Consider the following 72089-nt stretch of genomic DNA (forward strand, 5'->3'; position numbering starts at 1 on the left):
AGAGTAGATTATAGGGCTTGCAGAGTAGATGGTACGGTAGACCTCACTAATGGCGTATGCGAATTCCAGGGGCAGGGCCGTATTTAGGGTAGGGCAACGGGGGCAACTGCCCTGGGGCCTCCACATGAGAGGGGGCCACAGTTTTCAGCAAGTTAACAAATACTGAGATATAGTCTTATTATAATTAGGTTACTATTTGATATTTTAAAAGTTACCGATACAAATACGAAACAAATCATAGCTTACTGATTGAAATAAAAAAAACGAATTAATTCATAATAATATAATTCTTACGGTGTTCACGCTTATGTTTATCTAAGGCCCTCACTGCTTTGCAGCACCGGGGCCTCCAGACCTTCAAATCCGACTCTGTCCAGGGGGTTTCGGTGCGTACAGGATAACTCACTGGTGATGTTTGTTGTCAGGCTTGGCCGGCAGTACCTCATTTAGATCAGATTTTATCTGTCCCGGAATGCCTATTAATACAACCATAGTACTTTCTTTTCTCCTTTCCTCCCTGCGGCGGGCGCTCAACGTATCTTAGGTCTCTTCCGGGGAAAAATAAATGAGTTACACCTTTCTCCGGAAGAGATTGCTGTATTATCAAATTATTAAAATATCAATTAACTACAATCACGTTATAAGCGATATGCCGCAATTACAATATTTATTTACAGGACATAAATACTCTAGAAAGAAATAGACGATTTATGAAAAATTATAGTATCATTAAAGAAAATAAATGTGACTTTGTAAAGCTGTAATCACTTGCACGTACTACGTCTATAAGAAGAAAAAAAAATACAAAACAAAAACGTATCAGTTTAGTGAGAAGTATAATTAAATATTGCGTTGTAGTCTGTACTCTGGACACGTAATCATGCACAAATTGAGTCTGGAACGTATTGCAAGGTTTGTTTTGCTTTGACTTTTAGTATCGGGAAGGCTAACAGAAATATTGGTTACAAGATTATCATACACAACAACAGCCAGTAAATTTCCCACTACTGGGTGAAGGCCTCCTCTCCCTTTGAGGAGGCTTGGAACATATTCCACTACGCTGTTGCAATTGGTGAAATACACATGTAGCAGAATTCCTATGAAAATTAGACACATGCAGGTTTCCTCACGATTGTTTCCTTTCAATGAATATTCAGTAGTACTTGCTGGGTTTGAAATAAAGATAACAGTTATTCACGTAGACCTCACATCGTTTTTCTCTATCAAACTACACTCGACGCGAATTCCGTTACCCAAAGAAAATGTAAGGCTTAAAATAATAACAGCATATTGATATATTTTTTTAAACTCATTATAATTTTCAGTAAAAAAATATGCAAATCAAGGATCTTGCGTACTTATCATGAAAAGAAAAATGTATAAAGATATGTTACCAGTATAACCTTGATTTAATATTAATAATTCTGTTTTTTTTTTTAAATCTTGTATACAGATAATAAAATTGGCTAAAATTGGCGTATTGTTTGTAATTTTAAAAAAAACTGCTTTTTATTAAATGCATATGTATGCACCAAAATAACATTTTATACAATCTTTGTCGTCTGTCTGTTCCCAGTGGCGGAATTACCAATCTGCCGCTAGTAGGCTATTTAATTTTTACCACCCCTACTTTTTTTTTTGCCACATTTATGATCTGTGTTCTATCGTCCTCATTATATCGGTTTTTCCCGTTATTAGTATGATTATAAACTAGGTGATATTTCTGTCAGTTATTACATTATTTTTCCAACCCGCTATGTAGTGACGAGTATAGGGATTGTGGACGTCATATTTATATTTTTGTTTTTTTTTTATTTTTTATTTCTATAAGACCGTTAGGCCGGCTAATTGCCGCCCCTCTAAATCTGCCGCCCTAGGCTCCAGCCTACGAAGCCTATTGGTAAATCCGCCACTGTTTGTTCCAGATACTCTCTGGAACGACTGGACCGATTTTGACGGGACTTTTTCTGACTGATAGCTGATGAAATGGGAGTAGCTTAGGTTACTTTTATTATTATTACTAAATAGATCAAGGGGTCTCGAGACGCGCTTTGCTTAGGGCTTAACCAAGCGCCATAACACAAATCTTAGTTTGATTATCCTTACTTTTCTATGAAAAACAGTATAGGACAGGTATGAAAATAAAAAATCAAAACATTTATTATAAATATTTACAATTTATTTTCATTTTACAGATTGCTTCACACAATCTTAGGAAATATTGCAAAATTTGACATTACGTTAATTACAATATTGTTCTTTATTAAAAAAAAAAAATAGTCAACCTTTGCAATAGATCCTCTTTTGTAAAAAAAAAAAACATTATTTTATCAGTCATTGTAAACTTATACCAACCAAAGATGAAACTCTTATCTTTAATATACTATCTGCACACTTATATTATACCGGCTAGATGTGACTATCATTTTGATATTATTTTAATTTAATTTATAAAGAAGTAACTGTGGACCTCGGCTTGGCATGCCCTTTAGGGGATAACCAACCATCAAGTGTTAAGTATTAAAACAACTCTTAGGGTTCAATCTTGCTTCATATCTTCAAATTCACTGGTTTGACTTTGAAATAGCATCAGACAGACAGTGTCCCTATCCTATATATAGTTATGTTGAATTTCTTAAGGGAGTTGTAATATATATAGGATACTTGTGATATCTATTTCATAGTGATTGTAAGAGATCCGTATTGTAGAATTTTACATAGCTAAGAACCCATGCAATACTTTTGGAAATATCATTTTGAGCAATAACATTACAACCCCTAAAACTTTTAAGAAATGAGACAATTATGAAATCATACAATTCAATACACCTCAATCTAGGTTTGTATGTATTTCTTTGTTAATAATTTAGTTAAGATTAATTAAAAAATAGCTCAATATTCTTTATGCTAAAAACATAAGAACCTAGATTGTCATAATAGATACAACATTCGCAAAATATATAAAAAAAAATATACTATGTTTGTAGGGGGATACCTTATCGCATATAGTTTCACTATTATCTTAAACAACACAAATTTGTGTTCTATGGCTAGGACATACATCACTCTTGTCCAGATCAGCTATATATTTGTAATTTATGTCTGTCTGTCTGAAGTGGCTTTAATCTAACGACCAGTTAAACTGTGCTGTCTTCCAGCAAATATAAAATCAATTATTACAGAGATGAATCATTATTTAACTTAACACCTACTAAACAACTTATTTTATAAATATTTTCAGTAACAATTTGTTAAAAAAAATCTTGATCAATGTAAAGGAAAATTTTGAGTATAATTTTGATTAGTATACTTTCTTTATAAATTGAATTAATAACATACTGTATAAGAATTTATATGTTAGCGTGTTGAACATATAATATTGAAGCAATCAGTTGTTCTATATTAAGTAGAAAGAGCATTATTATGACCATAATACTTTCACCCAAAATACTCGGAGACTTAACTTATGCTAAATTTTTTTTTATATCTTGGACAGATTCAGAAATTGACCAGATGGGTGATTCCTACCCAATGTCTAAGATTCCTACAGCAAGAGAATACACTGGGCATGGCATTCAAAGTTTCTTAGTTTACTTTGCTCTACAATTGTATTCGTATTCAAATAGTCATTGATTTCCTTATTTTATAGAATTCAGGCAACCAACCATAGTACGATCACAAAGGACTAGACAAATTTACTATTGTTCATCTTTATTTCAGATAAAATATATAATCACTTGCAAATACCCTACTCGGCACCATATTACGATGAGTTATTAGGAAAAGATTGATTGATTAGTAACATTTAACAAAATAATGTTTATCAAATAATTTTAAAACTGTGTGCAGCTTGTAAATTTGTCTTGAAATTGCTAGCGATGTAATAGTTCAACAAGCTAATATATAAATTAATATATTCCATATATAACCTCTTCCTAGCGTAACCCTCAGACGTCCAATAGAAAATATTTATATATAAAATCTATATTACAAACATCTTTTTGGCATATCTATACATTATTTACATTGTTAACGTATAAAATCATGCATACATTTATTGAACGGTTTTTGAAAATTAATAAACTACTATTTATCAAAAAATTAGTAATAATCGTTATTCATCGTAATACTAACAATCAACGTAGATATATAATTGAGTTAAGCCGAGTTAGTTCATGATATAGTATAGTATTCATAGTAGGTCCTGTTTGTTATGGGTGATATAGAGCCTTGAAATACAGTTTAACTTATTTTAGAACTTTTGATCACTTAATTAAACCATCATGTTGTAATATTGATCCATGTTAACAATTTTTATTCGTAATTCGTTCAATTCTGATCTGAGATTTAAAGTTGCATCTATATAAGAACAAAGACATTTCTTATATACAATTTTTACTAATGAGTATGTTAGTATTTTAGATATATCGGCAGTTCCCACTGCTGTTTCATTCATTGGTCTAAGTATTAAAAATTTAAGTAATAACCTTAAAGCTCTGTAATTAACTATATTGATGGCCCAGTTGTTGACAAGTGATGTTTGATTTGGATGAGTAAACTTGTAACTAATATTATTATGAAAACCACTGTTGCTTCGACTTGTATCAAAACTTTACAATTAATTTAAGATACAAATTAAAAATACTCAATTGTAAATATTTGGGCATGTATATTAACTATGAAAAAAGTTACCTATCATACACAGTACGGTTTATCTCATTGGTGTAAATTTCTCGTTAGCTATCCATCAAATCCAAATAATCTATACCATTCATAACTAAAATAGAACTTAAATTTTGATAGTCAACTATTTGTCTTGTAGTTATTCACCAGTCTGTGTCTGCTCTGTGACATTGACACATATTCACCCATAAACCCACATTGTAGCAGTATGGTGGAATATGCTCCTTACCTTCTCCTCAAAGGGAGAGGAGGTTTTAGCCCAGCTGTGGGAAATTTACAGGCTGTTACTATTTATGTGACATTGTTCGTATCTAAATAATATCTAAAATGTCAGTATTATCTTATTAAAATTAGATTTCCATGTATGCATGATCTTACAAATTATTTATAACAGCTACAAAATTACACTAAACAATATTACAGTGTTACCATATAAAAGCGTAATTTGTAGGAAGTTATTATGCACGGTGTTAGATATTTCACATGGCAACACCTACCAAGTTAAAAAAAAATGATAATTTACTGTTTTTGTTTACCACTAGACAATTGTTTTTTTTTTAATCGGCTAACTTCAGTGTGATATCTTAGAATCAAATCACTGGATATAAATCCTACGACATAAAAAAAACATATTTGAGAATGCATCAATGTTAAACGTTATTATATTATGAACTTCTTTGCATTAAATGAATGAAAACCGTTAATGTCTACTGAAATGCATATATATACCATATTCCAATGAGAGCAATTTAACTAACCTAGTTTAGCCTTGAATTGACATGCCTTGTATTGGTCAGGGACTTAATAAAGCTTATTACTTGCGAAAAAATTACATTTTACATACATATACTTTCTCAGTTAAATTGAATAATCATTACATAGTATAAAACAAAGTTGCTTACCGATGTCTGTTCTATGTATGCTTAGATCTTTAAAATTAAGCAACGGATTTTGATACGGTTTAGGTTTTGTATATAACACATGGAATGGTAGAAACACTGATAATTTTAGACGTTTCTAATGTGACGTCATAAAAATTCACAATGCATAGCGTTTGTATTGTCTTATGACTGAAAAACTGTGAAACATTGTAAAACATTTTGTAGTATGTTTAGTATCAATATTTTTCTCGTGAGAAGCCGGGGCGTTACACTAGTGTTGCATAAAGGCATATAAATCACAAACCATTTGCCGATACATACATGAACATAACAATTAGCAAATCGGATGGACTATACAAACCTGTCATTGGAATATACTATATTTTACACTCCCGATGAATTCCTCTTGATATAACATAGAGCTAGCTAACTTAAGATATAACTGTACATATATAACTTCATCACATTGTCTTGTAATCACTTTACACTTATTCACTCTATATATCACTATCACATAACATCACATGTCTCATCACTCGTGGGTGTAGAAAATTAGTTGTGGATTAGAGTCGTCCGGGGACACCTCAAGCTGAACAAATTGTGGTGTTGTTCTCGCTGATTCGTACGCACCGCCACCGTTGCGGGAGAGAGAGTTTCTTGATCTGAAATAGATACAAAATCAGATTTGTTAAGAGCATATGATTGATTGCTCTTTATTTATTTTATTAATTTATTCTTTATAAGTACACTAACAATATACATATTAATTGATGGCTTACACAACATCCAAAAAAAAAACAACTTCTGATATGTACATCGATTACAAGTGTACATAACATTCAGTGTATCGTGTCAACATGTTTATTTTAAAGTTGAAATTAAAATATATTATACAATTTAAAAAATAAAGATTATTGACCTTACAATAATACCTTACAATATTTGCTCTTATAATAAGACCGGCCAATCAGAAAGAGCTTTCGACAGTTTACAATTTGACGATTGTAATCTGACAGTTTTACTTCGATAGATTACAATATAGCAAAAAATAATACGTTAAATTGTATATTTCACAGTTCAGAATATTTCTAGATTACTATTTGTCTCGTCAGATTGTAATCTAACGAATTTTGTAATCTTACGGTGACAAAATTATAAATTAATAAGATAGAAATATTATAGAATTGTTGAGTTGCTTTAGCTTAATCTGCTAAAGATATTTTTCTTTTCGAAATTGATGTAAAAATAAAATTTTCGTCTTTATAAATATTATTGAAACCCATGAAAATCGGTGTACACATAACTCTACCGCCATGGTCGAGTTGAGTGTACACCGGTTTTCATGGGCACGCCACTCCTTGGTCCTGGGTTCGATTCCCGGCCGATTCGATATAGATTACCGTTAGTTTTCTTGGGTCTGAGTGTTTGTGGTGCCGTGGTTACTTCTGATTTTCCACAACACAAGTGCTTCAGCTACTTACATAGGGATCAGAGTAATGTATGTGATGTTGTCTTATATTTATTAATTTATGATACTCACTTAGCTTTGGCGTGTGTTAGTATGTGCGACTTGAGGTTGGTGCTCTGTGCGAATTTCTTGTTGCAGCTGTCGAACGGACACACGTACGGCCTGTCGCCCGTGTGGATTCGGACGTGTGTTCTGCGAACATGGTACATAACATCATCTATTACGAAATGTAACTCAATTTTCATTTAATATGTTAATACGTAGCCCACATAGCGATGTTTTTATTCTTTTTTTTGTTGTTTTCTTATAGACATTGGTTAAGGTTTAATTTCCTATTGTTTTTATTTTTTTATCATTTTTATATTCGGTTTATTTCTTATTCACAATTTTCGTGCATCTCAAGGGTCAGAAAGTCGATGCCTATTCCCTGTGCGAGGACCTGGGACCTTGTTAAGACTATGAGTCCTGTGCGAATACATTCGGTCATATGATATTACAAGTTATTACGTTTGCGTAAAGATCATATTCACATGAGAAATATATATTGATAATTTGGGATGGCGTACTTAATTTGGATGTGATCGGCTTTACGAATTTTGCCGATGATACATCTGAGTTGTGTCGTACTATAGTTGAAAGCTTAGTTAGAAAAGCTTCAAACAAAGATGGTCTTGCACAAAGCTGTACCAAGTGTTTATTTTTAATATTAAAATAGCCCTTTTTTACTCAATGCATATGTGTATATATACACGGTACATATAAATTTGTTATATTCAAACGCGTACAAGTTCAAACTCAAACTCAAATACCTTTATTCAATATAGAAGCATCACACTTACTTATTGATTGTCAAATAAACACTACCACCGGTTTGGAAAAAGGAACCCTGACCTAAGAAGAACCGGCGAAAGAAACTCAGCGGGTCTTTTTTTTTGTTATTTTTTTTTTGTCAAATTAATAAGATACATAGTAGTATATGATTAGAAATAGCCAGGAGGCGATCGTTTCATTCCCAAGGTGTGCTATCAGACATAAACTCGCTAATTGTATAGTAACCTTTTGCACAAAAGCATTCCTTAAAAAAAAAATTAATTTTTTTTAAGGTCTCGGGCACAGTCAGCCTTCCCATAACATATCTACATTCCCATAATATATATCAGCTCACATGCCTCCATGTATACATTTTCAGGCATAGTCATAGTCAATATACGAGTAAGTGTAACACAATACTTACCTTAGATTAAAGTCGAGCGAAAACCTCTTCCCGCAACCCTCGAACGTGCACTGGAAAGGTTTCTCTCCCGTGTGGACGAGCTGATGACGTTTTAACTTCGAACTCTCCACGAACGCTTTACCTGCAATAACAGAATACACGTTACTTGTTATATATTAAACTAGCGGTCGCCCGCGGCTTCGCCCGCGTAGGTAACAGTTCATAATCAGTCTTCTAATATCCCTACTGCTGAGGCACGGTCACATTTGAAGAATTACTGCAACCGGCGCTTGGATCTATTGTGATAAACCTCAAATTCGTGATCACAACACCTCAGCCAGACCAACATCAGCCACGAATCTGATGAGGTTCTTAGGGTCGGAGGCCATTATGCCCTCTAAGGATCGGAGTTAGAACATTTTATAGTTCTATCTTTTATAGTTTAGGCATCATACGCAACAAATCAATCATTTTTCGGTAGATTTTTTCCTTTTTTGTCCGAAAAACCCAAAATATCTTACGGAACCCTATTTTTTTTTTAAAATAAAATTTAGCCTATGTTATGCGGGATTAATTTAGCTTTCAAATGGTGAAAGAATTTTTAAAATCGGTCCAGTAGTTTTTGAGCCTATTCATTACAACCAAACAAACAAAGTTTTCCTCTTTATAATATTAGTGTAGATAACAACAACAGCGGCCTGTAAATGTCCCACAGCCTGGGCTAAGGCTCTCCTATCCATTTCATCCTATATCTCCTCTCCTCTTCCTCTCCATTTGGTCTCCCCAAATGGAGGGGAAGCCTTAGCCCAGGCTTAGCCCACTTGAGAACACATTCGACCACACTTTTCCAATGCGGTTCGGTGGTAATAGGCTATTTGACTGTTTTTTTAAAATCCATTTTATATTATTTAATAGAGGTTAAGGAACCCAGTAAAAGTTGTTTTTTTTTTATTTCTAGTACATATTTGCCGAAAATATTATATTATAAATTTCATATTCGCGTTATTTAAACGCGCGAAAACGCTACTTGGACAATATGGCGCTGCAATGGGGTCGGTGACGTCACCTTGATGTATTTTAATCTGTGGTACATATAGTAGAAAAGCGAAGTTTACAAGAAAGTGACTTTATCATAAGCCCGGCCAATCAGGAGCGTTTTGTGTCACGTGACAAACGTTTGAAAAAATGCATTTTTATTTATGGATTTTTGAATAAATTATTTTTAAAGTCATAATATACACTGATTACAATAATTCACAATATATTTTTCGCATTGTCAAATAGCCTATATTACATAAAGAAAATTAAAATTGATTACAATTTAAAAAAAAAAACATTAATTATTTATTAAGCTTAAAACTTACGATAGTAGTGGGCATGACAATAAACCAAATATAAATATCTTTCAACTATATTTTAGTACAATATAGACTATATTTTCAGACACAGTAAAGGCATCTACATAATCCAGTGCCCAGACTTGTTTACGAATGTCTGTCTGTCTGATTGGAGGATGGTAGTACAAAGGGTACAGTAGAGTTACATGCATGGTGTTCACGACCCTTAGTAATGAGGAAACGACTAGAAATATTTTTAGTCTACGTTTATATAAAATGCATAAATATACTTGGTTGTAGGGCTTTGTGCAAGCCCGTCTGGGTAGGCACCACCCACTCATCAGTTATTCTACCGCCAAATAACAGTACTCAGTACTGTTGTGTTCCGGTTTGAAGTGTGAGTGAGCCAGTGTAACTACAGGCACAAGGGACATGACGTCTTAGTTCACAAGGTTGGTGGCGCATTGACGATGTAAGGAATAGTTAATATTTCTTACAGCGTCATTGTCTATGGGTGATGGTGACCACTTACCATCATGTGGCCCATATGCTCGTCCGCCAACATATAACCATACATACCGCACTCTGCGCACACGTGCACACGAGGCCCGTGCGTGTGCAGATGCTTCCTCATGGCAGAGTTGTCTCGGAACATCTTGGAACAGCCCTTGTGAGGACACGCTGAAACACACACAGGAATATTTGAACTGGATAATACTTTCAAAACATATCTTTCTAAATTTCCTTATTTCTAAAACAGTTTAAAGATTATTACGGCTATTAATTACCATGTTTTTTTATTTTTATTCGTTGGTTATCCATATTTCGACATTTATAATTATAATAATATGAGACAACATCACATACATTCTGATCCCAATGTAAGTAGCTGAAGCACTTGTGTTATGGAAATCAGAAGTAGAGACGGTACCACAAACACCCAGACCCAAGATAATATAGAAAACTCATGGTAATCAACATCGACTCGGCCGGGAATCGAACTCGGTACTTCCGAGTAGCCTACCCATGAAACCCGATGTACACACTACTCGACCACGGAGGTCGTCATAAGTTACTAAACAATATAAGTCTTCCTAATAAAAAAAAGTGTCGAATTTTACTTATGGTAATGTCAGCAAAACATTTGATTGTATTTATTTTGCTACTGAATAAATTAAATAACATAAATATAATTGTACAATTAGATTACATTGTAACCTACATAAACAACACAAAAACAATTACAAATTAATTAATAAAATACAAAGTCATGTTCATTGAAATTAATTCATTAATTTATTTCATTATGCATAATAGCAAATATTTATACAAAGTAATGTTAGTGTTTAAATGTTTTTTGCTTAATATATATTGTGTATGTTTGTATTATTAAAATAACCAATATAAATATTTTTTTTCAATTTAAGTCTGTTTGTCTATCCGTCTGTTTGTTCCGGCTAATCTCTGGAAAAGCTTGACTGATTCTACATATTACTATTACTACCCAAAAACAATACTTGTTTTTCTGTCCGTACCCGATTCAACCGTTAAACATGACAATCATCAAATTAGTACGGCTAGTATATAAAGTAACAACTTGTAGATGATTTACATTAACATCAGCAAATTTTGCACTGACGTATTTTGTTACTACTACACAATAACAACAGCCTGTATATTTCCCACTGCTGGGCTAAATGCCTCCTCTCCCTTTGAGGAGAAGGTTTGGAACATATTCAACCACGCTGTTCTAATGCAGGTTGGTGGAATACACATGTGGCAGAATTTCAATGAAATTAGACACATGCCAAGATCAACATCCTCAGAATGTTTTCCTTCACAGCCGAGCACGAGATGAATTATAAACACAAATATACAACGCATGAAATAAAGATAACAATTATTCGTGCAAATCTAGACTTTAACTTATCTCCAACACTTGTCACCAACAACTTAAATGTATGTTTACAACAATTACACACCTATCGTTCTATCTGAGGATTCCGGAGACGGTTTCTTTAGTCTTATCTTGTGACCTGGTCGTGCAAACTCCGCCAGCTGCTTCGGATCTGATAAATCTAAACCTGGAAAGCAAGCAGAATCATCTGTTAAGAGATGAGATATTACATTATTTTTAACTCAAAGATCATTGAGGAATTTACTTGATTTTTTTAACGGGAGTCCCTGATTTGCCATTCAATAAATATTTAAAATAAATATGAGACAACATCACATACATTACTCTGATCCCAATGTAAGTAGCTGAAGCACTTGTGTTATGGAAGATCAGAAGTAACGATACCACAAACACACAGACCCAAGACAACATAGAAAACTAATTATAATCTACATTAACTCGGCCGGGAATCGAAATGTTTTATATATGTAACGTTAATTAAAATCATATTTTATAAATTGTGATCAATTTTGATTTCTCTTTAATTCTCTGCCTATGGCTGAGTTCTTCAAAATGAGACCATAACCGATTCCGTAATTACTGGTACAAGAATAATTAGCAAACACTAATAATATATAAGATTATATAAATGTAGTACGACACAAATAAGATGTAGCATCGGAAAATGCAATTAAATGAAAATAAAACAGATTACTGCCGATTTACACGACCAATAGAAATAGCTTCGTATCGCGCCATTCGACGCTATTCGTCGCTATAAATTTTCGCGTCAGTTCAACCCGAGAAAGCGAGTGCATGTAAATCGACGCGTCAAATTGACAAATATATTAGGTCATATGATATTACAAGTTATTACGTTTGTGCAAAGGTCATATTCGCATAAGAAATAAATATTGATAATTTGGGATGGCGTGCTCAATTCGGATGTGATCGGTTTTACGATTTTTGCCGATGCTACATCTGAGTTGTGTCGTACTATGCTTATATACATACCAGGCATCGTTTCGTTTCCTAATACATTTTTCTTCCCGGTCATGTATTCCGTATAGTCAGGGTCCGGTTCAGGATTGGATCCGTCATCTAAAAAAACACAAAAAATAAATTGTATGTATGTAAATGCTATTGTACTGCTCTTGCTAGATTTATAGAGTATTATTGGTAGTGTAATATCAATCATAAAATTTGATAAAAATTAAAATAATAATTTTTGTCTGAACTAAAATAGGAGCCGCCATAGTGTGACGTCAGATAGGCAATAACTGCATTTTAATATCATCTAGCACTTTGGAAAACAAATATCTCGGAGTTTCAATTCTAATATTTGTACATTACACACCAACAATAGCGACTGTAACTCATTGTTTCCCAAAAAAATAGAAATTAAACATCATAATTTTCAATCTTCGTATTTTGCTTGAATAACAACATAGTCAATATATAAGTTTTATAACAGTAATGTCATGTTTTTTGCCTTGTTATTGCTGGATGGTGCCACATAATAAGCTGAGTGGTACCATCAAGTAAAATAAAAGATAAGCACTTAAATCAATTCAATAATAATTAACAACAACAACAACAACAGCCTGTAAATTTCCACTGCTGGGCTAAAGGCCTCCTCTCCTTTTGAGGAGAAGGTTTTGGAACATATTCCACCACGCTGTCGCAATGCGGGTTGCACATGTGGCAGAATTTCTATGAAATTTGTCACATGCAGGTTTCCTCAAGATGTTTTCCTTCACCGCTGAGCACGAGATGAATTATAAAGACAAATTTAGCACATGAAACAGCGGTGCTTGCCTGGGTTTGAACCCGCAATCATCGGTTAAGATGCACGCGTTCTAACCACTGGGCCATCTTTACTCGTTATAATAATTAAATATGGTATTAATTGTAATCTCACCATCATCCTCGCCCGTAGCCCACATTGTTACAGAAAACTCCCCCTCCATTGTCTTTATTTGCACTTGTTTTTGCTCCCATCGCCTCGCTGCTCGCCCTGTGTTACCCTCCATCAGACCCATGGGTACTTCACCTGGAAAATTCATAGCAATCTCATCAGATTTCATTTGGGAAAACAACTAAGTTAAGTAATGTATGATAAAGAATTCTTGATTTGTTAACACTTGAAATAATAATAGTAACATCGTTCTGGTCTATTTCTTTAGCACAAATACAGTATGAGTATCGGTTGCACTACCCCAGAGAATAATACTATAAGACTTACTGTAAAAGTAACTGAAATATACTAGCCGTATCAACATCGGTAAATAATCTATATTTTTGACTGCAAATGTCGCAGAACTCAATCTATTCGCTAATCCGTTAATATGGGGGACCCATTGCAACTTGGCATCAACAGTATGGTCAAGAAATTAAGCTGATTCAACTTGTGATTAAGCCCAGTATGTGAAAGCCTAGTTATTGCCTTTTATATATGCAGATACTAAACCAAAGAAGTCTATATATTTTTACTTTCAACAGGACAATCAACAATAGATACAATATCACATCAAGATAAAAACAAATACATTTCAAAATTATCTCAGTAAATATTCTACTATTTACAGGTCTTACCATGCTTAATCACATTGCACAATATATATTCAAAACATACAACAACAGTCTGTTAACTTCCCACTGTTGGGTTAAGGCCTCCTCTCCCTGTGAGGAGATAGTTTGAAACATATTCCACCACGCTATTCCAATGGGGGTTAGTAGAATACACATTTGGAAGAAAATCGATGAAATAAATTAGAAATAAATAAATAAATTAGATACATGGAGGATTCCTCACGTTTTCTTTCACAACTGAGCATTAGATGAATTATAAACACAAATTAAGCACATATATATAGTGGTGCTTGGTTGGTTTGGACCCGCAATCATTGGTTAAGACGTACTAACCACTAAGCCATCTCGGCTCCATTATACATAAATAATAAAATAATCTCACCCATAGGCATCAAATGGTGTATGTTGTTTGTGTTGTTCGCGTTAACACGGGGCCTGCCGCGACCTCTTCTGGAAGAAATCGTCTCCTGTTATTTTTGTATATGATATATGTATTGTAGGAATGTATTGCAGGAAGATAGTAGTAGTGAGAGGAAGTGTATTAGTAGACATCTTTCTTTCTGCTATCGTGTGTTCGGTCGATTGGTGTCATACTGTGTTATTTTTAGGGTTGCGTACGTCTGAATACAAAAACGGAACCCTTAGAGAATCACTCGTGTGTCTGTCCGTCCGTCGCTTACAGTCAATTATCTCCGAATCTATTAGACCGATTAAGTTGAAATTTGGTACACATATCAATTCCTGTAACCCAAATACAGAGGTGTGACGTGAGCAAATGAAATCTGTATATAGGGGGTCATTTTTGGGGGGGAAGGGGAAAATTAAAAAAAAAAATTCTGAAAACTGCATCGTGTGGCATATCAAATGAAAGGTCTTATTGAGAAGATCTCAAATGTATTTTTTGTAATTTTAAAATAAATAGTTTCCAAGTTATTCAAGAAAATAGACGAAAATTGACCATTACCCCAATATAATTTAGTTTTCTCCTTATAGATTATAGGAAAACCTATAAGCAGTCCATGATATTAAAATAACATGGTAAATCACTCAATATTGTGCGTACCAACTTACATTTGCAGGTGGAATGTGTGGGAGAACATATTTTAGTTACCACAAACAAATTTGGGTCAGATTTAATAAAACATGATAGGTAACATCGTACGGAACCCTCTTAACGCGAGTTCAACTCGCACTTGTTCTTTTTTTTGTAATCCATTCCGATTAAGTTTGTTAGTGTCGTGTTGCTAGGGTTAGTTTCGAATTAAATTAGGAGAATTGTCGTTACATAAATTCATTAGTAAAAATTGTCGAATAGTTTGTGATTTTGTAAAATTGATTAAACTTATTATCTAGTTTTCTGTAATTTTTTTTTTTTTTATAAAAATCCCTTCTGATCTTGTTTCTAAGAGTCAAAGCCAAACAAACAACATATGACCTTGAATTGACGCGATATTATTGGTCGAGAGCTCGAATGATCTATGATATTTGTTTGACATTATGGTTTTGGGGAAAAGAAGAGATTTGGAAGGTCAGAAGATCGCGTATATTAATTATTTTTGGCATCCCTTAAATCAATGAAATAAAATCATGATCCCGTCAAGGTCAGAAGATGTTACGGGGACTTTGGAAGTAAAATTAAAGAGAGTCTTAAGTGTTTAAGTAAAATTGTGTTGTATTTCATCTTTTTTCATATTTCACAGTTGCGTTTGGAAGGTGCGAACTGTATCGCTCTCTTTAATAAAAAAACAAAAGAATATATATGTCGTCGATCTGAGTAATCGACGACATATATATATATATAGATGATAGATGATTTCGTTGTATCTGTGGGATGTCAACGCCGTGACATAACGAGTCACGTGATCGGAATCGTTTGAAGTGACAGCTGTCACATTCTTTTGTTTTTTTATTAAAGAGAGCGATACAGTTCGCACCTTCCAAACGCAACTGTGAAATATGAAAAAAGATGAAATACAACAACATATGACAACACAACAAATATATATATATATATTGTTAATATTATAAATGTGAAAATAGCTCTGTCTGTCTGTCGCTCATCGACGACCAGATCGCTGAACCGAATTCGATGAAATTTGGTATGAAACAAACTTGAACTAGAAGAAAGGACATAGGCTACTTTTTTGCCTGACACATCACAACCAACACACTAAAACGCGAGAGAAGCCGCGTTCAACTACTAGTAAATTATATAAAGTAACATATCTAACACTACCCCCTTACGAGTAGTCAAACGAATTCGTAGTCTCTACTTAAAAGAAGAAAAGGCTATTTGACAATGCGAAAAATAAATTGTGGATTATTGTAATCAGTGTATATTATGAATTGTCACGTGACACAAAACGCTCCTGATTGGCCGGGCTTATGATGATGTCACTTTCATGTAAACCTTGCTTTTCTGACATATGTACCACAGATTAAAATACAGCAAAGTGACGTCACCGACCCCATTGCAGCGCCGTATTGTCCAAGTAGCGTTATCGCGCGTTATTTAAATATGGAATTTTTAATGTGATATTTATCGGCAAATATGTACTAGAAATAAAAAAACACAACTTTTACTGGGTTCCTTAACCTCTACTAAATAATATAAAATCGATTTTAAGAACCAGTCAAATAGCCTATTGTAATTTTCATCATCATAGTGATAATACCTGCTCGTGGAAGCCGGCGCCGGGTACCCAGCGTCGTAGGCGTTCTCTGTGTGGTGCTGTAGTATTTCCTCCCCTGGCATACCGGGAAGGATAACCTCCTCGCTGCCCACTGAAATTTTATAGTCTGTCAGCGGTGCCGACGACGGTTTATGAGATGATGATGATGATAAACATATGGCATAAAAGGAAATGATTAAAATGATGAAATATATATAATACGACATAATATATGAATATTATTAGAATTTCTGCAACACAAACACGGTATGGAGTTTGGATATCGGCTATGTTACCCCACAGCATAATACCGTGAGACATTACTGTGAAAATAACTGAAATATACTAGGCAAGCCGTATCAATATCATTAAATAAACTAATTTTTTTGTCCACAAATGCCACAGATCTCAGCATACTTAGACTTGGCATCAACAGTAAATTGGAGACATATCATATAATAATAATCAGCATTATCTGCTCATTATTATTATGTCTATCCTGATTGACGATAATATGGAATAATAAAACAACAAACCTTCCTCTAAATGTTGCATTCCGATGACTTGCTCTTCCACCTCTTCATACTGATCATCTGTTATGTACTCCTCGTATTGACCAGTTTCTATTTCCTCGTACTGTAATCGAAAAACAATAAAATTGAGTAACTTCTAAAAATTTAAAAGATAATGTTGTCTTAAATTTTCGCGATTATAACACATTGAAATAAAACTAGTTATTAGGGATTTGAATCGCGTATATTAATTATTTTTAACATCCCGACGTTTCGAACAATGTGACCCGTGAAAGTAGTAGTAAGTAGCTAAAGCACTTGTGTTATGGAAAATCAGAAGTAACGCAGACCCAAGATATCATAGAAAACTCATTATAATGTACATTGATTGGACCGGGAATTAACTCGGGACCTCGGCGTACCCATGAAAACCGGTGTACACACCAATCGACCACGGAGGTCGTCCATAACACTTCATTGCTTTTAGTATAATTGTTTTCTTGTTCGAAGTAAAGGGGATTTTTAAAGATTTTCAGAGTTAAATATAGCAAATATATAGTATAAATATATCAAAGATCTTAAGTTTTTGTTGATATGTGTCCGTTTTAGTGTGTAACCAAGTTGTTACTTTAAAATTGATCTTAAACGTCATCAGTGTCAATTCGCTGGAATCCATGCAATTAACCCATTTCTTACGTATGATAGATTGGTGTTGCTAACTCAATTTTCTGGCATTTTCTTATAATTTTAATAATAAAATAAATAACATTAGGTTCGACGAATACGGTATGGGCATGGCACGGAGGAATGAGAAACATACTGTGAGGCAGGTCTTGAGCATGATGTGGATGGATATAGAGGAAGGGAACGATCGAAGAAACGATGGATGGGTTGTGTGAAAAATGATATGGCTGGAAAGAATGGGAATCCAAATTTGATGAAATTTGAAATGCAGCAAACCTTAACTCCCAAGTAACTATACCCTATTCCGATGGGAGTAGGAAAAAGATAAACAATCTTATATTACCGTATTTCATGTGATTCACTAATATCTCCGCTATATTGTACATTACTAAGAGTTTATGATTAATATATCTTTATTTATAATACAACACTATTACACTTATATGTACTTTTCAATATTTTACTTCCAAATTCCAATAAGTTTCGTCAACATTAAAAACGCTTTTTTTGCTAATTCATAGTGAATATCATAGATTAATCAAGCTCTTGACCAATGACATAGCTTCGTTTTGCTATGAAATTTTGTTAATTCGACGTTTTTACAGATATATTTGGAATAAAGTAATTGTATATCCATAGATTATATTATATGCCTAATATCTAAAGCCGCTTGTGTACTAATAAGGGTATATTTTTGGTCAGAAGGGGCAAAAAATATTATTAGGATTATTTAATTAGATAAAAGTAATTTTTATTAGCCTTTAGATATCTTATGCAACGCACACATATTGTGCAGCCTTTGCAACATTTCTCCACAGAATGGTCAAAATGATAATGAACACTCATTTTACTTTTGTTACACCAAGCTGTCGCTCCCAGCTTCGTTTGTGATTTAGGGATTAAATTGAATATAGGGGATGATCTACAGTACAATCCACATTGCATAGTACTTAATTGAATAATGCTGATGACCATGAGTATATATTTCAAGCACAACAAGACAAATTAACAACATCTGATATCAAATTGCTATATCATTGATAAAGAGCTTGAATAACGCATGATATTTACTAAAGATTAGTGAAAAGTAACTCTAATAATCGACAAAGCTAAAGTATATATATGTATTTGTAGCTCGATATTTCAACATTGTCGAATGTCTTGTTCACTTAGATAATATCGAAATATCGAGCTCCACCGAACAAAAATACAAAACATGGTAAATGTGCCGAAATTAATAACTTTAATAATAAAAATAACCATGTCAATTTAAAATCTTATTAAGAACTAAAATCAAAGTAAATGAAAGTAATTAAATGATATGTGATTATTAATAAAGATATATTAATCTAGAGCTGTTTGTAGAGCACAATAAAGAAGAGCTATTAGTAAATAGATACAAATAATATATAAATCCAAGGTCTCATTATCTCCTTAATAGATTTGAAAATGTTATAGGAATAACTTATAACTGTTTGTTTTTATGAATTTAAATTTGAAAAATGAAGCTTAAACAAAAGTTTATAAAGGCAAGTAGCACATTTACTAAATGACTCCTTAGGCCATTTTCATTCCCACAAGCATGTTGTATATTTGTTTATACATAAGATAGGACAAATAAGCCACCTGATACCTAATGATAATTAAAGGAATAAGAAATATTAACCATTCTTTACAGTAAGAGTGAAGATGTAATGTCTCTAGTGCCTTGGGTTACAATGGTTTGTTCAGCATTCAAATTGAGACAACAATACTATGTCTACTATCTACTATCAGACAGTAAAAATTTGCTATATAATGGTAGTACATCTAAGGAGTGGGGAAAACCTACCCAGATGAGCTTGAACGACAAACATTTAAACTTTACACTGCTTTTCAGAGTATATATGATTATAAGTAAATATTTCAATCACTAAATGTTTGTTTGGCTAAATTTGTGATAGCCTATCAGAAGTGTTGGCCAATGATAGCTACAGCTTTGGCATTGTCAAGCCAGGGTTGAAAAAGACAGGCACTCTAGTTTTAGTATTGAAAAAAGCACAACACTAATCAACAAAAAAAATTTTAATTGACTGCCTATTTAATCAATTAATACAAAATCTGTAAACAAAATCTTATAGAGCAAGTTAGTTACCATAATCTGTGTTATAATGATCAAAAAAAACTTGCATCCATAATGATTATTACTTGAAATAACAAGAACTTTGTTGATAAATTGAGTTAAATTGCAAAAACATTTAAGTATCTATAAATAAATAGTATATAAATTAACAAATAACAGATATTATTAATAAATATAGTTACTAGCATAATTATATTTTATAAATGGCATTAAACTATAGAACTGTCCATCATATTACCTTGACACCAACTTGTTCATCCCCATCTATCTCCACCATACCACCATGGGTACCTATTTCCACTTCACACATTATCTCTTGATTCATCATTTTGAGGCCAGCCTGACTGTAATAAAAAAAAAGTAAAATGTCAAAAATTATAACATATAATTTGTACGAATTGATTGAAAATGAGAAAGTGTATACAAAATTTATAAAAAATATTTTATTTTCTTAAATAATTGAAAATCAGACATATATTATTTCATAAAATAGTATTCATTTAATTAGATGGCATTATAATGTATGGTCTGTGACATTAGTCTGTTTAAAAAAAAATACCTACTGTCATTTTTTGTTTACAGTCGTATTATGGGAATGTCGCAGAAATTAACGATAATAGTAACTATTACTTGTCGACTTTATTCGAGTAGTACTAGTTATTTTTAGAATGTGCCTTCGCAAATAACGGAAAAGAGCTGTATAGTATGTTTTCAAATGTCGATAAGGACTAATGGGCGTCGAACGTTCTCTGAACTCGTTTTCCCTCAAACAAGTGTTGATATCACGTTACAAGTTAATCTATATACATGCGTAATTAATTTAAAAAGTATGCCTACATGCTTAAATGACTAACTTCGAATTCAATTATTTCATTTCAAACGTCGAAAGGTAATAAATTGGCTGTCGGTAGTGGCAGGTGTGCTTTTAGCTCGCGACCGGCCGGGCACATCGAATGATTTTTTTGAGACAATTACATAAAACGACCACACCAATGTTTTTCTAGACTAAAACTACGTTCTATGACCTTCATGTTTGCGGTTTTAAGAGCACAGTCTGAAGCGTAAATACATAAAAATTTTGAAACACTTGTTACAATGTGTCAAAAAGTATGATTGTTTTCAGTGGAAATAGTTTACCTTTATTTAGCTTATAACAAAAGCTGCACGGCCCCCTGGAGACAAATATGGACTGCTGCGTAGGCAAAGATTTTTTCCAGACAATTTACACTGCAAACTATGTCACACACTTCAGTGAAAAAAAGTTCGATAATTAGTGCTCAAAAATATTTGAAATTTACGCGAAAATGTTTATAAAATATGTCCGACTAAACATGGCGTCCAAAGATGTCCGACCAATTTCAATATGGCGATGCAAAATGGACGCCCGTTCGTATCGCTGAGACTTCGCCGAAGAAAAAGCAGCAACACATGAAACATAAAAACAATTTTTAATTATTTGAAGTATTGCCATATACAAATATTTTTATAAAAGTCATCAAAATAACTTAAAATAGTTGTTTTATGGCTTATAACGAATTTATAATGTAGGCGTTTGTGATTAGATTTTTTTTATTAAAAGCTATTTTTATAATTATTTTGATTTTTCTTAGTACTAAGTCTAGCTGTCATTGCAACTACTGACACAATACTAAAACCGCCATCTACCGAAGAAAATTATAAATTAATCTGTCACTTCACCTTCCTCTTCCTGTGGTTATCCAACGATCCATTATCATTTTCAAAGAATATATCCTGATATTTTACCGTGAACCAGGATGGCTGTGAGGTTGTTGTCAAAAATTAAGCTCCTGCCGGAGCTGAGAGGTGCGGCATATGTTAGTTCCGCCGCCGCTCCCGCTGAGCTTTCGGATTTCGACTTGCAGCACAAAACACCTGTTATTCGGAAGCAGAAGCTGATCCCAGTAGCCCAGTACGGTGGTCGTCATGCCGTCACCATGCTGCCTGGTGGTGGTATCGGGCCCGAGTGCATGGGTTACGTCAGAGATATTTTCAAGTAAGTCAGACGTACCAGATAATTGTCATGTGCGCATTTGTAATTTGACACATTAAAGGTCAATTAGAATATATTTTGTAGCAGAAGAATGATAATAGTTCATGACCTTTATAAATTAACTAAATATACAATAATATTTGTTATGGTTATTAATTGCAAGCACATCTATTCACTCGTTTTCTATGTTCTCAATATTGTCTGCCTTAATTATTTTAATTATTTAAAATTAAATATTTGTGTCATTAATTTATTTTCAAAAACGCTCAGCATTTTTTTATATGAACATTATTTTACAAATATTAATAATTAGCTGTTTAAATTAGAGATAAATACAGAAAGATATTAAAACAATGTCATGTGATTAGAAAAGTAAAAATCCTACAATAAGTTATCATAGAGTTGCCAATTGCCATTATGGAAACTTTTGTTCTATATATAAATACAATAAATATAAGCATTTTATTTTCATAAGACCAAGGCATGAACTTATACATTTTGAAAATGAAACTAATTTATATTAAAAAAAATTAATGCCCAGACTTGGTTAGTAAGAATTCTAAACATATCTACAATCATGGTTGAAAATAATGTTGTTATCAGAAGACAAAAATTGTGCTATATTTTCATTCATTATTAATTAAATTTATTGTATATATGTTCCAAGGTTCAAAGTTGAATTTATCCATTTCAGTATCTGTAATTAGCTATTTAATTGTAATGTATGTAGATTTTCTAATTTAACATACATTCCATCAATTGATACTCATTAATTATCTTGGTCTATTTATAAATAGACTTATGAACACAGTATAATTGTATTGAATGAGTTTATGTATTGTCTGCTGCCTTATTTGTGTAATGGTTTGCTTACAACCGACTTTGAGGTCCTGGATCTGACCCTTTAAATGTCATTGAGTATTCTAACTAATTAATCTCAATTATCAGACACCACCATGCCATAATATGCCCTGAATTATTTAAGGATTTACTTATATTTGTTTTTGCTTAACTCCTGTTAAGCTTTTCACTTGTGTTAGGAGTTGGGATGACGATAGCTCGGATCAACATGGTGCTGGAATATTTTACATCACAAGGCATCCTATAAACCATTGTTGATGAACTATTGATGCTTGAAACTTTTTTCTAAATATAAATAAACTGTAATAGCCTATTGTAATGGAAGTATTAACAAATACAAACAAATCTTAGATTTACATGTGATTTGTTATTAAGTCAGCTAAATTGTGCACTACCTATAACTTATGATTAATATATGTTTATAATACAACACTTAACTACTTATATATACACTAATATTTTACTTCCTAAAATTCCAATAAGTTTCATCGACATTCAAATTAATTTTTGCAAATCCACAGTCGATCATAGCGTGAATTTGCCATCAAATGTTGTTTATTTAACCTTTTTTCCTGCTAAGATTGGAAAAGAGTATTTGTATGTCAATAGATTATGTTTTATAACTGAAGTGGCATGTATAAAAGCCCAAAATGCCATTTTTCTCAAATGCATTGTGAGTCCAATTTGCCTTTGATTTTTATTATTGAGTATTGGAATAGAGTATAGATAAATTAATTAAGTAATTATTAATTATAATTATCTTTTCAGATACATTGGTGCTCCAGTTGATTTCGAACTAGTAGACATCGATCCCAATGTTGACAATGATGATGATGTGCAGTACGCTATCACAACAATTAAAAGGAACGGTGTTGGACTTAAGGTAAATAAACATACCTCATAATTATGACTCAATGATATTACAACAACATTGACAGCCTATAAATTTCCCCTATGCTAGACCAAGGCCCCTTTTCCCTTTGGCGAGAAGGTTTGAAGCATATTCCACCATGCTGCTTCAATGTAGGTTTACATTTAGGTTTCCTCACAATGTTTCCCTTCACCTCCAAGTTTGAGATGAATTATAAACTCAAATTGAGTATAGTACGACACAACTTAGATGTAGCATCGGCAAAATTCGTAAAACCGACATCCGAATTGATCCGATGAAATTATCAATATTTATTTCTCATGCGAATATGATCTTTGCCCAAACGTAATAACTTGTAATATCATATGACCTAATATATTCTTCAATTTGACACGTCGATTTACATGCACTTGCTTTCTCTGACGCGAGAATCTATAGCGACGAATAGTGTCGAATGGCGCGATAGGGAGCTATTTCTATTGGTCGTGTCGGTTTTATTTTCATTCCATTGCATCTTCCGATGCTACATCTAATTTGTGTCGTACTATACATGAAAATTCAGTGGTGCTTGCCTGGGTCTCTGAGTTTGAAGACGCAATCATGACATCTCGGAAATGAAACGATCGCCTCCTGCTTATTTCTTTATGATACATATAAACAACAAATTCCACAATTTATAAATAAAATAACAAGGCGCTGAGTTTTTGATGCCCTTCACTCATGAACCACTTAACGGATTTGGATGAATTTTGCCAGAGCCGATATTTTTGGACTGATCTGGACGCCTGCCCGAGTTACATGTTTGTGAAAACCTTTCCCTGTGCCAACTTAACTTTAAACCACTTAATTTGTGATAAAAATCGTAAATCGTTAATTTTTAAAGTATTTTAATTATAATCAAATGTAAAGGTATAATAAATGCTTGTCTCCACCGCGTTTGAGTTTAAGTGAGTTTAAGACCGAATCCTTACTTAACACAAGGACTACCCAACAACTTAGGGCTATGCGAAACGGTAGCATATGAAAGCGACCAGATCAGAGATCGGTACCAATGGGTTTTAGTGGGTATTCTGGTATCCTAGGGTTAGGGGCATTCTGGGCACTGGCAAGTCCTACATATCCCCCCCCTCAATCACAGACAACCTTTGGTGATAGAAGCTTAGAATTAATAAAGATAGAGAAAAGAAAAAAGTATAACTTAGGTTTTTTTTGTTTCTTTATAAATATAGGAATAATTATACTAAAGTACACTGTAAAGGCTCGCGCAAACTATAGCCGCGGCGGGCCTCAACGCATCGCATTGCAAAATTGCGCCAAAGCATATAGCAGGCGCATCGGGCCGCACCCCAACCCAATATTTTATTATCAGTTAGGTTTTGGCAATCTAAGAAGATGGATAGTTCTGACGAAGAGCTTTTTTTATTCAATATGTTGTTTTATGATTCCGCCTATCTCTTCCCATATTATTCCTTCTCTGTACATCATCATATTTGGGATGTTGTAGGTCGTACAATTCCATGTACTGTTCTACTAAATAAAATAATAAACTTTAGTACTATAAAAAAATACCTGAATAAATATTGTTGATGATTCGGTTTCTGTTTTATTAATTAATTATGGTAATTCGCGAACAGCACACATTCAGCCGTCTACTTGTTGCGTCTGCTAACGCACACTGAGACGGGCCGCATTGCAACGCATAACATCGCCGCAAAAATACGCCTGGCTAGTGATGCGCCAATGCCTGAGGTGTGCGATAGCCCATACAAAATGTATGAAACTGATTCAGGAGCATTTTTGTTATGCGTTGCGGCCCGCCTCAGTGTGCGCCTATCTTAAAGATAACAAAAATTCTCCTAAATCGGTTTCATACATTTTGTATGGGCTATCGCACACCTCAGGCATTGGCGCATCACTAGCCAGGCGTATTTTTGCGGCGATGTTATGCGTTGCAATGCGGCCCGTCTCAGTGTGCGTTAGCAGTTACTCGTTTTTTCAAAACTGGGTGTAATGTTTCAAGAAGCTCAGAATATTTTTCATATGTCATTCTAAAATATTGAAAAAAACTCTCTTTCATCTTCTAATAAATCTTTAAAAAGGAAGTGAAGTTCACCATACACATTTCTCTTCTTGCAAATTTCGTGTACCCATATCCTACGTTTTCTTTTTATTTTCTTCTTCATCTCATCGTTAAACAGCATATTGAATAAAAAAAGTTCTTCGTTAGAACTATCCATCTTCTTAGATTGACAAAACCTGACTGATTATAAGATATTGGGTTGCGTTGCGGCCCGATGCGTCTGCTATACGCTTTGGCCCAATTTTGCAATGCGATGCGTTGAGGCCCGCCGCGGCTATAGTTTGCGCGAGCCTTTGGTGTGTGTGTAGTGTTAGTGGCAAATAAAGGGGGGGTTACCCAACACCTCTCAGTTAATATCTGCTTGGTGGCTGGTTATTAAAATATGCTTTTCTCTCCAGGGAAACATAGAAACCAAGAGCGAAGCGGCGTACGTAACCTCGCGCAACGTCGCGCTCCGTAACGAGTTAGACATGTACGCTTACGTGTTGAACTGCAAGTCGTACCCTGGAGTCGAAACGAGGCACAAGGACATCGATGTTGTTATTATAAGGTAAGATTATTGACGAGCATATGGTCCAGATGGTAAGTCACCACCACCCAAAGATAATGAGACTGTTAGGAACATTGCTTTCGTCGCCAATGCGCCACCAACTTTGGACGTAAGGGACGTTAACCATTCTTTACATTGGCAATGCGCCACCAACCTTGGACGTAAGGAACATTAACTATTTCTTACATCGCCAATGCGCCACCAACCTTGGGCGTAAGAAACATTAACCATTCCTTACATCGCCAATGCGCCACCAACCTTGGGCGTAAGAAACATTAACCATTCCTTACATCGCCAATGCGCCACCAACCTTGGACTTAAGGAACATTAACCATTCCTTACATCGGCAATGCGCCACCAACTTTGGACGTAAGGGACATTAACCATTCCTTACATCGCCAATGCGTCACCAACCTTGGACGTAAGGAACATTAACCATTCCTTACATCGCCAATGCGCCACCAACCTTGGGCGTAAGAAACATTAACCATTCCTTACATCGCCAATGCGCCACCAACCTTGGGCTTAAGAAACATTAACCATTTCTTACATCGGCAATGCGCCACCAACTTTGGACGTAAGGGACATTAACCATTCCTTACATCGCCAATGCGTCACCAACCTTGGACGTAAGGAACATTAACCATTCCTTACATCGCCAATGCGCCACCAACCTTGGGCGTAAGAAACATTAACCATTCCTTACATCGCCAATGCGCCACCAACCTTGGACGTAAGGAACATTAACCATTCCATACATCGCCAATGCGCCACCAACCTTGGGAACTAAGATGTTATGGCCTGTTACACTGCTTCACTCACCCTTCAAACAGGAACACAACAATACCAAGTACTGTTGTTTGGCGGTAGAATATCTGATGTGTGAGTGGTACTTACACTATGTGGTATAGGAACAGTGGCGGATTTACAAATTTGTCTCTAGTAGGCTATTAAATTTTTGGCCCCCAACTGACTTTTGAAAATCGATATGTTAGTTATATACATATTAACTACGTATATTCTGAAATTGAAAGTTTATGATTTTTGTTCTACCGTTCTCATTACATCGACTTTTTCCCGTTATTAGTACGACTGTGAACTAGATAGTATTGCTGTTAGTTACTGGATTATTTTTGCAAGCCGCTATTTAATGACGAGTATACGGATTACGGACGCAATGTGTATACATTGTTTTTTTTTTTTTATTTCTGTAATATATTTTTTTTGTAATATTAGTTTTTAATTTAGTATATGTTTTTTTTTTGTTGTTTTTGTAACTTTTCTCCTTTTGTATGATTTTACCTGTCTACCTTTTAACTTTTCCGTCTATGTTTCTTCTTTCTCCGGTATACTGGAAGGAATCTCTTCTAGGGATAAGTATACCTTTTAAACTTATTATTCCTGTGTACACATTTTCCTTTTCAATGTATCTGGCAAGTTTAATATGTAGCGTTGAATAAACGCATTACTCGCTTCATGCATAGTTGGTCAAAGCACCGCTATGCGTGACGTCGACTTTACCCCGTTCGTCAGTCGTTTTCTGATACCGACGCCGAGAGGCTGCGTGCGCACCGTTTGATACTCGTTGCTATGCAACGCTTTTGCTTATTACGCTTAATTCTTCTTATATTTCTTAGTTATTCTATTTTCTTCCTTAAACGCTATAACGGTACCTTCGCTATATCTTTCTTGTATATACCTTCTGTGCTTGTGAAAATATATGTGTGTAAAAACTATATCGTTTAATTTATCGCTGCTTAACTTTTCCTGTTATAGTTAAATTCAACTATAAGTGGTGACCCGTACGAACACTCGCACCATTTTAGACTGTGTTACCTACGTTGCAATTAACAGTAATAAGTTAAAATGGCAAACAATGGCGCGCAGGAAGAAGTGTGCCGCGTTGGCGTCAAGGTGCCGCCATTTTGGCCGAACGAACCGGCATTGTGGTTTGTACAATTAGAAGGACAATTTGCCTTGTCTAATATAACGGCGGATGGCATGAAGTTCTATCACGTTATCGCCAATTTGGACTACAAATATGTATGCGAGGTAAAAGATGTAATCACGAATCCGCCGGCAGAAAATAAATACGAAAAAATAAAAACAGAATTAATTTCGCGGTTGTCGGCGTCGCAGGAGCAAAGGGTAAGACAATTACTTACCCACGAAGAGTTAGGAGATCGGAAACCCTCTCAATTTCTTCGACATCTGCGAAGCTTAGCTGGAGCTGAGGTACCGGACGAATTCATACGTTCGCTGTGGACGAACCGATTGCCTAGTCACGTTCAGGCGATTATTGCAGCTCAAGCCGACCTCCCTCTCGACACGGTGGCGCAAATTGTAGATAAGATCCACGAGGTATCTCTGCAACCTCAGGTAGCAGCAACATCGACGTCGACTTCAACACCGTCAGGATGTCCAACGACACTCATAGAAAAGCTTGTTCAGCGAGTCGACGACCTGTCACGGCAAGTTGCGGAGCTATCCATCAGGTCCCGCTCGCGTTCGAGAAGTCGAGCGCGATCTCCTCGCTGGCGTCGACGGTCCCGGAGCCGCTCTAATGCTGGCTCGGGGCATTGCTGGTACCATCGGCGTTTCGGCAACCAGTCGACGAAGTGCCGCTCCCCGTGTTCGTTTCACTCGGGAAACGAACCAAGCAGTCAGTGAAGGCGGCAACGCGTGACTGTGATAGTGTAGCTGGTGGCCGCGTTTTCGTAACGGACTGTAAGACTAAAGTGCAGTATTTAATAGATACAGGTTCTGACCTTTGTGTATATCCACATAAGTATATTCGAGATAGGAAGCGTATAAAGACAGACTATCAGCTGTTCGCAGCCAATGGGTCCACAATAAATACTTTCGGCTGGGTGAACCTTTCCTTAGACTTTGGACTCAGGCGTGCTTTTGTGTGGCGTTTTGTCATAGCTGATGTCACTAAACCTATTATAGGCATAGACTTTTTATCGCATTATAATTTGCTTGTGGACGCTAGACACCATCGCTTAATAGACAATATTACCTCACTAAGTGCTCTTGCTAAACCTGCATCACATGTTGTGTGCCAAATTAAATCTTTTACAGGTACTTCGCGATACCATGACCTATTTTCGCAATTTCCGGATATTACTAGACCCGCTGGAGACCTGTCTCCGCGTGAGGTCAAGCACAACACACTCCACTACATACGCACGACTTCCGGACCTCCAGTATACAGCCGTCCTCGTCGTTTAGCACCGGATAGACTCCGGATTGCTATCAAGGAATTTGAGGATATGGTAAGAGCAGGTATCGCAAGGCGATCCGATAGCCCGTGGTCGTCCCCGTTACATCTCGTGCCTAAGAAAAACAATGAGTGGCGGCCATGCGGAGATTACCGTGCACTTAACGCGCGCACAATACCTGACCGATACCCAGTCCGCCATATAGGTGATATAGCACATAATCTTGCCGGCTGCACAGTATTTAGTAAAATTGACCTAATCCGGGCGTATAATCAGATCCCGGTCAACATTGCTGATATACCTAAGACTGCTATAACTACTCCGTTCGGAATGTTTGAGTTTCCATATATGAGTTTTGGTCTACGCAATGCTGCTCAAACATTCCAACGCTTCATAGATGAAATACTCAAAGGTTTGGACTTCTGTTTTCCCTATATTGATGACATCCTTGTGGCCTCCCAGGACGAGACGCAGCACCGAGAACACCTGAAGCAAATCTTTCGGCGTTTACAGGACCACGGTGTCGTGATCAACGCTTCGAAAACTGTATTAGGGGAGCCACAGGTGGAGTTTCTGGGGTACGTCGTCTCTGCAGAAGGTACAAGGCCGCATCCTCAAAAGGTGGAAGCTATACAAAAATTCTCGCAACCCAAGACCATTAGGGAACTACGAAGATTTCTGGGTATGACAAATTTTTACCGTCGTTTTGTTCCTAGCGCGGCAAGGATACAAGCCCCATTGCACGAGCTACTGTCTGGTCCAGCTATCAAAGCCAGTACACCTATTGTTTGGTCAACCGAGCTTCAGAAGGCATTCGAAGCGTGTAAGGCAAGTCTAGCTCAAGCTACACTTTTAGCACACCCGCATCCAACAGCTGAACTAACTCTGTGGACAGATGCTTCAGACAACGCGATCGGCGCTGTACTACAGCAGAAAATAGACTCCGTGTGGCAACCGCTTGCTTTCTTCTCCAAAAAGCTCAGTAGATCACAAAGAAAATATAGTCCATTCGACAGAGAACTACTAGCTATCTACGAAGGTGTTAAACATTTCCGTCATATGGTAGAAGGGAAAGACTTCTCCATATATACCGATCACAAACCAATAGTATCGGCGTTCAGAAAGGCCTCACAGAATTGCTCACCACGCCAATTTCGGTATTTTGATTTTGTGTCGCAATTCACAACTAATATTAAATATGTCGCAGGTGAAGACAATGTGGTAGCCGATGCTCTCTCACGCACGGATGCAATTACCACCGCCATCGACTTGGACGCATTAGCTTTATCGCAAGCGAATGACGACGAGCTCCAAGGAATTTTAAGAAGCAATACTTCTGGTCTGGACCTCCAGAGATTAGACATTTCTGGTTCCGGTAAGACGATTTACTGCGATATGTCCTGCTTATCACCACGTCCTTATCTGACTCCAGAGTTCCGCCGACAAGCGTTCGACTGCTTTCACGGATTGAGTCACCCAGGTGTTAAAGCAACAATCAGACTGGTCACGCAAAACTACGTATGGCCTAATATTAAAAAGGACTGTGCCGAGTGGACTCGTAGCTGTCTGTCATGTCAACGCTCGAAAGTTTCCAGACACACTCGATCTCCTGTACAGCATTTTGTTCCTCCGTCGAACAGATTCAGCCATGTACACATTGATCTTATCGGACCTCTGCCAGCCTCACAAGAATATAAGTATTGTCTTACAGCCGTGGACAGATTTACTCGTTGGCCAGAGGTAATACCACTCTCCGACATCAAAGCTGACACAGTGGCAAATGCTTTTGTTGCTGGTTGGATTTCACGTTTTGGCTGTCCCGAGAAGATAACAACGGATCGAGGAAAACAATTTGAGGCATTTTTATTTAAGGAGCTTTCGAAGCTGATAGGTGTCAATCATATACAGACCACAGCATACCATCCCGCTGCGAATGGAATGGTGGAACGGTTCCATCGGCAACTCAAGGCGGCGATAATGTGCCACAATGACGAAAACTGGGTTGAAGTACTTCCGCTAGTCCTTTTAGGAATTCGTTCAGCATGGAAGGAGGACATAAGCACGTCATCAGCTGAACTAGTGTATGGAGAGACCTTACGATTACCTGGCGCATTTTTCAACAACTCTCCCACTGAAATCGTGGATTGCACAGATTTTCTCGCACGACTACGAGCGAACATCCGAAAACTTAAACCTACACCAGTAGTTCACCATGGCAAGACTCCTGTTTTCATCAGCAAGGACTTGCGGTCTGCACTACAAGTTTTTATACGGCAAGATTTTGTTCGCAAGCCTTTACAGGCACCGTACGCTGGACCATATACCGTCATCAAACGAGGAGACAAATTCTTCAAGATCGACATTCGAGGGAAACCTACCACCGTTTCGATAGACAGATTAAAACCAGCGTACATACTGAGTGATCAAGCGCCGCGCACGGAAGTTGGGATGAAACAGACAGAGAATACAGTTAGAAGTAATGAAGATCGCCGTACTCGATCAGGTAGAAGAGTACGTTTTCCCGACGTTTTTCGACCTTAAACGGTCTCCGGGGGGGCTGATGTAGCGTTGAATAAACGCATTACTCGCTTCATGCATAGTTGGTCAAAGCACCGCTATGCGTGACGTCGACTTTACCCCGTTCGTCAGTCGTTTTCTGATACCGACGCCGAGAGGCTGCGTGCGCACCGTTTGATACTCGTTGCTATGCAACGCTTTTGCTTATTACGCTTAATTCTTCTTATATTTCTTAGTTATTCTATTTTCTTCCTTAAACGCTATAACGGTACCTTCGCTATATCTTTCTTGTATATACCTTCTGTGCTTGTGAAAATATATGTGTGTAAAAACTATATCGTTTAATTTATCGCTGCTTAACTTTTCCTGTTATAGTTAAATTCAACTATAAATAAATGGTTAAATATGTAAAATAAAAAAATATTTGACTTAGCGTAGTGGTAAATCCGCCTCTCTATAGAAGGGCAAAAAGCTTAGTTACGTAATGCGTTACGGTATCATGTTTTGCTTCCCTTTCTTACGCATACAACAGGCTATTCCTCTCTCACTCTAACGCACTTACACCGGACGTTCCGAAACGCATACTTATTACCATTACATAATATAAAATAAAGTCGCTTACCGCTGTCTGTGCTTATGTATATCTTTATAATTACACAATGGATTTTAATACGGTTTTTTAATATTCGAGAGCTTTTTGTATATAATACATGGACAGTAAATCAAAATAAACTTTATACAAGTAGGCTTTTACACGCACATTTAAATCGTCATTTAACAATTAAGTGAAGCTACCACACGTTCGGAAAGTTGATTCTACCGAGAAGAATCGGCAAGAAACTCAGTCGTTACTCTTTTTTAACATTTAAAAATACAAAGTCATGTTAGTTAATACAATTATTTAAATTAATACATCCTGCTTAGAAGTCAACAGGTATTTTTTATCATCTATAAAATCTTGTATCGAATAATCTGCTTTTTCTACCAATGTATTTTTTGCAAATGATTTCTATTTACGAAACGGCAAAGTTAAAAATGTCTGCGGAATTTTATAATAGAAACCTTGCCCCAAGAAGGATTTATTGACTTATTGAATATAGTAAAGAAACATTGATAATTTATGTGTTTAAGAGTATTAAACTCAAACTCAAATAACTTTATTCAATATAGAAGCATTACACTTTCTTATTGATGGTCAATTGGAACACTACCATCGGTTCGGAAAAGAAAACACCCTGACCTGAGAAGAACCGGCGAAGGAAACTCAGCGGGTTTTTTTTTTGTTTGTCTTATGTATTATATAAATAAACAATTTAATATGAGATGAAATAGCCAGGAGGCGATCGTTTCATTCCCAATATATCCTAAGATGTTCTTTATTTTAATCAAAATTTTAACCATCGGATTTTTAACATAGGTATAAGTCATGTCGTCTTGAAAGCCTCGAATTGTATATATCTCAAATGATATTGTATATAATTACAGACAGAACACAGAAGGAGAGTACGCCATGTTGGAGCACGAATCAGTCAGAGGAGTGATCGAGTCAATGAAAGTGGTGACGGCCAGCAATTCGGAGCGTGTCGCGAGATTCGCCTTCGAGTTTGCCAAGAGAAACGGCAGGAAGAAGGTGAGATATACACATAGACTGATCTAGATCTGGGCTAGATATTAGGTCTCAAGCTTTAAACAAAGTCAAAGATCTTTATTCAAAATAGAAGAGTTACACTTTCTTATTGATAGTCAAAAAATCTACCACCGCACCACAGACCTGAGAAAAACCGGCGAAAGAAACACAACTTACAACGTAAAAGGATTTTTTTTTTCATATCATGTTACGTATACAATATTTATTTTTAATAATAATACAAATATATTTTTGTTATTTGAAACAGCATGGACGCGATCATCTCATTCCCAAGGTGTGCAGTCAACTAGAAAGTCATTAGTACTGTATTATCCTTTAGCACACAAATGCTCTATAACGATTCTTTTGAATTTTATTATTGAATATTTTTGAACATTTTTCGGAATCCTGTTGTAAGACGTTTACATTGTCCCAAAAAAGAGTTACTAACCCTGTGCAATTGGGTACTTGGTGTAACAAGTTTATTCTTGTTCCTAGTATTAATGGAATGAAACTCCAGCTCGGCTATCCATTGCTCGAATTATTTGTCTAAATGGTCATTGATTCGTTTAGGAAATGCAAATTTTAAAATCATTGAAATATCCTAAAATTTATCAAGTGAATGATTGAAATTAATCGCAAACCTTTTTGGCCATGTACCATTGAAAACTTTGGTTCTACTGGAAAATCTGTGGATTCATCGTCGTTCGAGGCAAAGTAACATATATTAAATAAGTTATTACATTGTGAGGCCCACATTACAAGCTGAGATAACTCAGTGCATCTTAACCGATGATTGCAAGTTCAAACCCAGGCAAGCACCACTATATATATGTTCTTAATTTGTGTTTATAATTCATCTCGTGCTCGGCGGTGAAGGAAAACATCGCGAGGAAACCTGCATGTGTCTAATTCCATCGAAATTCTGCCACATGTGCATTCCACATGGAATATGTTCCAAACCCTCTCCTTAATGGAAGATGATGCCTTATCCCAGCAGTGGGAAATTTACAGGCTGTTACTTTACTTTATTACGTCGTGTGTTCAGGTAACGACAGTCCACAAAGCGAACATCATGAAACTCTCCGATGGCCTCTTCTTGGAGACCTCGCGTCGCCTCGCCCAGGAGTACCCGGAGATTGAACACAATGACATGATCATTGACAATTGTTGTATGCAGCTCGTTGCCAGGTGAGATTTCTTTCCCAATCCAATCCATCAGCCCATTTCTTCAATTGCCCACTGCTGGACATAGGCCTCTCCCAGTGCACGCCACTGTGGTCTTTCAGCTCCTGCCAACCTTGCGCATATCGTCACTCCACCGTGCCCGAGGACGTCTTACACTACGTTTGCCGAGATTTCTTTGAAAAAGTATTTTTCTATCAGTCTATATATGGTGCACTAGCTGTGCCTATAATAAAGTTATTTTTGTAGCGTATGTTAGTAATGATTACATCAGCTGTCTGTCAGTGAAAGTCCTATCAAAATCGGTGCAGCCGTTTCAGAGATTAGTTGGAACAAACAGATTTATGTCTAATAAATGGAATGGTATACCATGAATACATATATATGCATTTGGTAATGAGCGGTTATTTAAATATTACAAACAGACAGTCCAATTTAATTATATGTATAGATGAAACTATAGACTATTTCCTCAGAATTCAAGTTTTGTTTCACATCAAATTTCATCAAATTTGGTTTAGCTGTTTGCGATGTAAAAGAGTATTAAATATACAGAGCTACATTTATTTAATCTGTGGTATTATAACAGTGAAAAAACTTCGCTGAGATTGCGTTGACTGTTCTTCTGGTGGCCACAAAATAAATAGTAGAACCAATTTATAAGTAAACAATGTATATTTAAAACAATAACAATAAGTTATACTTATTCTTAAACGCTAATTACAATTAATTCGATGTACAGAATATTTAAGGATTAATTATTACAGAGTAAATACAAAAATGTGCTCACCTGGGTTAATCACCAAATAAATAGTTCAGAGCACCGATTGTGCTGTGTTCAACACTGAACCACTTCTGATGTGTTGGCATCTGTCTTTTTATAGCAACTTACTTGGTGGTAGGGCTTTGTGCAAGCCCGCCTGGGTAGGTACCACCCACTCATAAGTTATTCTACCGCGAAACAACAGTACGTAGTATTGTTGCGTTCCGGTTCGAAAGGTGAGTGTGCCAGTGTAACTACAGGCACAAGGGACATAACATCTTAGTTTCCAAGGTTGGAGGCGCATTGACGATGTAAGGTATAGTTAATATTTCTAACAGCGTCATTGTCTATGGGTGATGGTGACCACTTACCATCAAGTGGCCCATATGCTCGTCCGCCAACCTATTCCGTAAAATAAAAAAATAAAATAAAAATAACTTGGACAAGTTATTTTTATTTTGAGTCAATAGCACAACCGTATTATAAGATCGGAATTTGATAAATAATAATACATAAATAATAGGATACTAACAGAATTTATTAACACTGATACTGATTTTGACACTCTACAAACAATAATTTACTCTGCGGCATGGACAGCTGCTAAATGCAATGGTGCCAGAATATCATTCTCAAACCAAAGCACCCATCAAAATAAATCATTTAGAAAACCTAGTTGGCAAAGAAGATTAGAAAATAAGATAGCGAATTTACGAGCCCATATAGGTAGGTTAACACAATATATTAGGGGAAACAGAAACCGAAAGGTAACAGCTGCGGTAGAACTCATTAAGACGCAATATCAATCACATGCACAATATGAAAACACAAACACACAATTAGAACACTTCTTAGATACTTTAAAACAGAAACTCAATGCAACAGCAAGTAGACTCAAGAGGTATTTGACGTGTACAGCCCGTAAAGTACAGAACAATAAATTTGCTAACAACGAAAAACTATTCTATAGAAATTTAAAATCTACGTGTAAAGATAGTGACCAAAATCTAGAAATACCTCCATTAGAAACATTTCGTGAATACTGGGCTAACAGATGGGAAGACCCGGCACACCATAATGAGCATACAGACTGGGTTAATGAAACGACTACACACATTCCAGAGATGCAGTTTGAATTTATACCAACGGAGACATTCATAGAAGTAATAAAACGAACTCACAATTGGAAATCCGCAGGCTCAGACAACATTCATAACTACTGGTACAAGAAATTTACTAGCACACACTCATACATACACAAGTATTTAAATATATTTATTCAATCACCACATTTACTACCCAAATACATAACACATGGAATCACATACTTAATACCTAAAGACAAATACGATACTACAAACCCAGATAAATACCGACCAATTACTTGCTTACAAACCATATATAAAATCCTATCAGCTTGTATAAGTGAAGAAATCCATAAACACCTAACTAAATACAATATTTTAGCCGAACAGCAAAAGGGGTGCCGTAAAAATAGCCAAGGTTGTAAAGAGCAGCTTACTATTGATGCAATAATTTTAAATAGTGCCGCTAAATCAAAAACAGACATTCATACTATGTTCATAGATTATCAAAAAGCATTTGATTCAGTTCCGCATAGTTGGTTAATATATGTTTTAAAACTGTACAAAATAAACCCAACACTGATATCCTTTCTTCAAAATTCGATGCAACACTGGCAAACTGTGCTGAGAATAAAACAACCGTCTATGAAACCTTTAACTTCTGAACCGATCTGCATCAAACGCGGAATTTTTCAAGGGGACGCTTTGAGCCCCTTGTGGTTTTGTTTGGCCCTCAATCCTCTTTCACAATTACTCAATAAAGCCAATACCGGATTCACACTTTACAGCAATAACACCCACTATACCTTATCTCATGTACTTGGATGACATAAAACTTTATTCAACCGAAAAAAATACCTTGTTTGAGCTAGCGAAAATTACTGAACAGTTTTCTAAAGATATTCAAATGAAATTTGGTGTTGATAAGTGCAAAATTCTGTCAATTGTGAAGGGAAAATTTAGTAACAACAGCTACCTACTTGAAACTGGTGAACACATTGAGCCAATGAATGAACACGATTCTTACAAATACCTTGGTTTTAAACAGTCTAGGCAAATTTTACAAACAACGACAAAACAAGAACTGCTCAAAAAATTCTCTAGTCGTCTAAATCTTGTATTAAAGACACATCTCAACTCTAAAAATACAATAAAAGCTATTAACACATATGCAATACAATTAATTACTTACTCTTTTGGAATAATACAATGGACAAAAAGCGACATACAGAAATTGCAGCGCACAATAAACACGCATTCAACCAAAAATAGGAAACATCATCCAAAATCTTGTATTCAGAGGCTCACACTACCTCGCCAAGAAGGAGGAAGAGGATTAATAGACATACAAAATTTACACAATAAGCAGATTCTTTCTCTCAGAGCATATTTTCATGATAAATCCGAACACTCACCTCTACATAAACACGTAACAGAAATAGATAAAAAACTTACACCACTAAACCTACACGATAAATCCACTCAATTAAATGAAAACCGCACAAACATACAACAACAGATGTCAGCTTGGGCTGCAAAAACACTACATGGGAGGCACCTATCCGAGTTGAACCAACCCCACGTCGACAAAGATAAGTCGAACGAATGGCTCAAACGAGGTGAACTGTTTCCTGAGACTGAAGGTTTTATGCTCGCTATCCAAGACCAAATAATAGCAACTCGTAACTATAGGAAGTACATCATGAAAGATCGTAATCAACCTACTGACTTGTGCCGACATTGTAACGCAGCCTCTGAAACTATTCAGCACATAACGGGGGCTTGCAAATCTCTCGCGCAAACCGATTATAAGCATAGACATGATCAAGTGGCCGCAATCATACACCAACATTTAGCATTCAAATATAAACTTATAGCAGGAATGAATCCATATTACAAATATAAGCCGCAAAGTGTATTAGACAACAGAAACTATAAAATCTACTGGGATAGAACAATAATAACTGACAAGACCATATATTATAATAGACCAGATATCACCGTTCATGACAAAACCAATAGAACTGTTTATTTGATTGACGTAGCTGTTCCTAATTCACACAACATACAAACCACAATCTCTGAAAAACTAAGTAAATATCAAGACCTTGCTATAGAAATTAAAACGCAATGGAAAGCACAAACAGTTCACATAGTCCCAATAGTCCTTTCATCAACAGGTATCGTACCGAAATCTCTAACAAAAAGTTTGACCACCTTACAAATGCCCGCATATATACTCCACATGCTCCAGAAAGCCGTAATTCTTAACACCTGCCGTATCACCCGAAAATTTATGTCATCTTCAACTTCATCGTCCACGTTTTTAATATAAACACTCCTTAACGCTTGGCTGCTGCCCGCGTTTTAGGTTTAAACACCCTCGAAAGAGGAGAAACATTAAACGTGAAAAATAAATAATAATAATAATAATAAATAAGAGACAACATCACATACATTACTCTGATCCCAATGTAAGTAGCTATAGCACTTGTGTTATGGAAACCAGAAGTAACTACGGTACCACAAACACCCAGACCCAAGGCAACATAGAAAATTAATGGTAATCTACATCGACTCGGCCGGGAATCGAACCGAAAACTCAGAGTGGCGTACCCATGAAAACCGGTGTACACACCACTCGACCACGGAGGTCGTCATTTGATTAAAAATTATTAGTATGTTATATAATATGTAATTTTCCCACTGCTGAGATAAGGCCTCCTCTTCCATTAAGGAGAGGGTTTGGAACATATTCCACCACGCTGTTCCAATGCGTATTGGTGGAATGCACATGTGGCAGAATTTCGATGAAATTAGACACATGCAGGTTTCCTCATGTTTGATGATTGAAATGAATTATAAACACAAATTAAGCACATATATATATAGCGGTGCTTGCCTGGGTTTGAACCCGCAATCATCGGTTAAGATGCACGTGTTCTCACCACTGGGCCATCTCAGCTCATACAAAAACAAACACAAAAAAAACATAGAAAACTAATGGTAATCTACATCGACTCGGCCGGGAATCGAACCCGGGACCTCACAATTATCTCCCACTTGATATATTCTAATAATGGGTCATTTTCAGGCCTCACCAGTTCGACGTGATGCTCATGACCAATTTGTACGGTTCGATCGTGTCGAACGTGGTCTGCGGCCTGCTTGGAGGCGCCGGCCTGCTCTCCGGGAGGAACTACGGTGACCACTACGCGGTCTTCGAACCTGGTACCAGGAACACTGGTGAGTCGTACGTTATGTTTAATCGAATCCTGAAGGTCATGTATTTGGAGTATGCTATTGATTGGGGTTGGCCATGGAGGAAGAAGTGGGGGGGGTGAAGATGCGCGTAGGTACCTTCTCTCCCCGCTTCGAAAGGCGTCGCAGGGAATCGAGGGGCGGGTGGCAGTATACCGGGATTCCCTGTGAAAGCGATCCCGTGCTGCTCACCAAAAATACGGAGAAAGTACCGCTGGTTTTAAGCAGGTATTTCGGTGTACCTCGGTGTGATTTCGGGTTCAAACCCAGGCAAGCACCGCTACATATATGTGCTTAATTTGAGTTTATAATTCATCTCGTGTTCGGCGGTTTAGGAAAACATCGTGAGGAAACCTGCATGTGTCTAATTTCATCGAAATTCTGCCACATGTGCATTCTACCACCCCGCATTGGAACAGCGTGATGCAATATGTTCCAAACCCTCTCCTTAAAGGTAGAGGAGGCCTTAGCCTAGCAGTGGGTAATTTACAGGCTGTTACTTTACTTTACTACTTTACTAGTGCAACCGTGCAAAGCCGGGGCAGGTCGCTAGTTTCTAATATTTCATAAAAAAATGTCCCCAATCCAACTGCACTACATTCATTTACTTACGATGCTTGTTAACTTGTTGTATATTTTCCTTCCAGGCACAGCGATAGCAGGCAAGAACGTAGCCAACCCGATAGCAATGATAAACGCATCCGTGGATATGCTGGAACATTTGGGACATCACTTCCACGCTGATCTGATAAGAAGGGCTGTTAATAAAACAATCAACGTTGACAGGGTGCTCACCCCGGATGTGGGTGGTACGGCATCCTCATCGGAAGTAGTCAACAATATTATGGGTAACATTGGACGTTGCTAATTATATAATTGGTTATTATCATGATGATTTGATGACTTTTAATATGTCCAAAGAATTGAGTCGTTGCATGCATTATATTAAAAAAAAATGTACATATGAGGTTAATACACTAAGGTTACTCGGTACTTTTTTATGTACTGTTATATTAAATTATCATGATAATTATGATTATATTATTGGCTGTCTCTTTTCTTAACCCGTAGTTATCTTAATTTCAAATCATTTATTGATGAAGTTAATTTGAGAAGGAATTATAAATTATTCCCTTTCAAAGTGAGTTAAAAATTATAATTTGAATAAAGAATCTTTTTTCAAATTAAAAAAAATAGCAAAACGTCAATTGTAATTTTAAATATGGAATTTAAAAAAACAGATGCACAATTAAATTTAATAAAATTGTCCTCAATATTAAGTGATTTATAAAAAAATGTTATTTGTTTACAAATAGTATTACCTGTAGTGATTTTGTTGTTGCCAGTATATTGTTGCTATTTTAATTTATCTGTAGTTTTGTGTTACGTAAGGTTTATTCAGATTTAAGCGAAATTTATAAATGAATGTTTAAATTGACAACTATGGGCTAATGATAGTAAATTATGGTCATACCCAGTACTGGTTTGTCCAACTCGACAGGGGAAAATGAATATTAACAACAATAAACTCAAATTATATAAAATTTTAAGTCGATCCACACTTGAAGAAGCGCCAAAAACAATTTAAAAAAAAACCTTTTTTTGCAAATGGCAACACTATTAATTAATTCGATTTTATTCTATAATGTTGCCATTATCGTGTACTTAAATAATTGAAGGCGTCTTGTAATATATAAATATATATAAATGTTGATTGTCAATATATTAACGACTTATATCGCTTATATCTGAACGAACCTTTGTGTAATCATTAGTAACGCCATATTTGCTCTTTAATAAGATTTTATTTGCTTAAATTATTTTGACAAGTTATCTTAAAAAAGTGTAAATGAATTATTAAGTATTATTTGAAATTACAACCAAATAAATAGAACCAATTTTTTTTTAAATATTTAATCTGTATTAGTAATATTAGAAAATTGTAGTTTGACAAATATACATCTGTCATTATAGTTGTTAAACCACAGATTATATCAGAAAGGTTTTCGAAGTAAACCCTGTATGTAATTTGAGTAGTTTCAATTGTTTTTTTTTTTCTTTTTGGACCGTATTTATGTATATTATACAATATATATAATAATTAGACGAATTTTTTGTATATATTATCTGTGATTTAGTGTGTGTGTTTTTTTTCTGTTCGAAAACATCTCGTAACTTAGTTACCCGAGTATTCTGTTAAATATTTATTTTAGTTTGTAAACAAATAAATGAAAAACATTTTAGATTGTTGTTTTATTGCTTTTACGTAATGTTTCAATAGAATTTGTATTAACGCTAAAAGTATTGGTATATATACACATAATAAAATTTGAGTGTCTGTTTGTAATATTAAAATAACCCTTTTATACTCAATTATGTATGTGTATGATATTAATACGAAAATAACATTTTTTACAATTTTTGTCTGTCTGTTTGTTCCGTTTAATCTTTGTAACGGCTGGACCGATTTTGACGGGACTTTTACTGGCATATAACTGATATAAAATTAGGAGTGACTTAGGCTACAATAATATTTATTTTTTGTTATATTCAAACACGTACAATGTCGCAAGTACAGCTAGTACACTTAAAAGTATACTTTGGCATTTTAGGATTTAATTGTCATGATTGACTTTAGCTTATGTTACATCTCCGTTCCTTATTGAATCTTCATCATCCTGCCCTTATCCCAATTTACTTATCCCGTAGTATTTAATTTACTAGCGATCCGCCCGGCTTCGTACGGGTACAATATGACATCTCATTAGAAACTTCAAAAATTATCAGTGTTTCTTTAGTATACTGTCTATTTATTATATCCACAAAACATTCCTCTCGAATCAATCTATCTATTAAAAAAACCGCATCAAAATCAGTTGCGTAGTATTAAATTTTTAAGCATATATAGGGACAGAGAAAGCGACTTTGTTTTATACTATGTAGTGATTACAAAATCTATTGAAATTAACTTAACGCTTTAGATATACAGATAAACGCTTTCATATTTATTACATGTTTTTTTTTATATATTTGATAATACATATATTGGCTATATACCGCCAGCTGTGTGGTAGAAATGACTGCTTGTTACTTCCAAATTGCTTTTAAAGCTATCTATATGTGCTAGATATAAATATATAATTAGTAAGAATTTCATTGAAGGCAAAGTAATATTTAAAAAAGGTCTTATGTGGGTTGTCCCAAAGGTAAATTATTTTTATAGGTTTCTATATTTGTATACTCCTATTCTATAAATGTGATAGCGTAACTCCAAGTACCGTTAGTATAGGATACCTTTTTAATTGATTTCGTGGCAGTGTGTAGAGTCAGAAAAACAATTAAATAATATATTTAATTTTTAGATATCTTGTAAATACGAGATTGTATAATTGTAATTTATATGTATGAAACGCGAACAGTTCTACTTAGTGGTAAGATTTTGAGCAAGCCTGTCGTATCGTGATATTATGTACTATCAGAAATTCGTATATTTGAGTGCAAAGCAGATATAGTATTGTTGTGTTTCGATCTGAATGAACTGAAATAACAATGCTTATTATATATCTTGTTGTGTTACGGTTTGCAAGGTGACAAAATGGTAACTACAGGCACAAGGGTTATAACATCTTAGTTCCCAAGCTTGGTGGCGCGTTGATGATGTAAGGAATTGTTAATATTTCTTACAGCGTCATTGTCTATGGGTGATGTTGCTCACTTACCATCCGGTGGACCGTTTGATCGTTCCGCGAACTGTGTCATGAAAATCTACAGTTACTCGAATGCAATAGTTTAGGAGCTAATTTGGAGTTTGTATGTCTACGCTTTTATGACAGCATTCCATTGAAGAGTTTAAAAAATATAATTACCTCAATAACTATATTAACAGTACATATCATTGATATCTGAAAGGATTATAAGTCTGACGTCAATGTGGTGGGTAAAATAGGGGGGAATCTACCAGGAAGGTAGCAATGGCCAGTGACAAATATGACTTTATTACAATGGTATAGCTTGTATATTTATATGTCAAAATAGACTACTTAAATACTGGACAATATCACATACATTACTCTGATCCCAATGTAAGTAGCTAAAGCACTTGTGTTATGGAAGATCAGAAGTAACGACGGTACAAACACCCAGACCCAAGACAACATAGAAAACTAATTTAATAATAACATTATAAGCAATAATATTTGGTTAGTAAAACCGTCTGGGTAGTTACTGATGTATTTTACCATTTATTACCAGCTATGTTTGGTATTGTTTTGTTCTTATTGGAATAGTGAGTGAGCCAGTGTAACTACAGGCACAAGGGACATAAGATCCTATTTCCCAATATTGGTGGTGCAGTTTTTAAGAGATGATTAATATTTCTAATGGCGCCAATGTCAATTAAATCAAATTTGCTTGTCCGTCTACTAACATAAAAATAATATAAACATATTATTTTATTGTTAAAAGTCAACTAAAAACAAAACTATCTAGTAATCAAAGCTTAATCATATTGTGTTTAATGTTTTAGAAACATGATTGCTGTTTACGTGTATAGTATGCTAGTTATTTTGTCTTCGTAAGATACATATTACTACAAGTAATGGCTTATAGTACGACACAAATTAGATGTAGCATCGGCAAAATTCGTAAAACCGATCACATCCGACTTAAGTACGGTATCCCTAATTATCAATATATATTTCTTATGTGAATACGATCTCTACACAAACGTAATAACTTGTAATATCATATGACCCAATATATTTGTTAATTCGACACGTCGATTTACATGCACTCGCTTTCTCGGGTTGAGCTGATGCGAGAATCTATAGCGACGAATAGCTTCGAATGGCGCGATAGGGAGCTATTTCTATTGGTTGTGTAAATCGGCAGTAATCGGTTTTACGAATTTTGCCGATGCTACATCTAAGTTGTGTCGTACTATATTTTATTTAAGTTGAGCAAGCTACTACATACAGCTCCTGTTTGATTCTTTCAGGTAATTTTTTTTTTTGTTTTTGTAGATCTTAAGTATTTAGAATTCCTGTTAATTTTATGTAGCTTTTTTATACATATTAATAATCTGTCGGTACATTATGTATATGGATATATATTAGTAAATAATAGTAATTAACAATTATTGCTTTGGATGTGTTAATTGATGTAATTTTTTTTATGTTTTCAGCTAATATTGTACCAGTGGCAATGGAAAGCAAGGCTGTCGTCTTATAAGCTGTTATTTTTAATCTGTATTTGTTAAGTGTAGAAAAAAATAATATTCTTGTTTAGTAATCTGTGACGTTTTACTTATAGTGGAAGTTTCAGGAAGTTTCGATTCGATATTTAAATATGTTTAGTGTTTGCAGCCGTTTTCGTTATACAGGTATGAAGATTAGGGATGTTATGGAGTTTAACGTAACGGTTATAGTTCGAAATCTGCTATAAGTCGGTTCTCAGAGGGTGGGGGGGTTGTCAAACTTGGCATTTACCCCGGGTGGTTTTTAGGGGGTGCCAAATTCTCCAGTGTTAAGTTATATTATTTCTGGTCTATGTCACAAATTAAAATTATTTCTTAGTCAAAATATTATTATGAGTATTAAATTGCAAATGGTCATTAACAATACTTTTAGAACCAGAAGTAGGAAGTAGGTTAACCTCTAAAACAATTATATTTAATTTAAAACAACAATCAATCGACCACAAAAGAAAAACATTTAGTCTACAACACAAATAACCATCAATAATCACATTACACCGTAATAATTATATTCGCGATCTCAATGTGTCAACTGCGATTCTCCCGCCTTTTTTTTAAAGGGAAGTTGTGTGACTTGACGCAGATGTTGCTTGTTTATTCCAACAATACTACTCATTGGTAGAGAGTGTGGTTTGTCCTGCTTTGCCTCTGTCAAGCGGGGTACCGGCCTCGAGGCGTACCTCCTTGCCCGGGTATGTCCTTAACGGCAGCCTACAGCTGCCGTTTCAATGTATTTTGGCCCAATGGGCCAGGATCCCATGGGCCCAGTGGTGTGTCCATATTCATTGGTAATACTAACTGAAAAGGTTTTCTGAAACACTGATGGGAGGGGGCAACAACAGCAGCCTGTAAATTCCCATTGCTGGGCTAAAGGCCACATCTCCCTTTGAGGAGAAGGCTTGGAACATATTTCACCACGCTGTTCCAATGCGGGTTGGTGGAATACACATGTGGCAGAATTTTGATGAAATTAGACACATGTAGGTTTCCTCACGATGTTTTCCTTCACCGCTGAGCACGAGATGAATTATAAAGACAAATTAAGCACATGAATCAGCGGTGCTTGCCTGGGTTTGAACCCATCATCGGTTAAGATGCAAGCGTTCTCACCAATGGGCCATCTCGACTCGATGATGGGAGGGGGCGCCACTATTAAACTATTTCCCCGGTACGAAAAAATCGTAGATTCAAGACTGATCCATGATAAAGATCTTGTGATTTTTATCATCATCATCTTCAGCCCATATTAGTCCACTGCTGGACATAGGTCTCTTCAAATATACGCTAATGTGGTCTTTGTTCAGCTACTCGCATCCAGATCCTGCCGTCTTGCTTATATCGTCAATGATGTGATCTTTATAGAACAGATATATACATAATAACCGCAGATACTGACTAGAATTATTATAAAATTTTATAGATAGCTTGTCAGGCAACGCAGTAGCTAATATATAGAACAGCTTCGGAGAATCAACTTGTTGAGCTGAGATGGCCCAGTGGTTAGAACGCGTGCATCTTAACCGATGATTGCGGTTTCAAATCCAGGCAAGCGCCACTATATATATGTGCTTAATTTGTGTTTATAATCTCGTGCTCGGCGGTGAAGGAAAACATCGTGAGGAAACCTGCATGTGTCTAATTTCATCGAAATTCTGCCACATGTGCATTAACCAACCCGCATTGGAACAGCGTGGTGGAATATGTTTCAAACCCTCTCCTTAATGGAAGAGAAGGCCTTATCTCAGCAGTGGGAAATGTACAGGCTGTTACTTTACTTTTACTTTAAGCTACTTGTATAAATATATTAGTTACAATGATTTAATATGTTTGCAATGTATAAAATCAAATATTATTCAAGAAGCATCTATGAACTGTCGAAACTATATTAAGTGAAGATATCACCGGTTCTGAATGTAGATTCTACCGAAAGGAACTGGCAAGAAACTTAATAATTTAGAACACATGCTTTGATCAGACGAGATGAATGCTAAACTGCCCAGGTAGTGAGTTTTACAATATAGTGTCTTAAGTTATTTATGTAAATATATTTATTCGTACTGTTGAAATTTGGTGTTTTATTATATAATCTCTTGTATCTTAATGTTGTTAAGTTGTTCTTTATTTTCAATATATTAGATCACATACATTATTTTTATAATATGTAACGATTCGATATTGAAAAGAGCGCTCAATATATTATCTAATGATCGAAATATATAACATTTAAATTATCATGGTTATTTTTATTACTACAAGTATTTAAAACGGAGTTAAATATAGACATACAGACAGTTTAGTGAACAAGATGTATTCGTAGATCATGTCGAAATATCGAGCTCTACCAATTAAAAACCTAGTAAATTTTGACGACCTCCGTGGTGACGACAGAGTCGAGATGGCCCAGTGCACAAATTTCATAGAAATTCTGCCACATGTGCATTCCACCAACCCGCATTGGAACAGCGTGGTGGAATATGTTCCAAACCTTCTCCTTAAAGGGAGAGGAGGCCTTTAGCCCAGCAGTGGGAAATGTACAGGCTGCTGTTCTTGTGGTGACGACCTTTGTGGTCGAGTAGTGTGTACACCGGTTTTCATGGGTACGCCACTCCGAGGTCCTGGGTTCCTTTTCCGGTCGAGTCGATGTAGATTACCATTAGTTTTCTATGTCGTCTTGGGTCTGGGTTTTTGTGGTTTCGTTACTCTTGATTTTCCATAACACAAGTGATTAGGTACTTACATTGGGATCTGAATAATGAGTGTGATGTTGTCCAATATTTATTTATTTCTTACATCAACACTACATAAGATTATTTAAACTCGAAACTTAATGGAATCATCTTTTGTCAGATATGTTAGAATAAAACATTTGACTGTAAGGGAAGTTCACATTTTTGTGTTTTGTGTAATGTTTCATATATCCTCATTTAGGCGGGAAATTAACCCGCGAAAACATTTAAAATAAAAAAAGCTAAACGTCACCTGGCTGTCAGAATTAGAACATTCACCTTCTTCTTTCCTGAATAAGAGTGAATGAATGGTAATAACAAGGGTTGGAAATAATACAAGTTTTAGGGGTATTTAACGATATATTGATATAGTATTGTTGTTCACATCAGACTGGATATGATATCAAAGCGCGCTCCTCGCATAACTACACTTACAATCACATAAATATTAATCAATAATAATTAATAAAAGTAAAAATTAATAGTCCATTAAAAAAAAGTAGATCATAAATGCGGCGGTTCAATTTTAACGGTTTCAAATTCATCTGTGATTTTGATGCCAGATTTTTTTCAACTGGCAACACTGGAAAATTTTAGTAGACATTTTAATACCAACGGTAAAAACTTTGCATTAATTCAATAAAAAAAAATGTCAAGATAAAATTAAAGATTTTTAAACTCCACCGATTAATTATCATCAGTGTTGCCCTCCCTTTACTTAGATGTCAAAATAGCTGTTAACTTTAGACTTTATTGCCTTGTTAATAAGGTTTATATTGCACACATACTTTTGACATTCTAAGGATGATTGCGGTTTACACGTGCTAAAAAATCAGATCAAATAATTTTCAAAAATCGAATTCAATAAATGTCACAACAGCCAAGATGGCGGACACGAACATCAATAAACTCCGACAGTGAATTAAATATCAACTCTTTATATAATCGATATTATTTATAACTCGTTCTAAACGAATACGAGTATATCTTTAAATTTTTAATAATGGCAATAGTGTAAATGCTTTTTTAATTTACTAGCGCGTTTGGCATTTTCAATTTTAAGCACCAATGTTGGCCTTTTTTTCGAGTTATTTTGAACGAAAAGTTTGGAAAAATTAATGTACCTCTGTTGTTTGAAACTCAAAAATACACTTAACTTTATTACATATTGAGTTAAAATGGACGTTTGTAAATTTGAAATATATTGCATATACAAGTATATATAAGTGGTCACCATCAGCCATAGACAATTAAGCTGTAAAAAATATTAACTATTCCTTACATCGTCAATGTGCTACCTACCTTGGGAACTAATATGTTATGACCCTTGTGCCTGTAGTTACACTGGCTCAGTCACCCTTCAAACGGGAACACAACAATACTGAGTACTGTTGTTTGGCGGTAGAATAACTGATGAGTGGATGGTACCTACCCAGATGGGCTTGCACAAAGCCCTACCAAGTAAATATATATATGTATAACATAACACACGACTCAAATACATTATATACGGAATTGTCTAAATTTAGAACTTTATTATTAATAAAATTTTACTATAGTATAATACATTTAGTGATAGTGATGTATAAGTTTTAAATATACGATATTATTCATTTAATTTATAAAATACTCTCAAAATTCGTTTTGATAAAGTCACTAATAATAACAATGCATTTATTATTTATCTGTATTTAATTTCGAGTCAAAATCGATTAATATTTTTAATCTGTAGTTATAATAAATTAATTGATTAAGTCTGTTGTTAGAGTCTTATACTTTTAGCTTAGATATCCTATTAGCCTGATAAACAAGACAACTAACTGCAAACAATTTTCAATTCAAATATAGACTGGCAAGTGACGCCATTCGATGGTTAGTGGTCACCATCGTCCATAGACACTGACAAGAAATACACACCATCACTTTCATAGGCAATGCAACTGACATATGTCACCTACCCTATACAGAGTATCATGATTATCGATCAGCATATTAACAGCGTCAAAACAAAAACTGTGTAAAATAAAACGTCCATATTTGTACGGTAACAGATTATAAAACAAACAACAGAGGCGTCACAGATTATAAACGAAACGTCACTCAGCCGTGCCGAGAAAAATATAGATAAAATAAATAATAATACTATATCTCATTGCATGAGATCACCCAATACAGGATCAGTCTATTCGAAAAAGTCTAGAATTTTATACATAAAGATAAATGTTAGTGATTTTGTAGAACCGAAAACTTTTTTTTTTATATATAAAATTGACATGTGCGTGGTTTCAATATTTTTTTACATCTTAAAAAGTAATTAATGTACTTACGAAATATATCCGAAAACGACACAAAGAAACGAATATACGAAAATAAATACGCATATACATAGTAGTGATCTATATATAATATAGACCAACTAACGTTGAGCCAGATTTGATAAAAAATGCTTCAAAAATAATTAAAAAAACAACAAATACCAATCAGAATAAAAACAGGTATATATAGATATTTGTATATATGTCACCGTAAAATTGTAAATACTGTTAGATTATAATCTATCTCGAGATTGTAAACTGTCGAAAGATTGTGAACCGTATACTGCTTACAATTTAACGCATTAGTTTTCGTTAGATTCCAATCTATCGAAGTAAATTTTAGTTGAATTATAAAACCCTAATCTAATCGAAATTTTATGAACTATCGAAATTGTGTATGTTTTATGGACAGTAGATGATAATCTTATGGCATTCACAATTTCACAATGACATACATATATATGTTTATATTTATAATATAAAAAATCACCAACAAATATCGCTATCTAAAACGTTTTGATCACAGCTCAGCGCGCCGTCGTCGCGTTATAATAACAAACAATACTCAATAATAGAATAAGATATAAAAAACCTAAAATTAAATAATAAAAACCGCTTAAAGGGTTATCTAAATTTAAGATCAATGGCATCAGAATCACAGATGTATTTAAAAACGATAAAACTATATTAATCACATTAATAATAAAATTATAATATTTTTTTAAAATCACAGTTATCAGACAGGTTGTACTTAAAACTAAACGGAATAAGAGATGACGCTCGACGCTCGCACGTCTCGCCGCGGCTTTATACCGCTGTGACGTCACGGCAACGCGTTCAAACGTCCCGCTGTCTACGGCTTTACACCGCTGTGACGTCACGGCGACGCGTTCGAGCGCTCCGCTGACTACGGATTTATACCGCTGTGACGTCACAACGACGCGTTCGAGCGCTACGGGTTTCAACCGCTGTGACGTCACGGCGACGCGTTCGAGCGCTTCGCTTTCTACGGCTTTATACCGCTGTGACGTCACGGCGATGCGTCCGAGCATTTCGCTGTCTACGGCTTTATGCCGCTGTGACGTCACGGCGACGCGTCCGAACGTTCCGCTGACTGCGGCTTTATAACGCTGTGACGTCACGGCGACGCGTCCGAGCGTCCCGCTGACTACGTCACAATTCGTAGACGAACACTCGCTTCCTATGACATCCGATACATCACCGACTCGCCCACCGATTCGAACATCACCTAAAGTATAACCCACACAAGATGCCATAGTTCCGCTCGTGTAAATAATACTGAACAGCTGCCTTATAGAGAGCTTAAAAGTAACGATAAATACGCGAACTACATACGAAATAAACTGACTAATGGAACGCACAGAGAACGTGCGCCGAATCAAATCATTAAAATAATCAGTACATGAAAAAGCGGTCAAAATAATCGCCAAGTAAACAAAGAGCGAATCACGCGCGTTAACTACACTAACACTACCACGACAAAACGCGCACCGTCCCGCCGACGACACGCGCACATCGAGACAAACTCGCACACATTGAAACGCACACACGCGCGTCTGAGGACGCACTACAATACAATCATCATCGACGTATGAAAAATCGATATCGCGTTCGATAATCGATTCATACGAGTATGAAGTGTATGCAAGTCTGTCGCTTATATCGTTCGGTCTGCGCGTGTCATGCGCGGCCGGGCACGCGGGGAGCACGGGGGGGACACGGAGGGGGGCGGGGGGAGCGGTACGCGAGTCCGCTTTTTCACCGTACTGACGTGGTTTTAATGGTTAAGGGCAATGCTGTTTCTTCGGTTTCTTTAAGTTTTCCTCGTCAACACCGGATTTCGGCACCTGAGAGACGAATTTATATATTATATATTGTCCATACTGATAATTAGTTATAGTAGAAACACTAAAAAGCCTTAATATTGGCATATTCCACGAGACTTCCAAACAGCTCTGCTATGTAATGCAAAAAAAAAACAGAGATCGTTTTGATTTCGACCAATCACGTTATGTTGTTTCAAGGTCAAAGTTGTTTGTTATCTTTACTCCTCATGCCATTGGAATAAACATGAAAATAACAAAAAATATATAAATGTACAATAACAGTGAGAGGTGAATTAAAAGAAAAATATAAACGAACACGATAATAAAGAATAAGTTGTTTTACGATCCAATTACTCTACATACTTTTAATAAATTAATGTAACAATTTGTATGTATAATGTTGTCTTAAATTTTCGCGATTATTACACATTTAAATAAAACTTAATTAAAATTATAACGGATGAATCGCGTATATTAATTATTTTTAAAACCTACTTTGCATTGTTCGTGGTCTACCCGTGACCACGAACACTGCAAAGTGCTCGAAACGTCGGGATGTTTTAAAAATAATTTTATAGTTATAATTAGTTTTATTTAAATTTGTATGTATGTTGTATGTACGTATGAGGTGTGTTTTGGGGGTTGGATCCAGCACAGCACTCCTACCTCAGTGTACCGCTCGCCCTTGAGGGAGACGATCTTGTTGTCGCGGTAGCGGACCAGCTTCTTCGGTTCGATTTTCGGAGCGAGCGGCTTATGCTCCTTGTTTTCAGAGTTCTTGTCGACATATGAATATCTGCAAAACAAAAAACGACTTCAGTCGCACAATTCTTATCAAAACTTTAACTTTCCATGGTCGAGTGGTGTGTACACCGATTTTCATAGGTACGCCACTCTGGGCTCGATTCCCGGCCGAGTCGATGTAGATTACCATTAGTTTTCTATGTTGTCTTGGGTCTGGGTGTTTGTGGTACCGTCGTTACTTCTGATTTCCATAACACATCAGATACTTACATTGGGATCAGAGTAATGTATGTGATGATGATGATGTTGTCTCATTTAGATGTGAAGAACAGTAATAAAATCAAAAATCAATCAATCAAAATCAAAGTATACTTTATTCAAGTGGGCTTTTACAAGCACTTTTGAATCGTCATTTAACAATTAAGTGAAGCTATCACCGGTTCGGAAAGTAGATTCTACCGAGAAGAACCGGCAAGAAACTCAGTAGTTACTCTTTTTCAACATTTAAAAAATACAGTCATGTTAGTTAATTTTTAAGTTAATACAATTATTAAATTAATATATCCTGCCTGGAAGTCAACAGGTATTAATTCCAATTCCATTTGTTTCTATAATTCATCTCGTACTCAGCGGTGAAGGAAAACATCGTGAGGAAACCTGCATGTGACAAATTTCATAGAAATTCTGCCACATGTGTATTCCACCAACCCGCATTGGAACAGCGTGGTGGAATATGTTCCAAACCTTCTCCTCAAAGGGAGAGGAGGCCTTTAGCCCAGCAGTGGGAATTTACAGGCTATTGTTGTTGTTGTTGTTGTTGTTTAGGGATAGCTATGTGTGGTCGAAATGGTAAGGATGAAAAATGGATTCATCATCGGCGCGGGGTGGGAGGTGCGGGGCGGGGTCACTGACCTGGCAATGATGCGGCTTTTGATCTCGCGGTCATCGCAGAGCGGAGTGCGAGCGGCGGCGTGCAGCGCAGCGGCTGACAGAGCCTGGCCATGTTCGCGACGATGCAGAAGAGTGGCGGCGGCACGCTCAGGGTCGCCGCAAGCGATGGACACGCAGTGCTTTATCTGCAGACACGAGACTCAAAATTTACCCTTGGAATAACCCTAAATTAGTGCACGATACCAGCCCAAACAAGCATCTTCGCGGTAAGAAAATACTTTGCGAGTATAACATTCATTTCATGATACTATCAAAGACATTTTCTGTCCAAGCTTATCACACACTTAAATGATAGAGGTATCGAAGAATACAATGGAAAAAGATAGAAAACCTACCATTAATAAGACAAAAAAATCCAAAACAGACTAAACATAAAGAAATTGTACAACGGCCCCTGATTTTGAAGAGGTGGAATAACTATGACACATTGAAAACAAATATTTTGAAATTCATTTTAAAATTTGCTCTTACTAATCTGAAATAATCAAGATGGGAAAAGATGCTAAGAAATACCAAAGAAGGTCCAAAAAGTCAAAACTTTACCACTATTTGCTTTTTGTTGATTATTGTTCTCTCTGTTTGGTTAACACTGATCTTCCGATTCATCTATATTTTTTTAAACAGGTAGGCAAACTTGTGTATTGTTTTTCTGATATACGTTTATGTAAACTCTTTTCTAGCCTAAACTGGGGCAGATAGCCAGTAAGTAGTAACAATAAAAGTAAAACAGATTTTTGCGTTAAAAATATATCTAAAAAGTGCTTACCTCCATAGCACAAGTGTTTGGGAACATCTCGTGCAAAGCGCGGCACTGCTCGGCGTACTCCTCTACGTCGAGGAACAAACGACGCTCGTTGGTCTCCGAGCTCTCGGAGTTGGAGTGAGAGCTGTAAACAAAAGGTAAGAATTTAAAACCCGCATTGGAGCAACGTCGTGGAATATGCTCCAAACCTTTTCAAAGGGAGAGGTCTTAGCCCAGTGGGAAATTGTCAGGCTTTTGTTGTTGTTGTTTGTTGAATCTTAACTGAAGAATTAGGGTACAAGTACAGACAAACAATTTATATTGATTTCGTGACGGACAACATCGTGAGAAAATTTGCAGCAATCTGTGTATTAACTAATCCAATTTGGAGCACTAAGGTAACATAAGATCCTAAATTACCCCTAAAAATCAAGACAAAGCTTTGTCCAGATTTGGGACATTTGCAGGTTTCTGTTTTACAAACATTCCCTTATTTTCTTTCAATAATCCGTAGAGTTAGTACAAATTGTTGATAAGACGTAATCTGAAGGTTAGGATCAATAATGCGACCCTGACTCCATGATATTTCTATATTTAGACACCATAACGCAAACATATGCATTTTATCTGATCTACGTTTAAGTTAGACATTTTACTCAAACGTTTGAAATATTTTTCACACTATTATTACTGTTATTTAATACGCGAGATTACAATGCCTTGTTAATGAGACTCGTGAACAAGACATTCGTAGATAATGTCAAATTATCGAGCTCCACCAAACATGGTAAATATCCCGTATTAACTGTAATAACAAAAATAACCATGTTAATTTAAGATCTTAAATTTTTTTCAGACTTCCTGTGTTGTCAAATCAAGATGTTTAACCAGAGTGGGTTACTGTTATTGACTCACTTAAAGATGTTATATAGGTGGATCACTCAATTTTCAAAGGGAAACAACAAAACAATACATCGAGTAAGTTGATATCTCAGGGGAAGTTAAAGGCATATTTTAATTTCTGATGTCTGCACAAAGCTTATGCTCTTCTTAATAAAAACTGTATGTCAGGCTCAGAAAGGCTCAGAAGCTGTACAATAAATCTAGCTGTATTATGTCAAAGTAGTGCACCCATCATTACAATATAATATGGTTGATATTAGCACCACACAGTGCATGCACTGCAACGCACGTTGTTTTACTAATTAATCAATTTATTTAATAACCTCAGCCTTTTAAATACATCCTAAGGGCCCAGTCTGAAATGAAGCACATTATTGGTGGGATTCGTTATTTTATAGATGATAAAAAAGCATAGAGTTAATACGTGATGACTTCCAAGCAGGATATATTAATTTAAATAATTGTATTAACTAAGATGACTTCATATTTTGTAAATGTTAAAAAAGAGTAACTACTGAGTTTCTTGCCGGTTCTTCTCAGTAGAATCTACTTTCCGAACCGGTGGTAGCTTCACTGTGAATTGTAAAATGACGATTCAAAAGTGCTTGTAAAAGCTTACTTGAATAAAGTTTATTTTGACTTAATTTTATTTGAACGTCAAAATTTTCCAAAAAAATAAATCAGAAATAAGTTATTAATCCTAAATCTAATCTAAAAGAGTTGATCTTAAGATCATCCATACAAATATAGTATAGTATTTTATATTTGCTGAATGTTCTGCTGTATTTTCATCCAACATATGTTCCAGAAACATTCTTAAAAACTCGTCAAATATTGAGCAAGCAACAAGCTAGCCTGTGAAATTTTAATGCACGTTACGTTTAGCGCAGATCTTGTGACGCTCGAATAGCTTATGTTTCGCAGTCTGAATAACTCTCTTAATGATGAAAAGCTGGCACCAAAAATGCTCCTACACTTGCCAAGAGATCACAGAAATTAAACGTGGAAATCATAATTCGTTTTACTAGAATAACAACAAGAGGTTATATCTGGCTTTATGGAGATTAATATTGGATCAAAATACGCTCTATTGAGGAAGGGTTTTGCAAGCCCTTTTGAATGGTCGTTTTACAAAACGATATAAAACTTTACAGCCGGTTAGAGGAATTAACATACCATGAACAATCTTCACGAAACTAAATAGTTAACATATGAAGACACGCTAAATTATCAGCGTGCATTAGTTCAAGTATTGCTAATGTATGTAATTTATTAAACGTAAATGCAGAGGGAAAAAAAAACTAAAAATTCGTAACATTCATTATTGAGTCGAGACACGTAAAATATACTTTATTCAAATACTCATTTACAAGTATTTCTGAATCGTCATTTTACAGAAATGTATGAAAATTTGAACATAAAACAACTATGGGTTCTGAATGTAAACTTGACCAAGAAGAACCGCCCAGTCACTCAGTACTCCATTGCAACTCCATATTATCCAAGTAGCGTTTTCACGAGCTATTTAATTATGGAATTTTTAATTTGATATTTTTCAGTAAATATCTAATAGAATTTAAAAAAAATACTTTTACTGTGTTCTTATTAACCTACCTAAACAATATTAAATGAATAAATTTTAAAAACCAGTCGAAAAGCCTATTCTTAGTAACAACCCAGAATCTGAAAGTTAGAAGTGGACCGCTGGTCTTGCACCAGTATTTGCAAACATCGTTTATAATATATCCTGTGCCGTTGACCATGAGCGAAATCGGTCAGGACGAGATCATTATTAATAAAAGACAATTGTGATAGACAGCTCTGCTAATTTATTATTACTACTTTTTAAGTTACTAAAATGAACTGGACTACGAAGAAATGCTAAATAGAGTCGAGATGGCCCAGTGGTTAGAACGCGTGCATCTTAACCGATGACTGCGGTTTCAAACCCAGGCAAGCACCGCTGATTCATGTGCTTAATTTGTCTTTATAATTCATCTCGTGCTCAGCGGTGAAGGAAAACATCGTAAGGAAACCTGCATGTGACAAATTTCATAGAAATTCTGCCACATGTGTATTCCACCAACCCGCACTGGAACGTGGTGGAATATGTTCCGAACCTTCTTCTCAAAGGGAGAGGAGGCCTTTAGCCCAGCAGTGGGAATTTACAGACTGTTGTTGCTAAATGGAGGTCGTTCGGATGATGATATCACGTTCCCTTATAAAATGTACTCACCGGCTCGTCTTCGTGACCGGGGGCAGCATTTCGCTCAGGCTCTGCAAGTTCAGGCTTATCTTGTCACTGCCAGATGATTCGTCTGTTGTATGAAAAGGAAAAAAGATGAAAATGTAAAATCTGTAACATCTTCCAAACATACTTCGGAAGCAACTAATAGTTACGTGGCGATTAGGGGTATTGACCGCCACGCAATCCCACGTGATAGTGGGGAGGACCTCGGGAAATATCATATGGTATCATGTAGTATGACATAGGGTTCCAGTAGTCACTCTTAAGACCATACACAACGACTAAATCCGTGGATTTAATTGGATTCTTTTACGAAATTTAAAAGCTCCTATTCAATATTACTTTAATGTTCAATTATCTGGCAGTAATTTTAAACTTAATTCTTAGAAGTCTTTAAAAATATATATTTTTTATGGTATAGGTTGGCGGACGAGCATATAGGCCACCTGACGGTAAGTGGTCACCATCACCCATAGACAATGACGCTGTAAGAAATATGAACTATTCCTTACATCGTCAATGTGCCACCAACCTTAGGAATTAAGGTGTTATGTCCCTTGTGCCTGTAGTTACAATGGCTCACTCACCCTTCAAACCGGAACACAACAATACTAAGTACTGTTATTTGGCGGTAGAATAACTGATGAGTGGGTGGTACCTACCCAGACGGGCTTGCGCAAAGCCCTACCATCAAGTACAAATTAAGCACAAATTAATTTATTTACATTGAAAATGCGCTTCGAGAAAAACCTCACAACTTCTCACCAAGATTAGAGGATTGGTCTAAAAATCGCGTCGTGTAATAAATAGATGGCTACTTTACAAGATGTAATACGTGCATGTGGGCAGGGAAATGAGGTAAATAACGGTAAGTGGTCCCCACTACCCTACCCCTACCCCTGAAGAACTAATCACTCATCAGACTAATAATGCGCCAAGAATCTTGGTATTCAGCTACTTACATTGGAGTAATGTATGTGATGTTGTCTCATATTTATTATTAAAATAGCTTTGAAATTTCACATGCTTTTAATTTAGACTATTTTCGTGACAATCGTAAAAAAGGCATTATTTTATATCAATAGTATCTACCCGTCACAGCTTCGCACAAGTGCAATGCTGCAAATCACATTGAAAACATCTAAAATTGTCAGCGTTTCTTTACTTATTGTCCATGTATTATATAGAAAAACCTTCCTCTCGAATCAATCTATCTATCAAAAAAATCCGCATCAAAATCCGTTGCGTAATTTCAAAGATCAAAGCATACATCAGACAGGTGGCGATAAGCGGCTTTGTTTTATACTATGTTAAGAACATTATAAATTTTGTGTGGGCGCATTGGATCTACCGTCATGGGACATTTCTACAATCAAACAGCAATGCTCAGTATTGTAGTGTTCCGGTTTGAAGGGCGAATGAGCCAGTGTAAATACAGCCACAAGGGACATCAAAACTTAGTTCCCAAGGCTGACAACGCACTGGCAATGTTAGGTATGATGAATATATGTCACAACACTAATGTCAATACATCCATGTGTATCATAAATATATATATATGTCTATGGATCTATCATCTATACATATAATAAAATTGGAGTGACTATTTGTACCATTAAAATAGCCCTTTATTGCTCCATGTATATTTTTTTACAATTTTTGTCGGTCCGTCTGTTTGTTCCGGCCAATCTCTTGAACAGTTGGACAAATTTTGACGGAACTTTCACTGGCTTATATGCCAGTGATATAATAGGGAATAGCTTGGGCTACAGTAATATTTCTTTTTGTTAAATTCAAACGCGTCAAGGTCGCAGGCACAGCTAGTGAAAATATATATTTGTTCATACAGTGAGATCACCTCCCGGTATTATCCGGGGCTCGGTCTAGTGCGCAAATGCAGTATCGATTTGTTTTCAATCGAGGCTATTGTGATAGTCATCTTTCATATTTTATATCGCTATCCTGCTCTATTTTCCACACGTGTCCTGTCATTTTAAATCCATTCCATAAATCATGTAAACATCACATGACATTTCGGAATTCATTTAAAAAAAGAACACAGTACAAGACAACGTTTTTTTTTAATTTTAATTTTCGAACACTTTTAAAGCTATATAAACATGTTACTTAATAAATTTTAGTACTAGTTATTATCCCAATTGAAGAAGGACATATAACATATATAACATTTAATATAAACGTTAAAAAAATAATTTTACTTAAAAAACTCCGGTAATATCATTCATTTGATTCAAAATACTGACCAATGATATCGCACCATTCAAAGTCAACGTGTCATAATAATCAAATTTTAAAAAAGGAATAACAATGAATACTCAATAAAAAAATAAGAAAACTCAAAAGGCCTAACCACAAAGCCTTTGAAAGAAAACAAACTTTATAAAAAAACCAATGAGGTTTTTGTTTATTATATATTTTTAAATACCTAAATAACATATTAATTAAATAATTTGAGTCAAAGGATTTGATTTCGTAAACCAAACATAGTAAATTACTAATAAATTGTAATTGTTTTCCAATAAATCAGCTGCGTATATTTGATTTAAACAATAAGCTGTGTTCAAAACACAATATTTATTTTTAATTATAAAATGATCATTTATAGCAGTAATTTATAAAGTCCCGTCAAAATCGGTCCATCGTTCTAGAGTTTAGCCGGAACAAACTTCCACGCAGGATATATTAATTTAAATAATTGTATTAACTAACATGACTTTATATTTTTTAAATGCTGAAAAGAGTAACTACTGATTTTCTTGCCGGTTCCTCGATAGAATCTATTTTACGAACCGGTGGTAGCTTCACTTAATTGTAAAATGACGATTCAAAGGGCTTGTAAAATCCTACTTGAATAAAGTTTATTTTGATTTGAAAAAAAAAATTAAACCAGAACACTTGAACGGATCTGAATGCACCTTCAAACTGGACCCAATGAATATTACTTCGAAAAAATATTTCATTAATAACACCCAAATATTTTGACGTCTCCATATATAAATTACAGAAGGAATACAATGAGGTTTTATATAATGATAAATTACATTCGCTCAAAGCCATTAACAGTGCAAATATAAACTAAGATATCTTAGGGGATCCCTCAAAATCAAAATCAAAATATACTTTATTCAAGTACCTTTAGAGGCACTTTTGAATTATCATTTTATAAACACAGCTAGCTCACTGGCAACACTCGTCTACAATCTATACTAATATTATAAATGTGAAAGTTACTCTGTCTGTCGCTCTTTCACGACCAAGCAAATGAAGCCAATTTGATGGAATTTGGTATGAAACAAACTTGAACTCCAAGAAAGGGCATAGGCTACTTTCTTTGCCAAAAACGCGAGCGAAGCCTTGGGCGACAACTAGTGTACAATACAAAAGTGAAAGCCCTCAGGTGTTACGTCCCTTGTGACTGTAATTACACTGGCTCACTGACCATTCATTCACAACTAGCGACACGGAGTTTTGGAAGACTCGATGAGTGGGCGGTACCGAATGATTACCCAATCAAATTCAGGTATTACTCACAAGAGTAGGTGACCAGATGTTATAGATTATGAAGATTATTTATTTTAGAAAAAACTGTACTATAAGAATAAATCAAATATAGATTAGAAGAAATGACCTAGTTGTTAGAGCGCGTATGTCTTAACCGATGATTGCGGGTTCAAACCCAGGCAATCACCACTGAATTTTAAATTGAATTTTGTAGGAAAACATCGTGAGGAAACCTGTTGTCTAATTTCAAGGAAATTCTGACAATGTGAATTCCTCAATCCAAATTGGAGCAGCATGGTGGCTCCTAACCTTCTCAAAGGTGGAGGAGACCTTAGCCCAGCAGTGTGAAATTTACAGGCTCTTTCTATTATCACTATAATCAAACCTAACCAATAATTAGTTCTCGTTGTTACTTTAATTAGAGTACGCCCAAATCGAAATTCGAGAATGATCTTTATTGAGTTAGGCTATAATCCTGGTGGTAAGTTATCTACACCAGTCATTAACAGGCACTCTAAGAAATATCACCACCCCATTGTCTTCAGATCGTCAACGAGCTGCAATTTTGGGAACTAAAGTGTTTCATTGCATACTATCAATCCACCCCGGCTTTGCACGGAAGTACTGATACTAAATATACTACAGAATTTGTTTATTTACGACATCACATGAGACAGTTCTATAATTATCAGCGTTTCTTTACTGTATTTTCCATGTATTATATACATAAATATTATCATCGAATCACTCTTCCTATTAAAAAAAAAACCGCATCAAAATCCGTTGCGTAATTTTAAAGATGATGACAAACTGTTTTTTATATATATATATATATATATATATATATATATATATATATATATATATATATATATATATATATATATATATATATATATATATATATATATATATATATTTTTTTTTACTGACAACACCAAAATTTAACAATAGCCTATTTACATGTACATATCAAATTTGGAAGGGAAGATCCAAAACACTAGAAATTATAGTAAAAACTTGACAATGAAATGAGGGAGTATACAGCTATATGATTATTAATATTACTTACCGGTATTGGACATAGTGTCCGATTCATCTCTGCGAGACAGCTCAGCCTCCAGCTCCAGGATCCAGGAGCACACGAGTCCGGGATCAATGCTTGCAAACTTCGGGATGTAGGCAGCCATCATTTCAATGAAACCTGGACAATATATGTAGATTTTTGACTATAATATTTCTTATTCAAAAAGGCTCATAGAAGCATTCCCATCTTTTGCTTTTACCAGCTATTTGGAAGGTAGATTATAAAGAGAAGAATCTGCAAGGGACTTAGTAGTTACTCTTTATCACCAATTTGATTACAGAGTATCTCAGTTATGCTTGGTGGTAGGGCTTTGTTCAAGCCCGCCTGGGTAGGTACCACCGACTCATCAGTTGTTCTACCTATAAACAACAGTACGCAGTATTGTTGTGTTCCGCTTTGAAGGGTGAGTGAGCTAGTGTAACTACAGGCACAAGGGAAATAGCATCTTAGTTCCCAAGGTTAGTGGCGCATTAACGATGTAAGGAATAGTTAATATTTCTTACAGCGTCATTGTCTATGGGTGATGTTGACCACTTACCATCAGGTGGCCCATATGCTCGTCCGTCAATCTATTCCAGAAAAAAAAGGTATAAGTAATCTATATCAATATTTTAAATGTGAAAGTATCTCTGTCTGCTTGTTCCTCTTTAACCACCAAACCAATGAACCGAAATCGATTGATATGAAGCAAACTTGAACTGCAAGAAAGGACCTTTTTTCCCTGACACGTGACAACCAAACCCTAAAATGCGAGCCAAGTCGCGGAAAACAACTAGTTTTATAAAATGAAATCAAAAAATACTAAGTCATTGATAATAAAAGAATTAATTTAACATAAGAATTAATAACATTAAATGCTTAAAGATATTCAAATATGAACTAAAACTAGTTACTGTATAAATCTTGACCGCGTGAAATACCGGCAAGAATGCTAGCAGCATTTCACCGTTGAATCGCAATTACGATCCTCTTGGCAAAAAACGAACCAGCCCTCCTGTCACCAGTGGAGGCAATGAGGCGAGGTGTTATACTTTTGATGAAGCTTTTTCCACCACTACTCCAAGGGCCAAGCGTTTCGACAGCAATAAATATCGTATCATTAATATAATCTTCTATTGTATAATATCCCTTATTTATCAATGTGTTTTAATCTCTGTAACTTTTTAATAGGGCAAGTTTATAGACCCTTTCCAAATAAGCTGTATACAAAGAAATACCGTTCACTAGGAAGGATGTATTAGCTTTGTGAAGTCGGAAACTACGTATTAAAAGTCTTTATTATTGGGAATACACATAATACCATTTAATAATAAATGTAAAGCAGATGTAAGCATACCCAATCTATCAAAAAGGTCCCATAGGAATTCTAAATCTCCAAAATTATAAATATACCTGACAGCTCCTTTTATATTTATTGAATGAAATAGCATTTTTAATTTTTTAGCATTACCCAAAGCAAAATACCGAAAGACCTAATACTTAAGCATCTTATTGGACAAACCCGATGATCGTAAAAGTTATAAAATCAAAAGAGGGCAGATCAAGTTCAGATGGGTGGATTTTTTTCACTAGACAGCCTTCAGTATAATTATATCATAACCCTATGACCCAAGCAAGGGTTAAACGGTTACGGCACTCACGGTTAAAGGGGTGAAACTATTTATATTATGTATAGCTGACTTTTGAAAAAGTTCTAGACCAGACAGATTGTTGAAATATAAGTAAATAGAACTTATTACACATCTAGTAATCATTAACTAAGTAGGTGTCGCCCGCGGCTTCGGTCGCGTTTTAGGGGTTTGGTCATATGTTAGGAAAAAAACGTAGCCTTGTCCTTGTCCATGTCCTTCCTTGTAGTTCAAATTTACTCCATACCAAATTTCATCAAATTCGGTTCAGCGGTTTGGTCGTGAAAGAGCCACAAACAGACAGACAGAGTTACTTTCACATTTATAATATTAGTGTACAAGTATAGATTGTTAACGATGCCTTATCGCACGTGATATTGGTGAAATCATATGTGCTTAATCAGTACAAAAATAAAGCTCAAAATAACAACATACTTTGCTTTCGTGGTATTTTAACCTAATTCTTAAACTTTGTGATAACGAAATATATACTATGACCATTAAAAATATTGCAAAACAATCAATTTCGCCATAACCAATAATAATTTACACCCCAAAATACTGACGTCTCGCCTAGAAACATTTTAAATCCACATGCTTAAAATTAAAGTGTAATAAAAGACATTTGTTTTTTTTTTAAATGTAATTATAGGTGCCAAGCCAGTAGAAGGTCCATCGAATGGTGGTCACCGGCATTGACAGATACCTGCAACGAAATGGAGTTTAGACGGACCCTTTAAACTCGATATTTACAAGCTCCCATATTATAGTGCACCAGGAAAACCTCAAAGGGAAGATCATTCCATAATTTACACGTGGATGGAAAGAATGGTCTTGACGCACGAACATTGGCTAAACACCAGGTATCAACGTGGTGTAGATAATATTCACTCCAGCGGCAAAGGGTGTACGATTAGCAAACATCTAAGGTCGTAAACCAACACTTACAAAAACGAACACTAGATACCAATCGCTACTAAAGGGAAAAAATTGTAGCGCACGACAACTAACTATTTAAAAAAAAGTATAAATTGAAAATGTTAGTTTGGTAGTAGTACCAAAGTGGTATATAGTAATCTAGCGCGGTTGAATTATAATTAATTTTATTATTATTTATATACAATTCTAAAAAAGTACCCTAAGTTACTCTTTGTTAAATGAGCTATGTGCCAGTGGAAGTCCCGTCAAAATCGGTCCAGTCGTTCCAAAGATACAAAGATACAAGTCGGAACAAATAAACAGACAGAATTTTTTTTTAAAAAATGACGTTTTGGTATATGTACCGTGTATACAAATGCATTTAGTAAAAGGCGGTTATTTTAATATTTATAGATGATAAAAAAGCGTGGAGTTAATACCTGTTGAGCAGGATATATTAATTTAAAAAATTGTATTAACTAACATGACTTTGTATTTTTTAAATGTTGACAAAGAGTAACTACTGAGTTTCTTGCCGGTTCTTCTCGGTAGAATCTAATTTCCGAACCGATGGTAGCTTCACTTAATTGTAACATGACGATTCAGAAGTGCTTGAAAAAGCCTACTTGAATAAAGTTTAGTTTAGATTTTGACAAACAGACACTCCAATTTTATTATATATTAGATAACATACTTAATTCAACGAAAGTTGCAATCAATTAACTTTAATTTGCAAACAATCCACGCGCATATTCCAAGATTGTAAGGAAAAACCTAAGAAGCTTTACCAGACCCAACCATAACTTATCAAATTTCGAATGGAGCTCGCATAATCAAACCCCACCCATTTATTATATTCTACGTTTTAAAACGGCAATACTCAGAAATGTTTTGATCCCATTTTATAAGCTACAGGCACAAGGGACATCTTAAGTCCCATGCTTTGGTAGCAGATTGACGATGTAAGAGATGGCTGATGTTTCTTACAGCGCCACTGACTTTGGTGGTGGCCACTTACCATCAGCTAGCAATTGCCCAACAGCTGACTAATAAGTAATATACATCCTTTAGCCCCTATATTCCTCCAAACTATAACCAACCTTGGAAAGGAAATCGGACAGGCCATGTGCCTGTAGCTACATTGATCACCTTTCTTATTCCTGGTATATAATTTAAACAAGAACATAACAATACAAACTATTGCCATTTGGTGGTACCTACCCAGACTGACTTTTACTAAACCGTGCCATGTATAGCATAGTGAAGCTAAAACACTCTTTCTCAAAAAGGGGACAATGTCTTAAGCCATTAATAACAGACTTACATATTATTACTGTAATATTTTATAAAACAAAGACATAATTAAACATTCCAATTAAACAAAAAAAATGACATTCAGTTGGAATATTCAATCAATTAATGTGAGGTTTCAATTTTTTTTTTTTTTTTTTTTTATGGAATAGGTGGCAAACGAGCAGGAGGCTCACCTGATGGAAAGTGACTACCACCGCCCATGGACATCTGCAACACCAGGGGGCTTGCAGGTGCGTTGCCGGCCTTTGAGAAAGGAGTAGGCTCTTTTCTTGAAGGTTCCCATGTCGTATCGGTTCGGAAAAACCGCCGGCGACAGCTGGTTCCACAGAGTGGTTGTGCGAGGCAGAAAATGTCTAAGAAATCGCGCTGTTGTGGATTTTCGGACATCAAGATGGTGCGGGTGAAACTTAGAATTTTGACGAGATGTCCGAAGGTGAAATTCAGCAGCCGGGATTAATCCGAACAATTCCTCGGAACATTCCCCGTGAAAAATTCGGTAGAAGATGCAGAGTGATCCAACATCTCTACGCAAAGCCAAAGGATCAAGGAGATCGGAAAGGGCTTGATCGTCGATAATTCGAGCCGCTCTACGTTGGATGCGGTCAAATGGAAGGAGCTGGTATTGGGGAGCACCCGCCCAGAGGTGAGAGCAGTACTCCATGTGAGGCCGAATTTGCGCCTTGTAAAGTTTTAGGCGATGGGCCGACGTGAAGTACTGTCTCGCCTTGCTGAGCACACCGAGCTTCTTTGAAGCCAATTTGGCTTTGCCTTCCAATTGACCGCGGAACTGAACGAGGCTCGAAATATCAACGCCAAGTATTCCGATACTACCTGTAGCGGCTATCGGGATGTTCTCAAATCGTGGAGATACGACAAATGGTGTTTTTTTAGCGGTTAACGCGCAAACTTGCGTCTTTTTGGGGTTGAAATGGACTAAATTTAGCCGGCCCCAGTTCGAGACTTCGTTTAACGAAGACTCGATTTCAGACACAAGTTTGTTCCGGTTTTCTTCGACGTTTTCCCGAGAAATATTAGCGCGGCCGGTGTATAAGGTGTCAACGGTACTGTCGTCTGCATAGCAATGAATGTTCCCGATTTGCAACAAATCATTGATATGCAGAAGAAACAGAGTGGGTGATAGGACGCAGCCTTGTGGAACACCAGCATTGACGAATTTTAAGTCAGAGCATGCACCGTCGACAACGACCTTGATGCTCCGATCTGCCAAAAAGCTGGTAATCCAATTGCATAATTTCCCGGGAAGCCCATAAGAAGGAAGCTTCGAAAGAAGCGCTTTGTGCCATACGCGATCGAAGGCCTTCGCTATGTCCAAGCTGGCTGCTAATGCCTCCCCCTTGCTCTCAACTGCTTCAGCCCACCTGTGAGTAAGGTAAACTAGAAGATCACCGGCTGAGCGACCCCGACGGAAACCGTACTGGCGGTCACTAATCAGCTGATTCTCCTCTAGGTACCGCAGGAGCTGGCAGTTAATAAGGGACTCCATTATCTTGGAGAGCAAGGAGGTGATGGCTATAGGCCTATAATTGGACGGATCTGAGCGGTTGCCTTTTTTAGGGATCGGATGCACCAAAGCAGTCTTCCAGGAGTTCGGGACGACGCCTAATGCGTAGGATTGCCGGAAAAGACGCGTTAAGACCGGTGCCAACTCGGGAGCACATGTCCGTAGCACGATTGGAGGAATGCCATCGGGTCCACTCGACTTGTGAATGTCCAAGGAAAGAAGTGCTTTCCGAACTGCACTTTGCCGAAATTTAACCTCCGGCATCGTCGTATCATATCGCGGGATTGATGGAGGTGACTTTCCTTGGTCATCCAGAGTCGAGTTCGACGCGAAGAGAGACCCTAAAAGATCGGCCTTCTCCTTCGCGGTATGGGCCAATGACTCACCGTCCCTGTGCAAAGACGGAAAAGAAGGCTGACAGAAATTCCCTAGGACAGCCTTAGCGAGAGACCAGAACGCACGTGTTCCTGATGGGAAGCGCACCAGTCTCTCGCCAATTCTGCCAATGTACTTCGACTTCGCCTCAGCTATCACGTTTTTGAAGGACCTGGAGGCAGAGTTATATTCCTTTCTGAATGTGCTGGTGTTTGTATCACGAGACGCCGATGCGTTAGCCCAGTCTTGGTAGCGTTCCCATTTTCGGCGTGAAGCCGTCTTACAGAGGCGACCAAACCAGGGCTGGGACTTGCCACCAATGGGCACCGCAGAATATGGAATGAAAAGTTCCATACCCTGAAGCACCACATCGGCGACAGAGTCAGCAACAACGCTCGGATCATCCATCGAGAAACAAACTCGCCCCCATGGGTAAGATGCAAAGAAGAACCGCATCCCATCCCAATCTGCTGACTTGTAGTGCCACACGCGACGACAGCCCGCGAAACGAGGTCGTGAGTACCGTGCAACTGGCACTGTACTCCGGACGAGACAGTGGTCCGACGAGCCCAGAGGGGGATCGACGACAATCTTATAGCCGTCCGGATGCGAAGTCAGCAGAAGGTCCAACAGGGAAGGTGTATGATCCTCCACGTCCGGTATTCGCGTTGGCGAGGTGACCAGTTGTGTCAAATCATAAGCCAAAGCGAAGTCGAGAACAGATCTACCCGCATGATCAGTGGTGCGTGATCCAAGCCACTCTGTATGATGAGCATTGAAATCGCCCAGAATAATGATCTCTGCGGATGGAGTCTGCTGCAGCACGGAATCTGTAGCCAATTGGACGTGCTCAACCAGTCGGTCGGTTTCGGCATTACCGCTATGGGACCTATAAAGGCACGCGTAGATTCGCGGATGGTCGTCGCAGTCTACGCGCAGCCAGATAATTGATAGGTCCTGCCCTTCAAGGCTGCCGAGGCGTCGAGAGCAGATATCATCTCTGACGTAAACGCACACCCCAGCTCGTGGCACAAAAGTATGCTCCAATTTGTACCCGGGGTAAGAGAGAAAAGACGTATCGGCAGGAGAAGATATCTGGGTCTCGGTAAGAAAGAGCAAGGCCGGCTTCGCCGTCTCAAGGTGAAAGTGAACGGCATTCAAGTTGGAGTTGAGTCCCCTTATGTTGCAGAAGTCCACAGCGAGTGTGGTAGGGGTTGCCTTATGATGCCTGCTCCGCTTGCCCCGAACAGTGGCGAGCGCAAAATTGCCCCCCCCAGAATTCGGAGGGCAGCCTGGGCATCCCTGCTCAGGCGGTGTACGTCCTGAGCATGGATGCCCAGAGAGGGATTCTCCATCGCAGTCGCTGATGGTACCCTCCTGGGGTAATGTCACCAAATTCTGCACAACCATGTTTTGGGGGGGAGAGGGATCGGGCCTCCGGAACTCTCACTTACCGGACGAAACGCGGTAGCATAGCTACCACTTCACGCCGATTTTAAGTGAGAGAGTGGTACTTCCCCGGGCGTGCCGGAAAATATGCAATTATTATAAATATTGGAATAAAAAGTTTTCTTATGATGACTTATATTAATTTACTATTATTTAGTTAATGTGTAAGCAGATTTTTTATCTTTAGATATAATTTATCATTCTTTTTATCTATATCATCTTTCACACAAGCCATCCATCATTTCTTTGGTCGTCCCTACCTCTAAATTCTAGACATTTAGAGTTACACATAGTCGTTGCTTCTGCAAAAGTTGCTATGTGTTTTTTTCATATTTTTCGATTGTTACACCTCTTTAATCATGATTTCCTTACGCACAAACTGTAAAAATAGTTTTGCCATTACTTCTATAATTATATAATTAATTTAAAAGTTTACAAATTTAACTATGCGATATTCATACATCGAAATTACAGCAATAAAAAAATATGAAGAAAACACATAGTGACTTTTGCAGGAGCAATGACAACATATCATTTAATTTGCTACTATCTCAAGTATATTGTTATCTTAGTTCTTAATTAACATCTCTTTATTACTGGCTTTCAATAATGAACACTTTAATATTACTTTAAGTTTCAATACCAGCTCTGTGGATATTAAAAATACCGTGTTACAAATGAATAATTGATAACATAGATTATTCAAGTTCTCGACCAATGAGATTGCATCAATTTAGTGTCAAATATTGTTTATTTATCTTTTCTGTTATTGTGGTTGAAATTGTCTATGGAATTATAACAAAATTATCTTTAATTTCATTAATCTTTGATTTAAAAAAAAAATCTTTATTGACAAACAATGGGAATTGTCAGTTGTATAGGTATTTATTTTGCTATGTTATGAAGTTTTCATCTTCTTTTTTGGATGCATGATCTATCACTTTAACCCATTGGAAGATTAAACATTAATCTGTGTAAGATATGCAATTGAAATAAATTTACTTAATTTAATGTATGATGTTTTTTAATTATAAATATCGGATATATTCGTAGCAATTTCATTAAAAAGTCGAAACAATTTGTTTTTTTAAACCTTGGTTATTTAAAAACAGTATTATTTACTAATATAAAAAGTAAAAGCTACAAAGAGGGAAAGAGCATAGGCTAATTATTTATTCAAGAATTAATTTATCGATTCCAATAAGATTTTATTATTTATTTTTGTTCTGATATATAAACAATAGGTTTTTTTAAGATATATATTGAATGAAATTTTTAGTATTTCTTTTTACCTTCTACGTCGAAGCACGGGTCCTGAGAAGCTGCTTCTAGGATGGAAATCACATAGGCGAGTACTATGTCGTCGATAGCTGATACATCCGCGGATGGGATGTTTTTCTCAATAAACTGAAATAAACTCTCCTTAACATGGCACTCTTGATCAGCTATGGCACTCATTTTGCACTAAAACAACAAATAAAACACTGTAAATTCTCAAATATATTCGCTAAAACACCTATTTCTTTATGATCGTTACGCGTCGATAAACAAAACAAAACGAATATGAAGAACGCAGTATAGCTAATATTAAGGTAATTAGTATACCTCTTCTTCGTCCTTTGCGATATCAAGGAGGTTTATTAATAAATTAATTGATTTTCACTGGTTAAAAGTCAGTAGTACGAAAAGCACTGAAAATCAATACAAATGGTAGCTTTTTTAAATAAACAAGTCTTGTTATTCTGTATTGTAGCAAAGACATAAGCGGTAAAGCCTGATGTGTAAATAATTAGTCGTATAATTCAAAATTTTAACTTGGATTTTTATCCAATTATTATAATATATTTTTAATTGCCAATACAAATTACGAAATAATTAATGTATATAATCAAATCAAACTTTTGTAACATAATTTTTCCGAACGTACTATGTCGATGTCATAATGTGACAGGAACAGTATGGCACAGTGCAGGGACAGTACACATTTGGCGGTCTTTTTTCGATTGCCTGTTTTGGCACAAATAAAACCGATAAAAAAATCGATTGCATGAGTTATAAAGAAATATATTATTATATAAATATATATGATAGATATCACACAATTTATACAATAGTTATATTGGTATTATTGATTAAAATTATTAAAACTGTATTGTAAATTTAAAACAAATACCCAACGAGTCGTAAAAAAAAGAGATTGCTCGTTGTTTTAGTTTTTTTTTTTTTTTTTGTAGTGAGACAGTATCTTAATTATTTGAAATAAATATATAATGAATAAGGGACGCAATAATAAAAACACATATTTAATTTCTATTCATATATTCTCAATTAAAATTTTAAAATATAACGAACAATTATATTTAATATTCTTAACGTTATCTAAAATAATAGGTAAACACAACGCCAATTTCACAACTACATGTTTTATGTAACAATAAAAGTGATTTC

At 35.9% G+C, this 72089-nt stretch overlaps 4 protein-coding genes across 7 annotated transcripts; 2 read left to right on the forward strand and 2 right to left on the reverse strand.

The window, feature by feature from the left end:
• Nucleotides 1–5851: 5851 nt before the first annotated feature.
• LOC124541973 (transcriptional repressor protein YY1-like) lies at nucleotides 5852–21558 on the reverse strand. Of its 4 annotated transcripts, none has more exons than XM_047119911.1 (12): nucleotides 21199–21558; nucleotides 20300–20405; nucleotides 17280–17379; nucleotides 16747–16870; nucleotides 14454–14521; nucleotides 13401–13532; nucleotides 12494–12580; nucleotides 11565–11666; nucleotides 10162–10263; nucleotides 8267–8387; nucleotides 7105–7224; nucleotides 5852–6226 (listed from the first exon to the last, which is right to left on the reverse strand). In XM_047119911.1, the coding sequence occupies exons 2-12, from the start codon at nucleotides 20387–20389 to the stop codon at nucleotides 6097–6099; spliced, it is 1176 nt and encodes a 391-aa protein (XP_046975867.1). In that variant the 5' UTR covers nucleotides 20390–20405; nucleotides 21199–21558; the 3' UTR covers nucleotides 5852–6096. The 4 variants fall into 4 exon arrangements, with proteins under 4 accessions (XP_046975867.1, XP_046975870.1, XP_046975869.1 ...); XM_047119914.1 differs by having other exon boundaries at nucleotides 14454–14518; nucleotides 16747–16855; nucleotides 21199–21557; XM_047119913.1 differs by having other exon boundaries at nucleotides 16747–16855; nucleotides 21199–21557.
• A 169-nt stretch (nucleotides 21559–21727) lies between these two features.
• LOC124541974 (isocitrate dehydrogenase [NAD] subunit gamma, mitochondrial-like) lies at nucleotides 21728–42339 on the forward strand. Its single transcript, XM_047119916.1, has 7 exons — nucleotides 21728–22075; nucleotides 23702–23816; nucleotides 26283–26434; nucleotides 33661–33805; nucleotides 34851–34993; nucleotides 39930–40081; nucleotides 40744–42339. Exons 1-7 carry the CDS (start codon nucleotides 21837–21839, stop codon nucleotides 40962–40964), a joined length of 1167 nt encoding a protein of 388 aa, XP_046975872.1. The 5' UTR covers nucleotides 21728–21836; the 3' UTR covers nucleotides 40965–42339.
• LOC124541975 lies at nucleotides 28083–29336 on the forward strand. The gene has a single exon (XM_047119917.1). It carries the CDS (start codon nucleotides 28301–28303, stop codon nucleotides 29102–29104), a length of 804 nt encoding a protein of 267 aa, XP_046975873.1. The 5' UTR covers nucleotides 28083–28300; the 3' UTR covers nucleotides 29105–29336.
• A 9112-nt stretch (nucleotides 42340–51451) lies between the features above and the next one.
• Nucleotides 51452–71342, reverse strand: LOC124541941 (CUE domain-containing protein 2). The gene is made up of 8 exons (XM_047119879.1): nucleotides 71247–71342; nucleotides 70934–71105; nucleotides 62421–62552; nucleotides 57815–57896; nucleotides 54700–54820; nucleotides 53895–54058; nucleotides 52905–53034; nucleotides 51452–52259 (listed from the first exon to the last, which is right to left on the reverse strand). Exons 2-8 carry the CDS (start codon nucleotides 71097–71099, stop codon nucleotides 52197–52199), a joined length of 858 nt encoding a protein of 285 aa, XP_046975835.1. The 5' UTR covers nucleotides 71100–71105; nucleotides 71247–71342; the 3' UTR covers nucleotides 51452–52196.
• Between the last annotated feature and the right edge of the window lie 747 nt (nucleotides 71343–72089).

This window comes from Vanessa cardui, chromosome 29 (genome assembly GCF_905220365.1).
Source record: "Vanessa cardui chromosome 29, ilVanCard2.1, whole genome shotgun sequence".
NCBI lineage: Eukaryota > Metazoa > Arthropoda > Insecta > Lepidoptera > Nymphalidae > Vanessa > Vanessa cardui.

What these genes read in the sequence shown, in the direction of transcription:
- LOC124541973 (XM_047119911.1), bottom strand. Translation starts at nt 20,389, where the DNA reads ATGATGAATCAAGAGATAATGTGTGAAGTGGAAATAGGTACCCATGGT. An exon ending in ATGAACAAGTTGGTGTCAAG is followed by an intron (nt 17,380 to 20,299) that starts GTAATATGATGG and finishes TTTCGATTACAG; the next exon opens with TACGAGGAAATAGAAACTGG. An exon ending in ATCCTCAGATAGAACGATAG is followed by an intron (nt 10,264 to 11,564) that starts GTGTGTAATTGT and finishes TGTGTGTTTCAG; the next exon opens with CGTGTCCTCACAAGGGCTGT.
- LOC124541974 (XM_047119916.1), top strand. Translation starts at nt 21,837, where the DNA reads ATGGCTGTGAGGTTGTTGTCAAAAATTAAGCTCCTGCCGGAGCTGAGA. An exon ending in GGAACGGTGTTGGACTTAAG is followed by an intron (nt 23,817 to 26,282) that starts GTAAATAAACAT and finishes TTTTCTCTCCAG; the next exon opens with GGAAACATAGAAACCAAGAG. An exon ending in AGAGAAACGGCAGGAAGAAG is followed by an intron (nt 33,806 to 34,850) that starts GTGAGATATACA and finishes TCGTGTGTTCAG; the next exon opens with GTAACGACAGTCCACAAAGC.
- LOC124541975 (XM_047119917.1), top strand. Translation starts at nt 28,301, where the DNA reads ATGGCAAACAATGGCGCGCAGGAAGAAGTGTGCCGCGTTGGCGTCAAG.
- LOC124541941 (XM_047119879.1), bottom strand. Translation starts at nt 71,099, where the DNA reads ATGAGTGCCATAGCTGATCAAGAGTGCCATGTTAAGGAGAGTTTATTT. An exon ending in CCGGTCACGAAGACGAGCCG is followed by an intron (nt 54,821 to 57,814) that starts GTGAGTACATTT and finishes TTTTGTTTACAG; the next exon opens with CTCTCACTCCAACTCCGAGA. An exon ending in CAAACACTTGTGCTATGGAG is followed by an intron (nt 54,059 to 54,699) that starts GTAAGCACTTTT and finishes TCGTGTCTGCAG; the next exon opens with ATAAAGCACTGCGTGTCCAT.